The sequence below is a fragment of the Barbatula barbatula genome, assembly GCF_947034865.1.
Source record: "Barbatula barbatula genome assembly, chromosome: 2".
NCBI lineage: Eukaryota > Metazoa > Chordata > Actinopteri > Cypriniformes > Nemacheilidae > Barbatula > Barbatula barbatula.
Window position 1 is genome coordinate 6,278,104 of NC_136767.1, and position 72,089 is coordinate 6,350,192.

The 72,089-nt window shown below is 41.6% G+C and overlaps 1 protein-coding gene across 1 annotated transcript; it reads left to right on the plus strand.

The window, feature by feature from the left end:
• Positions 1-15,168: 15,168 nt before the first annotated feature.
• On the plus strand, positions 15,169-51,481 carry flrt1a (fibronectin leucine rich transmembrane protein 1a). Its single transcript, XM_079475975.1, has 2 exons — positions 15,169-15,559; positions 47,248-51,481. The coding sequence occupies exon 2, from the start codon at positions 47,364-47,366 to the stop codon at positions 49,440-49,442; it is 2,079 nt and encodes a 692-aa protein (XP_079332101.1). The 5' UTR covers positions 15,169-15,559; positions 47,248-47,363; the 3' UTR covers positions 49,443-51,481.
• The last annotated feature ends 20,608 nt before the right edge of the window (positions 51,482-72,089 follow it).

Below are 72,089 nucleotides of genomic sequence, written 5' to 3' on the forward strand. Positions count from 1 at the left end.
ACAACTCTGTCTATGTCCTTCAGTGGCCCAGCTATTGCTATTGAACCCTACTGAAAATCTCTGTAGAAACCTGAAATGACTGTCTACTGATGATCTACATCCAACCTGATTAGAGAGGATGACCTTAGAAACGTCAGCTTCAGACAGGAGAGAAAATGAGGGTAAGGAGTGTTTATCTGAAGTTTGGACGTGTTCATGAGGTTGTGTGATGGCATTATTATTACTGCTGATGGCAGTAATTTTGCTTACAACGAACTAAGCAAAATCATCAGGTGTTAAAACCGATGAAGGACATATTTACTTACTTTTTCATATTTATTTAGAAAGAAGACTCATACACAGTTTATTTAATTTCAAATAGTTTATTGAAAATCAATATGCTTACTAGTTGGGTGTACACAATTTAGTTCGCTTTATTGATATATGTTTCTTTTGCGTTTAAATTACAGTCTTGTGGAGCAGCAGAGATGGGGTCCAGCACTTTCTGAGAAGTCCATCCATGTGAAGGGACTGGCATGCCACCGGACCCGCATATTAGTTCCGCTTCCTGCAACTTACTGGCTAATTGATAGGGGGAGGGTCCAGAGAGAAGTGATTGATGCTGGGACTTCTAAAGTCTTTTGCTGACTCTTTAAATTTATAAATTTGCCTCTTTGTTTGATAGAGGAAGCTCAGTTTTGTAGCTTCTAAGTTTATTTTGTTGACCTCGGTTCTTAAGTTAAACCATATGTTTTGGTTTCTTGTTTACTTTTTGAACATGTTAATTGGATTATTGTTCTAATAAAAAAAAGTCCCTGGGAACTTCTTGCTATGCCCTTATTTTTGACTGCTTGGCCCATGATGATGGCAATAAACTTAAAATGATCGAAAGGAATAATATGAAATTGTATAACAGCAGCCTTTAATGCATAGAAATGTCCTTAAATCTTTTGGGGATTCGTAATCCGCTCTTGAAGTCTTCTCTACGAGATCACAGCCTGGTTTGGAAACTTGTCTGTTCAACAAAAGAATAGATTTGATTTTTTGTACACAAAACAGCCATGAATAATTGGAATAAAACAATATGAGACCATGGAGACTTGATGAGAACGCAACAAATATCAGTACAGATTCCAAACATCCTTTTTTTGCGAATTCCCGCTGCTACCATCGGGAAAGAGACTGAGAATGCCACTCTCGCCAGGCTTTTTCTCCAAAAAAAAGTTGCGTGCCAGCGTTTTTTAACATTTTCACTAAAATATTATGGCTCACAGTAGGCCTGTAACAAAAGAGATTAACAAACAATACATCAAATAAAATAACAGGGCCTCTGCTTTTAAACAAAATAAACTGTATTCTTCTATCTGTTTTTTATCGCTCTTAGATCTGGATAGGGTTCTTCACAGTGGTGTGCGGTGGACTTAAAAAATGAGGAGGCAGATTTCTACCCATGTAACTTTTGTTCATCTCTGCACTATTAACAAGTGCGTTTGTCAGAAAACCAGTGTCATTTCAGTGTTTATGTGTGAAAATGCCTTTTAATTACTACAAGTTCATTACAGTATGTACTTCTGATTTTTTTAGTTTTTTATTTTCCCTCCTTTGGGAAAAGGTACGTCAACACCACTTTCATCTTCTTCTGGAACATTTGTGATTTCCTATATAAGAATAACATCATTACCAATAACATCAATTTAATTATTAGCAGTCCCAGAAATACTCAAAGCATTTAAGAGATCAAATCAAATAGATGTGACTTACTTTAGCCTTGCTGCTATCCTGAGCAAGCCTGATCACAAGCAAAAGTTTTTGAACAAATCTGAACCACGTAATATTCTGTCAACAATCGATAACTCCTCTGCCTCCGCCATCTCCGACACGAATCCTAAACTCTGATTAATACAACTAATAAAACAATTTAATTAACGTTCAATCTAATTTAGCGCCCGCAGTTTAAAAATGTATGACGAAGACGAGCAGGAAGGCGGGATCTCGCTGATGAGTTAATCCAATCATAGCCCTTTGGAGGCATTACTTCCTCTCACGTGACTTTTCTGAATTCTTTTCAATTACCCCCACTCAAACTCACGGCACGCTTTGGCGGGTATATGTAAAGTCAATGAGCTTAGAGGAGGCAAGAGAAACGCTGCCTCCCTTTGGAATTCTTTCGAGCGGGGTCGCTGTTTCACACTGTTGTATACGCTGATTGAGCTCATATTTAGCTCAATACGTTATATCCGCTGTCCTATTTTATTTCTGAACTGTTAATAATATTCTCATTAGATTATTTTCGAGGGGGAGGGGCGACACTGCCTCCCTTGCTTCCTCCGAGGAAACGCCCCTGGTTCTTCAAAAATGCTTCAAAAACGCTACCTGCTGTACAACAGTACAAAAAACGATTGTCCTAATAACTTACCCTTGGCAGGGAACGGTTGATTTTTAAATGACGAGATAACTGGTCAATGACGTTGAAAGAGTTAACTTATCACTTACTTCTTAAAAAAACGGAAATAGAGTAAACTAAACTGAACACCCAAAACAAGACAAGACGGAATTGAATGCTTAGAGGAGTGAAAGTCATATTAAATATCAGGCTAAAATTTAACAATTAAAAAGTAATTATTTTGTGATTTTTAAGGTCCTTGAAACAGATAATGAATCGGTCTTGCAGGTGGAGCAGCGAGCGTACTCGGCAAAGCAGACGTTAAACATCCTTTGCTCGTGCAATGAAATATATGCTTTTAACCGAGATAGGTGCACACTGCGCAACCAGGATGGCTCTGGCCAAAGAGGCCAATCACGGGATTTAGAGCACTGACCAGCTCAACGTTGTAACATAAAAACAAGGCCTGACGGAGACTAGATTAAAGTAAATATCTTGCTACAATCTCTCATCATAATTTTACAGAACAGTTAAATTGCAGGGAATCATGTTCCCCTCCGAACGAAAAACATGGCATGATGATGAATGCCAAAACAATATGATTTAAAAAAGAAAAAGAGGTTGCAGACTGGGATCTACTGTCACGATCGCTACTCTGACCATTAGCAGGAAGGAAAAGCGATAAAAGCAAATATACCTTACCTGTTTACGATGTGTGTAAACATGCAGAGGGACAGTTATTTGAAAATGTTTGTATTTCTCTGCACTGTTCCGATGTAAACATGCGCTATACGTGAGGCCTTTGTGATCGCGTCTTTGCACACTTCAAATCAGATTGAAATTGGTGGTAGCTTTAACGAACGAACGCTGCATTTGAATTTGATTCATGTTATAGTAACCTTTATAGTATTCGAAACCTTTAACATAAATGCAGCATCTTGCATATAAACTCAGAGATGTGTTTTTTAAAAGCTTTTCAACGCAGCTGTTGAACGAAACGTGGAGTAACAAAGTATATTAACTGAGGTTGGAGTAACAAAGTATATTAACGACCCGGAAATCACTGAATCCAGAAAAATATCGGTGCAAAGAAATTGTTTGTATGAGCTGAAAAGATCACAGCCGAGTATGCCTAAAATAATTTTGCAAATAGCCGTGTAGTCATAAATAGCATATGTAACATCCCCAAATCACGACTGCGAACGCAAACAGAGGGTAAGTGGTGGTCTTAAATGTTCTAGTGTCCGATGTTGTCGGTTGGTAAGGCATCGTTTTAGAAGGCATTGTAAGCTTTGAAGCACTTCCAGCCGGTTAGGTACTCAGAAAGCTTGCTCAGGGTGAGACTGTTTAAGATGGCGTCTTGAGAAAGGCTAGTAATGTTTTTGACCGACGGGTCTAGTTGAAGATGGTTGACGAAAACAGTGGGATCGGAGTTGGTTGCGTGTCCGATGCTGCAGCCAAGCGCCTGAATTTCTGAAAGAAAAGACAAACGAGACAATATGGTGTTTACATGTCCTTGTACGTGGGCAGCTCTGATAAGCAATTGCCGTTTGGCAGAGATAAGTGGGTGCTGAATGTGATCTGCCCGTGTTGATGATTTCTACTACTGCTGCGTTATCTGAGTGTATGAGGATGGATTTCCTAGACCATTTGTGTCCCCAAAGGATGGCAGCGATGATTATTGGATACAGTTCGCAGAGCGATGAGGAGAAAGCACATGACTGAGAGCTGAAAGAGGTGTACATGGTAGGTGAGATGTTCATAGTAGAAGAAACAGATGCCGTTCCCTACAAGAGAAATTGTTGCCAGAGGTGCATCTCCATTTTGAAAGCTTCGTCTAGGGTGGTTCTGCCGTGGAATGATAAAATTAATTTAATGATTTCCCTTGGGTGATTATCTGGATGGCGTAATTGAGGTGGCCGAGGTAGGCTACTAGCTAAGTGCAGCTGTCCGCTACCAAGTAGTTCGATAGGAGCAGATAGATGCGATAGATTTTTATACTCCCTTGAGGATCATACCCAGGACTTTTTGGACCTCTCTCATCAAACTCACTTTCTCCATTTTCTACCGTTGCAGCCTCAATGAACCCCTCAGAACTCAACTTGCCAGTTTTGACCCTCAAGGGAGCTTTGTGGAGCAGGCCCTTTATTCTGGCTATTGTATATAGGCCTCGAGGGCACCACACAGATTTTATTAAATAATTTGGTGGGTTATTATCAGAACTAGTACTGGCCGCAGAAAGAATCCTTGTTGTTGGTGACTTTAACATCCATGTAGATAACGATACAGATGCTTTAGGAATGGCTTTTAAAGACACTCTTAACTCCATGGGCGTTAGACAACATGTGTCAGGACCCACTCACCTTCGTAATCATACTTTAGATTTAATACTGTCTTACAGTTAAAATGTGGATGACGTTAAAATCCATCAGCAGAGCGAAGACATTTCGGATCATTATCTGGTATCATGCTTGCTTCACTGGTCTATGGCTGCAAATAAAGCTCATAGTTACAAATATGGTAAAACAATAATTTCAACGTTTCTTGATAATTTGCCTCAATTGTCTCAACTCTCTAGCATGAGTAATAACGTCGAAGATCTTGACTTTACCATTGAAATTTTTAACACCACCTTCTCGGAAACGCTAGACAAAGTTCCTCCTCTGTGCTTAAACAAGATTAAAAATGACAGCCAGACACCGTGGTATATTGAACAAACTCAGGCTCTAAAGAAAGCGTTACGAAAAATGGAGTGCAACTTTAAGAAAACTAAATTAGAGGTATTTTGTACAGCATGGAAGGATAGTATTAGAAAATACAGAAAAGCCCTAAAAACTTCTAGATCTGCCTTCCTTTCATTTACATTTATTCATTTGGCAGGTGCTTTTATCCAAAGCGACTTACAAGTAGTTTTTTTTACAGTCGCACATTACTGCAGAGCAATCAGGGGTAAGGTGCCTTGCTCAAGGGCACTTCAGCCAGCACAACCCAAGGTTTTTATTTAACACAGAGGCAAAATTAACCAAAAATAAATAGTCAGTGACTTCTGATTCTTTAGCAGTGATGAATTTATGAACTATTTCACAAATAAAATCCAAGATATTAGGGAATATATCCTTCCTCCAAAGGAATGACATCAATGAAGATTTCCAGTCTGGATATAGAGCACATCACAGTACAGAGACTGCTTTGATCAGACCACCCTACGTAACAACCAAGAATACCTCTTAACTATTGATGGATTTTCCCTAAAATCCTCATCTTCAGCAAAGAATCTTGGCATTTTATTCGACAGTACTCTGTCATTTGAGAAACAAGTAACACCTGTAAAATTGCATTTTTCCATCTTAAAAATATATCTAAACTACTTCATATGCTGTCACCATCAGATGCAGATAAGCTAATTCATGCCTTTATGACATCAAGACAAGATTACTGTAATGCACTATTAGGTGGTTGCCCTGCAGGCCTATTACAAAACCTCCAACTGGTCCAAAATGTGGCAGCTCGAGTTCTTACACGTACAAAAAAGTTTAAGCATATTAGCCCGTTTCTGTCAACCTTCCACTGGTTACCTATAAAGCAACGCATTACCTATGAAATCTTGCTTATTGCATATAAAGCCCTGCATGGTTTAGCTGCTCACTACTTGAGTGAACTTCGTACGCGAGAACTACTCTTGTATAACAGTCCTTCACGTGCACTACGCTCTCAGGCGTCCGGTCAGTTGGTCATACCTAGAATTTCAAAATCAAGTGCAGACGGCAGATCCTTTTCCTATCTAGCGCCCAAACTTTGATACAGTCTTCCCTGCACTGTCCGGGAGACAGACACACTCTGTCAGTTTAAATCTAGACTAAAGACGCATCTTTTTAATCTTGCATACACTACACTATCATAAAATAAATATTCAGAAGGTTTAGGCTGCACTAGTTAGATCAACCAGAACCAGGAACACTTCCAATAACAACTGATGCATTTGTTGCATCACAGAGTGCAGAACAGTACTCTACTCTCAGCCAGTCTTGTCTCATTGTTCAAAGGTTACTAGAGCAGGCAGGACGCATTCCAAGGTGACCAGAGCGGGCAGGACGCAGTCCATGCCCAGACCTGACAAATGCTGTGATGATAGAGCTGGACAAAGGACGTGGCGACTACAAAATTATTAATGATAATCTTAAATCGAATTATTTTTTATGTTGCCTTGTTGTGCAAGCACTGTCGAGCTTGTGCAGAGGCTGCAGCTTTTGCCAGAGGGGAACTGGAATCCCCTGGTTAGACCTGGTTTCCCTCTGAGGTTTTTTTCTCCTCCAATGGAGTTTTGGGTTCCTTGCCAACGTTTGCATAATGTTTATCACTGTTTGCCTGGCCGGGGGGCTGCTAGAATTTATGAGTTTTATTTAATTAACACTGCATATAGGAATTTATAGTCTGTCTGATTTTTGACTTGCATAACCCTAATGTTTTCTTGAACAGCTGCTTTGTAACAATGAAAATTGTAAAAAGCACTATATAAATAAAGCTGACTTGACTTAGTGTGCTCTGGAGGCGGCCACGGTCCAATTCCGTATACTGGCATCTGTTTTAGGGGAATTGCAGCGGGGTTGTCGAGGAGAATTATTGTGCGTTGTGTTTGGGTGGAGTCGCTGGTGAGAATAAATGTTTGAGAATCCCCGAGCGTAACTGGTAGTTTCACGGTTTAGGAAAGAACCCATGCACAGGCATGAGTGTTAAACAACAAAACTTTATTTAAGTTTAACCCTCGATGGGGAAAACAAGAACAAAACAAGACAAAGATACAAAGGAAAACTTCCCACAAGGGGGACAAAACAAACTATGTCCTTAGGATAACAAATAAAAATCACCAAACTCAAGAACAGGAACACGGGTAATCCAAACAAGACAGGCTCAGCAGGACAGACTAAGGTGGGTAAATGTGAACAGATAAACAATGAACCGATCAGGGACAGAGGGGAAACTCGGACTAGATAAAGGGAAACACTGGGACTAGATAAAGGGAAACACTAGGACCGATAACAGAGGGAGAGTGGCAGCAGGTGACAGGAATGAAACACTAAGGCGTAGATGGTTCAGGGCCGGTGACAGGACTAGGTTCATCCTAGGTTACGCGTGTTCACCGCGGCTTCAAAAAGCCATCATCAATTGAGGGAAGATAACACGATTCACCATGGCAACGGCACGTGACAAAAAGCTCTCGGTTTATTTCTCGCCAGTCTAATTGGAGGCACTATATATATATATATATATATATGTATTTACAGTATATGTGTATGAATGTGTATGTGTGTGTGTGTGCGTGTGTGTATATATGTGTATATGTATATGTATATGTATAGGCTCCTCGTTAGAGCGCCCGTCTCCCATTCGGAACGACGTCGGTTCGAAGCCCGCCCAGAGCAGGGCGAGTGGGACCGGTTACATGTGCACCCAATCACATTGGGAAATCCTAAAGGGTATTTGAATTATTAGCTTACTTCCAGAGGTTGCAGCAAGACCACATTTATTTGAGCAGCCTAATTCAGAAAGACGTACACCATTCACCTCCAATTGTATTAAACTCCTCTTTGATGGCTCTCACAGGTTTGTGGCCAGGAAACTTAACAAAAATGTATAAAAAAGTGCTTGAGAGCGATGCACACTTTTCTTACTGCTCTGCATACAGTTGCCATGCTAACGTGTTCTGCATCCCCGGTGTTATATAGAAAGCTTCCATTAGCAAAGAAACGTAAGGCCATACAGAGAATCTGCTCAGATGTAAGAGTCCGTTCACGAGTGAGATTTGTGATGTAAGGATGAAGCAGATTGTGGATATATTTAATGTACTGGATATTTAAAGGAAAACTGTATCGCTCAGATATAAAATCCTCCGGATATGATAAAACATCCAAACGGGGCTTCACCACACACTAAAAATAGCTGGGTTAAAAAATAACCCAACCTTAACCCAGCTGCTGGGTAACTATGGGACAGTACACGCGCTGTGTTATTTTGACCCAGGTGCTGGGTTTAACCATTTTACCCAGAATGCTGGGTTGTTTATTTGACCCAACCAGTGGGTCAGGTTAACTGTGTTCCTGGGTTAAACATAACCTAAACATTGGGTTATACGTTGTCTCATTGCATTGCTACCTTTAAATTTACCAATAATTATAAATAATCACAAAGTTTATTATCAAAAAGATTATTATTATTTTTCCGTAATTCAAATTACACAACACAACACAAAAACAATATAAATATTAATTTAATGAGTTTTTACATTTCTTTTTATAACCATTGAATGGGTGCAATTACCATGCATTTCATCCAACACAGACACAGATAAAACAAGTTTTGTAGATTCTTTAAAAACACAAAATTGTGTGAACTAGACACTGTAGATTTCAATTCAATATGTCAACATTGCACATAGAATCGTAGAATCAGTGAGAATCATTCAAAACATTGTGCCAATAAAACTAGGCTGAACAAAGACTCCAAACAACAGACAATACATGTGACAACTTAAAACAAGTGCCCAGAAAAAACTGTTGCTCTCAAAAATTTAACATATGAAGACTCATGACCATCCAAACGATACACTGTATGCTGTAGAAATTCCCAGGTAGGAAGACACTGTGTCACCGGGTGAACAAACCAGGAACCAAAAAGATTTCGACTCGTTGCTAGGGGGAAGAAATGCCGGTGCGACACCATAACGAGCACCAGCTGAAGCCAATGATTAGCGCTTCATTGAAGCACATGCTTCAATGAAGCAAAGTATAAAGAGAGAGGCTGAAAGCATGGAAAGAGGAAGGGGGAAGAGAATGTTTGGGCAGTTGTGAAGTGCTGCAGGTGTACTTGAGTGGATCGTAGTAGCGGCAGTGAGTGGCGAGTGAGGAACAGTAACTGTACCAGCTGGGGAGATCATTGAGTTCGGGCTTATCTTCTTGAAACCACTATCCTTTGGATCATCCGCCCTATGAAGAGGAGAGAAACGAGTTGATTAATCGCTGTAAAGAGAGTGAGTTTGCAGTGTCTGAAAGAGTGAAACCAACACGTGTGAGGATTTACCAGAGTGATTTATGCACTAGTGTGGTGAGATCAAGCAACTGTGTTTTCTCTGAGTCTCTGATGGATGAAACTGGTCCATAACTTTGAAGATGCTTTCAAATTGAACTGTCCCCGTAGTTGTTTCCAGGTCCCTAAAGATCGTGTGCATGGTGTAGAGGAGGAAGGAAAACTCAACGCACCGTTGTTGCCACAAGTCACGAGCACTGCATCCCACATCAACGAAAGTCCAGCCTTACCATTCTTCTGACGATGCCGTTCCATTACACCCAGAACGAGAGCGAAGGCTGGTAAAGTACCCCGTTTTCTGTCTCACCTACTACTGTCCGCCTCACTGTCGAATTGTCCGTCCCTTACAGGAAGCAAAGAGGGAGCTATTGTGAAGAGTTGAATGGTGGCTTTGTGAGCACGTCAACGAATCCGAGCCCGGAAGCTGCTGCCCCACGAGTACTTCCACGAGTCTGACGATGAGGAAAGTCCCGGTCTGTCCCACAAGGCCTACCTAGAGAGGAATATACTTTCCTGAAGAATGGAAAAGTACCTACCGGCACCCCCCCTTCCTCACTTCATCAATGCTACAGCCACAGGCCAACCTAGAGAGGAACATACTTACCTGAAGGACGGAAAAGTACCTACCAGCCCCTCCCCCTTCATTGCGTCAACACTACAGCCACGAGCATCCCCACCCCTGCTTTTTATCCCTTTTTAGATTAATAAAAACTTACCTTTTTAAACTCATCCTTGTTGTCCGCCTCTTGGTGTTTTCTGGTGTCTGCTCCTCCGGAGTGTGGTTAATAACCCTCGGCCCTGTCACGGGGTGACAACTGCTTACTGTAGTTGACATCAAGCACAAAAAAGGACTTGAAACACAGATCAACTGCCTCAAGCAAGGAGTCAGTTTCGATGGCATGGCCTGAAACAATGAAGAAGGTCTGAGATGTTGTTGCCTCGTCCCCAAGACACACAATGTGCAGGAATACCTCACTGGTCTCTGCATTTTGTAAATACTCCACCATGTTGGTCCCCACCTGTTAAATATATGACGCTTGGTATTGAAACATAACTAACATTTAAGTTATGTGCATTTAATGAACAAACACTAAGGCCTAATAAAAATGCTAATTTAGTTAAATGTCAAACTCCACTTTAGTCTTTTACATCTAAACAAATTAAGTTTACAATGATATTATATACATATATCATTTACTTTTGAGAATATTTATATCTCACGCATAGTGATTAGAGTACAAAAAATTCAACCAAAACGCACAGGTTGTACGTCAATGAATGACTTCCGGGATTCCATGGTTGTGGGTCTGAAGATCTTTCCTCCTTGTATATTGAAGGGGGAAGCAAAATGGGCAGGACTTTGAAAGCACTCTCCCCTTTATCTTCTAAACCATGAGAAAAATACACTGAAAACTGTAAATTACAACTTTTTTTCCTGTGGAAATTTCTCCATTCCTTTACTACATAGATGCAAGTGGTTATTTAACCGTAATCATAAGATTTTCTTACGTCTTGTGCACTTTAATGCCCTTTGAATCTTACATGAGCTCTTACAGCATGGCAGAATATTCAGTGATGTTCACTTTGCAGAGTAATTAAGATCGTATTGAACAAATCGCGAGGACTTCGAGTAACAACCGCTGGCCTATGTTATCTTCTTAAATACAACATGAAAGTCTAGCGCATAAAACGCATTCTTACAACGCGATCAAGTTAAAAGAAAGTTAAACTCGCATCCACACTGGCGAGTGGTCTGATGCAGCAATAGGGAAGAGAAACCACACCACTTACTGTTTTCTCTGAGACGCGAGTGCAGCATCAGCCATTTTGCCCAGTTGCGACTTATACATGAGTGTTTAATTATCATGACTTCTGGTTACTTGCTTCACTTAAATTCCGTCATTTACTGTCAACATGACTGATAATGTTTGCTAACGTTTTTAATTAAAATCGAGACTTATCAATAAATAAATTATAATAAAATCGTGAAAAGCCCAAATTCGAATTAATCGAAAAAATCTACGAAATCGCCCTACCCTGACACCATTACATTTCAGTAACAAATAGTACATACCAGTAATATCGAAACGGTTTTACGTTATTAAAGTAAGTTAAGGGGCATCGTTTTAAGCTAATGCAGGCTGGAGCTAACCTGAAGTTACCTGAGGGGAAAAAAAGCGCGAAAATGCAATACGTACAAATTATGGATCTGTGTAGTTGATGGAACCTTGAAAAAAAATGCCCTTAAATCTAATTTAGTATGAAATGGTCTAATTCTGACTAAACAATACAAGCTATACAGTCAGGGCCGGATTAGGACTCATTTTCAGCCCTGGAGTTTCATGCCTTAGACCGGCCCACTTTAGTTTACGACTGACTATATTAAAATAATGATAATTAAAACCTAAGTCTGCAATAGCGCACTGTTCTTTACAGCCTTGAATTCATTGTCATTCAGTGAAAATACAGTAGCCTAAGTTTTGCTTCACAGTGAAGATTTATTAGAACAGGACAGTATCAGAATCTATTTTCTTTAAGAATTAGTGTTCATAAATATCCAAACATTGAAATAAGGAAAAAAATATAAATTACAAAAGATTAAAATAAAATGTATTGCACTGTCTAATGACACTATAATTTATTTTAATTAAACATCTGCTTTACAACTTCAAATATTTTTTTACAAATATGAGAACATTAGTTAAATAATAAAACTATTGGACTGTTATCTGACTTTTCTTTCACAATGATTTCTAATGATTGTTTCATCTCTTATTCCTCTGCATAAGTGTAGCTTCAAGGAAACATGGACAACCCTAAAACATTCATTAACGCGGGCTTCGAACCGACGTCAGTCCGAATGGGAGACGGGGGCTCTAACAATGAGCTAGCTTGCACCTATTGAGACAATATCTCCTATTCCTAAATACCTTAACGTTAGCTTACCGGCCGTCTCGTCGTCTTCATTTGTTTTGAGAAAAAATGTGGTCTTCTTAGAACATTTGGCCGCGTCCGTTTCCAGAGCTTTCTTGCTTTTTATTCTGGACTTTTCAGCGCCGCCTTTGCGCTTTCTGTCATCCATTTTTATTTCTGACGGTTTTTTATTTTGAGCAACTTGCAGTGGCGCTGTCGGGGGCGGGGCCAGGGAGTCAAAAGATAATCACGTCATCATTAACCTGCAGGCTGCGCTCTGAGTTGGGCTGCGAAAAAATATGAAATAAAAAAGAGTGGGGCTGCGATAAAATAATAAATAAAAAGATTAGGGCTGCTGTGAGTGAAGGCAGCCCAGGGAAAGCCACATTTCAACCGTGCCATGACAATACCGGCCCTCGCGGCCAAAAAAACTGACCAGCCCACCGGGAATTCTCCCGGTGCTCCCGATTAGCCAATCCGGGGCTGCATACAGTATGCACACAGTAACTGAACTTTCCTTTGACCTAAGGTTAGTTTTTTCTACGAGGCATTAAAGTAAGGGACGAACATTAATTTAACGATAATACGATTGTTAAGGCCTTTTTTGTCAAAACATATTTTATCTTGCTAGGCTTCCACTTAACGTGAATCATTCACTGAATAAAACGCTAACTCTGCACAGCGACAGGTTAAATATTGCATTCAACTGTTAAATCTGTGTGCTTTTACCACAATTGATTTACCACAATTGAGAGTAAAATAATCGTAAAATGTATAAAATTACCTCATAATCTAGCTGCTTGCTGAGACGTGCGTGGCCGTCTAACTACAAGACGAGTGAAGAATCCAGAAAGTTCGATGATGAGGAAAAATTAATAAACCGCTTGGGTCAAAATAACCCAACCCATGCGGTTAAGTGGTGAAATAACCCCTACAGCCCATTTGACCCAGTGTGTGCAACCCAACTGTGTGTTTACATTGCCTCAAACAACCCAACATTTTGACCCAGCTCAATTAACCCAAAAATGTGTTTACAGAAATAACCCAGCAATTTTTAGAGTGCATATATTCTCTCCCGACATAAATTTAACTCTCTCCGAATTAATGCAGCTTCCTCATCTACGGGTTCCTGAATAAACGGACACGCCATTTTAATGTCTGTGTTACGAACTTGTGCACGATTAAGGAAAACGATTGACAAAACAAACGGCGTAGGCAAGTTCAACACCGCTCGAGCTTCGAAAAGGGGGCGGAGATTGTAACAAACCTCGGGTTTGTGAAATAAAACCTGCTCCCGACCAGGTTAGGTTCACAGAGCATGTTACTATGGTTACAAACTCTGAGTATAAGATACCTCGATTTCTGAAACGGCTTGACTTACCCCGTGGTCGCGGGTTTGATATCTCGCGTTCTGAAACTGAAAACCCAGAGTATCTCGTTTTCTGGGGTTAACTTACACCGAGTTTGCACTTGCCCTGCTTTCTGAAACGGGTCCATCCTGCCACAAGACTCGAAAACCAAGACAAGGAGAGGCAGGATCATGACAGGTAGTGTTAAAAGTACTCTCCCCATGTTACAACCATACCTGGTCTCCCCTATTTTGTCACTTTGCTTAAAATAGTAATTATAATATTAAAATGTAATTACTGTTGTTGTTTTGTTTCTGCTGTTTTGTATTAGTTGTTTTAATAGTTGTTTAATAACCCTTTTCAATGATTTGACATTTAGATTTACATTTAGTCATTTAGCAAACGCTTTTATCCAAAGCGACTTACAGATGAGGAAACATTGGAAGCAATTATAACAACATAGGCAACAAAATACATAAGTGCATCAAACTAGTCCATTAAAGCCTAGCACAGTATAAAAAGCTAAGAATAGTGAGGTTAGTAAGTGGTTTTTTTTATAAAGGAAAGGGAAGAGAATTAGGAAAAATCAATCAGCGACGTGTTGACGGAAGAGATGCGTTTTTAGGCGTTTTTTAAAGATGGCAACCGAGTCTGCTGATCTTGTAGCAGCTGGTAGATCGTTCCACCAATGTGGAACAGATCCAGAGAAGGTACGGGAGAGTGACTTTTTTTAGAATAAAATTTGAATAAAAGCCTTATTGCTTTGTTTAATATTGTCATCCAATATATCAATTTACCTAGATAACCATACTGTGATAATATTTCGACACTAGGCTCATAATAAAGAAACCCCGTTCTGGGGAAGACTCGCTTTCACCCACTGAGTTTGTATAAAAATCCACAAATTTTAACACCTGCCTTATTCTCTTCTGCTCTATCCAGTTCGATGAACAGGCATTAAAACACTGTTGACATCGCTGAGAAATGGCAGGCGAATCAAACTGACAATACAGCATGGTCTGTGACGTTAAGAAATCTGATTCTTTGGCGGATTGTTCGATTTAAAGATTCGATTCATTTGAATCAACAAATAAAAGCCATCTAATTCATCGTGTGTTCCCACGGTCCCCACAAGGAGTTGAGAATTTATTGTGTGGCAGATTATGTTGAAGTTTAATACTGCTATTTTACTTGTAAGATTTTTGTTTTGTAATTATTTTTAGAAAATAGATGAGTATTAGGCTATTGTTTAATGGCACTTCTATTGAGTTTCAAACGATTTGTTATTTTGTTTAAAATTGCCTTTTTGTTAAAGAAAAGTTGTTGATGACTCCACCTGGCACCGTTTATTCCAAAAACGAGTTTTCTCTCTTCCAGTAGGCCTATAAACGTTAGTCCGAAGAAATCATTCAGAAGAACCGACTGAAAAGAACGATTCGTTCACGAATCAGTCATCATGTCTCTCTGAACCGAGCGTGAATTATGCATTCAGACTAACAAGGAAAAGTGATTCCCTGAGAAGAGGAGAGAGACTTGTGAAAGATGCATTTATAAGGGCGATTACGGTTTTTATCACCGCGATATGTACGCACGCATGATTCATTTATTGTGGTATTTTTTGCTGCGTAGGGGGGGGGGCGGATTTAGTAGCAAAGAAAAAACGATAGGGATTTCAGATGATCATGAATGGGGAGATCAAGAGGGGTTATTTGATTTGAACCATGACTGACTGACAGTAGGCTAAAATTGCTGTTCTATTCTCCTGGTTTGATGGAAACGAGTGGAACCGTGCAATTCTGGGGAAATACCTTTTGTTTTTCGTAAGCATGGATGGACGGATAGACAGACAAAAAAGGTAAGGTGTCATTGTATAATTCGTCAGTAAATGTATTGGGTATGAGCTGTTTTTAAACAGTGCTGCCCATCACATGCAATCGCGTGTGAATTAATGCGAATCGAGAACAGACGCATTTAGCGTTGTCAAAATACAGCAGAGCAAGCCCAGCGTAAAGCTTCGACTTTTCACTAGGTTAGCTCTGTTTTTGCAGAAATATGACCACGATCAGATTCGCTTGGCTGGAAAAGCATCACATAAAGAACGCTCCGAAGTGCGCGTTCTTGCGTTACATATGCGCTGTTTTGATCGTTTTTTTATATTGCAGAGAGGCTTATGTGGACGTTTATTATCGCGTCTGACAAAAGGCGGCTTGGCAGGTTAAAAATGCGCTTAGATATCTCTGCTTTCTGTTCCACGCCATTGTTCTCCGTCATGCTGTTTCTGAACGCAGCAACGCGTCCTTTTAAGAACTACCCCATTGCTTTTTAATTGTCGTAGGGACAAAAGTTTAACAGGGAATAATGTTGTGCATGTGCAGTTGTAGGATCTCGTGAACTACAGTGTAGTGATACAAGACAGGGTAAATATCATTTATGTTGTGCACGTGTAACCAGTTTGACAGTATTGCTTAACGTACGTGTGTTCCACTCTTGGTTTTCTTTGTCCATAGCCTGTTTTAATAATTGTTTTTCATGAATGCGGCACCTAGAGCTCAATGAACTGGAGTCAGCGCGGTCACGGTAGCAGGTAGCGGATGCTGAAGCATCATTAAATTCTGAACGATGCTGTCATCGTTTTACACAGCTCTGAACATATCAGAAGAATGCGCTGCTGTCTGATGGCAACAAAAGGCATTTGCCTTAAATAGGTCCTAAGAGATATCATCTCAAGGCGCACCCGGGATGAAACGGCTGTAATGTTGTGCTTTTGCATGACTAATGCGTTGGTTCTGAGCTTTTGGTCATTTGTTGGTGGTTGTATAAATGAGGATTTGACCAGTGCACAAACATTACTACAGTTGACAGTTGGATAATAGTCAGTACATACATTTTTTATGGACATTGCTCGTTACCTCAACACTGAAAATTCCTTTATTACTTAATCATTCCCATTTTTTGCAAACACCTATGATTTGCTATATTTTGTGAGTCAAAAGTCTGTGAGGTATTATATTACGTTTAAAATAAATAAATAATATAACACCAACAATTATCATTCTGGTGAGATCATGGTGAGAGAGAGAGAGAGAGAGATAGAAGAGAGAGAAATAAAGCCTATTATGGTTGTGCTAGACTTTTTCATTAGGCTCTTAAACCCTGATAGCACACTACATCTGGCAGACGTCTGCGATACATAGATTGTCTATGCACAATTGTGTTCAAAATAAAAGCAGTGTGTTTAAAAAAAGTGAGAAAAACTAAAAATTCGTATAATAACTTTTATTCCAGTGCGTTGGGAACACTGCACATTCTATTCTAAATCAAAACATGAAGAAAAAAAGTATAACATTTCTTATTACTCTGCAGAAAGTGAAGAAAAAGGAATGTTAGGCTGTTCGAAAGATTGCAGGGTCTGCATTTTACTTTACAAAGATAAACTTTTACTGTTTAAATTGAAAAATGCTTGAAGATTTAGCGTTCTTGTGAATCACTAAACTAATATATAGCCACGGTTTCTGAGAACTGCTTCACATCTGTGTTGCACGGAGCCGAACTTCTGGCACCTGTGAAAAGGTATTACAGCTCAGGACGATTGCACTACAGACCACAAGTCCTATGTATTTCTTGGTTTTGCATCAGAAATCAAAAAGCTTTTTTATATCACCGTTGGATTAATGTCTGGAGATTGTGCTGGCCACTTCATAACGTTAATCTTATTGTTCTGGAACCAAGATGCTACTCTCTTACTGGTGTGTTTGGGGTCGTTGTCTTGTTGAACCCATTTCAAGGGCATTTCCGACATAAGGCAACATGACCTCTTTAAGTGATCAATGATCCCGGGAATCAGATAAATAGGTCCATCAGTACGAGAAACATCCCCATATCACCACCATGCTTCACTGTCTTTACAGTTTACTGTGGCTTCAATTCAGTGATTGGGGGTCGTCTGACAAACTGTGTACGACCCCTAGACCCAAACAGAACAATCTTGCTTTCTAAATCAGTCCACAAAATATTGTGCCATTTCTCATTAGGCCAGTCAATGTTTTCTTTGGCAAATTGTAACCTCTTTAGCACATGTTGTTTTTTCAACAATGGGACTTTGCGGGGGCTTCTTTCCGATAACTTGGCTGCGCATAGGCGTCCTCTAATTGTTACAGTACTCACAGGAAACATCAGACTTTCTTTGTTCACCCTGGAGCTGATCATTGGCTGAGCCTTTGCCATTTTGAATATTCTTCGATTCATTCGAATGCTAGTTTTCTGTTTTCTTCCACGTCTTTCTGGTTTTGGTTGCCATTTTAAAGCATTTTATATCATTTTAGCTGAGCATCCTATCATTTTCTGCACTTCTTTATAAGTTTTTCCTTCTCTAATCAATTAATTAAATCGAAGTACGCTTTTCTTCTGAATAATGTCTGGAACGACTAATTTCAGATTTTCAGGGAGTAATGCACAGTACAACATTTGCTGCCTTTCGTCCTTAAATAAGGGACACTTGTTTGACACCATTTTTTTTCACAGAATGATTTACCTCTCCACAATAATGATTCAATTAGACAGATCTAGCAGCATGTCATGACTGTAGGGTCTGTTGGTTTTCTATTACTCTACTACACCTATTAGTAAAATATTTGCCATATAGAAATATAATTTCTACCAAAAAAGTGACTAGGCAGAGATAAAGATTTAAAGACAAAACACAGTTTATTGAGCTTTACCGTGACTCGGTGGTAAAAGCATTGTGCTAGCAACAGCAACATCATGCGTTCGATCCCAGAGGATTGCACAGTCAGATACAAATGAATAATGCAATACAATGTAAGTCGGTTTGGATAGAAGCATCTGCCAAATGCATAATTGTAATGTTAATGTAAACTTAAAGTTATGCAGGTGAATGTGAATAGCTGAATATTATATCAATAACCTATGTATAATAAATAAGAGTATATAACATTGTGTATTGCACGTTTTATTGCACAGTGGAACATTGTTCATGAGGTAGATGGCCTGAGGAAAGAAGTTTGGATGAGTACAGTTCTTGGAGAGTGGGGAGGGTTGTGCCAGTGATTCGCTCAGGAGTCTGGACTATCCGTTGTAGTCTTTCGAGGTCAGTTTTTGCAGCTGAGCCGAACCAGAAGTGCAGAGCACTGATTCAATGACAGCTGAGTAGAACTGTAAGAGCAGCTCCTGTGGTTATATTTTATGTGGTAAATATAAACTGCGCTTCCGAGTGTGACTGCTGGTTAACTACAACCTGCATGTATTCAGCCTTCATATGTTTTCTACATACCATACTGTTGTGAGGTAGGCGGGATTCGAGGCCGGTGCGTGAGTGATAACGAGAGTCAGCTGTACGTGCACCGGTCTCGTATCACGGAGGAGATTGGGAGCATAAGAGGACTTCTGACCAGACTGTCAGTGAGAGAGGACCAGGCCTCGCTGTAAGTTATGGTTTGTGTGTGTAGCCGGGGGTCGAGAGAATAACCACCAGCGGCTGCCCGAAGCGGTGGTTCTGGAGCAGAGGAGACCTCGCCGCCGAGCACCTGGGTAGGGGCGGGATGGCTGACTCCCTTGAGGCCGGAGCCTGTCTCGTCCGCCCGAGAGGGAGGAGCAGGGGCGGATGAGCCGGGAGGGGCCACTGCCTGCCAGAGGCCGGAGCCTGTGTCCGTCTGCCCAAGGGGGAGGATCGGGGGAAGGGGGGCCCGCTACTGTCTCCCTACAAGAGGAGCCACCGCCGGCCGCCAGGGGGCGTGAGGTCTAGCACTCAGGGGCCACTGTGAAGAATAGTACCCCGGCTGGTTGAGGACCGAGCAGCAGCATGTCGGAGAACCGAACTAGATTTTTTTTCCTCCCTCCACATTTACATTTAGTTATTTAGCAGGCACCTTTTATCAAAAGCGACTTACAAAGACTTCGGGGAGCAATAAGTGATGTGTCATAAAAGAGCAATAGTACATTAGGTGCTAATACAAAGTTACTAGTTTCAACAAAAGCTGGACCACTACCTGTTGAGAGAAGAGGGTTAGTGTACTATTTTTATTTTTAAATTTTTCTGTCGAGTATTCGCAGCAGAGGTGTGTTTTAAGTCGTTTTTTTGAAGGTTGGGAGAGATGTGGTTGACCGGACCGCATTGGGAAGAATGTTCCACCAGGAAGAAGTTGTGAAGGAGAATGAGCGGGAAAGCGATTTAATGCCCTTATGAGAAGACATTATAAGGCGCTGCTTGATACTGAACGCAGGGTTCTTGATGGGGCGTAGGAGTGTAGTAGGGTGTGAAAGTATGCCGGCGTAGATCCAGTGATAGTCCTGTAGGCAAACACGAGTGACTTGAATCTGATTCGGGCTTCAACCGATAGCCAGTGGAGAGAAAAGAAAAGGGGTGTCACATGAGCCCTTTTGGGCTGTTGGAAGATGAGGCGTGCTGCTGCTTATTGAACCAGCTGAAGTGGTTTGATAGCCTTTGCAGGCAGACCAGCAAGAAGAGCATTGCAGTAGTCCAACCTCGAGATTACCAGGGCCTGGACAAGGAGTTGTGCCGCATGCTCAGTGAGGTAGGGTCTAACCTTACGAATGTTGAATAAGGCATATCGGCATGATTTGACGTTGTCTTTGCAATGTGATCATTGAACGACAGCTGTTCATCAAATATGACTCAGAGGTTCCTGGCTGATTCAGAGGGAGTGATAGTGGATTTGCCAAGCTGGATGGTGAGATCGTGTTGGACCGTGGGGTGTGCCGGAAACACGAGTAGTTCTGTCTTGGCCGGGTTCAACTGCAGGTGATGCTCTTTCATCCAAGCTGAGATGTCATCTAGGCACGCTGTTATGCGAGCTGCTACAGTGGTATTGTCTGGGCGAAACGAGATGTAGATCTGGGTGTCATCAACATAACAGTGATACGAGAAGCGGTGTGCCTGTATGATGGGCCCTAAATAGAAAAAAGTAGCGGTCCAAGCACTGATCCCTGAGGGACCCCAGTGATCATATGGTGAGCAGTGGACAGCGAGCCCCTCCATGACACCTTGATAGATCTGCCGGAGAGGTAGGATTGGAACCAGTGGAGAGGGGAGCCTGAGATTCCTAAGTATGACTGGGTTGCTAGCAGTATCTGGTGATTGACCGTGTCAAACACTGCAGATAGGTCTTGCAGAATCAGGACCGAGGATTTGGATTCCGCCTTGGCTAGCCGTAGTGCTTCTGTGACCGATAGCAGTGCAGTCTTAGTGGAGTGGTTTGTTTTAAAGCCAGACTGCTTGTCATCCAGTAGATTGTTCTGGGATAGGTATGAGGAAACTTGGTTGAAAACTGCCTTTTCAAGAGTTTTCGCAATAAAAGGGAGGAGAGAGACAGGTCTGTAACTGTTGGTGATAGTAGGGTCCAATAGGGGTTTCTTGAGTAACCCCTCTCTCATTTTGGTTGCTCGTAGTGATCCCGTCTCGGTTTTCACGTCTCGTCGGTGCATATCCCCAGGGTATAGTCCGCTGAGCTGGGCGACCCCCCCAAGGGGGAGGGGAGCAAGCACAGTCTCAGGGTACCCCGGCCTGTGAGGGGCGATGGGGGTATATAGTGAGGTAGGCGGAACGGGAGCCGGAATTCAAACCAGCTCTACGTGCACCGGTCTCGTATCACGGAGGAGATTGGGAGCATTAGACGACGAGCGACCGGACCATCAGTGAGAGAGTTAGTTATGGTTTGTGTGTCGCCGGCAGTCACCGGTGAGGGGGCTGCTGGCTGTCTATTAATGTAATTTTATGTTCGCCGGTTCCCGCCTCCTTCCTTTTATTGAACTTGTTACACATACCATTCCCACTCACGTCCAAATATCTCATTCATTCATTACATCCAAGTGAATGCAAATGTAGGAATGTAGGAAAAACCCTGACATTAATACTAGGACTAACAAGGCAGTAATTTTGACTAAGTTTTGATGTTGAAGATTTAATATTACATGTGTACATTTGTAACAATTTCAGTTTTGTGTCCTGATGTTTAGCTATCCTAACAAAACACATACATTTATTCATACATTTTGATTCCAGTGGTGGGTGCGATTGGTGCGATTCAAATATAGCTCCTAAGCATTGTAAAATCCAAAAGTAAAAATATATAAGGATAGGTGTTATAATTACAAAAATTCACAACAAGTTTTTATCTAACGAAATATTCGGCATCGGGCAGATGATCTTCGACCACCCCACAGCAAAACCCCAACCCCCGGTGTCACCGGTACAACCAGTGTTTTTACATGTAAAATTCCATCACCTGAACATCCCTACTGTTTAGACTTTCAAAAACAAAATTTTCACCGGAGTGAAAAAACTTTGCTCTTCTGCTTACAGGTGTCCTAAAACAGAACACCAGACACAAAGCGAGGCATACACCTTTGGGTGTGGTCTCGTAGCTTTTGTAAATTTATATACAAAAATAAAACATATAAATGAATTATTTCATTCTAAACTGTCGTATCATGTATGCCCCTCTGAGTTCACTAAGCACTTGGGGATGTGGTTAAGGAGTTTGACGTTTTTTAGAGTGATCACATTATAATATATGACAACAGACTGTGGCGAGCAGGGCGGGACAAGAGCCGTGACCGATAGGCGCAAGGCCGGTCATGTGAGTGATAATGAGCGTCAGCTGTGCATGCACCGGTCTCGCATCTCTCACGGAGGAGCTCAGAAAGCATAAGAGAGGAGTGACAGGAGTCTATGACGAGAGAGGACCGGGCCCGGACCTTTGTAAAGTTTGTGTTTATGTTTTATGTCTCTTTTTATATTTTATGGGTGTTTTACTTCCGTGTTTGTTGTTTATTTGATTTGATTTAAGTTTTGTTAAATGTTCGCCGGTTCCCGCCTCCTTCCTTCCCTTTCATGGAACATTAAAAACGTCATCCTATAATCTCTGGCTGAAGACCTGAATGTTTTGGTTTAAAGATGAAAAATGTCATTCCAGATTTCTATCAATCACTTTACAGTGTTTAGTGTGGTCTCACGTCTGCCAGAGCAGAAATTAAAACCACTGCTCTCTGTTTTATTTTTGTCATCTCCGGTCGCATTTCTGTGTCATTTGTGTGCACTTATTTTGTCTATTCGATCAAACATACCTGCAAACTAGTCGCTTTATGGCGAAATTTTCTAATTATGAATCGTGTAGATCCAAAGGTTTTTTTCAGAGAGTGGGGGCATTGTTGATTTATAAAATTTAAGTCCTCAGGTGCCATATTTTTTTAAAACACAGAAACATCATAACGTCAGGCAATCGTTCCACGGATGTGTCCGAAAGAGCGTGTTCCAACATAATTTTTGCACCCTTAAGGGCACTGCTAAAGGGGACGTCACACAAAGTGTCCTATCAGGTAAAGAGAAAATGGCAAGGGTGAATGAATTAACCGCAAATGTTCATTTTCTTACGTGAACCAACTGCTTTCTATGAACACGCAATGAAACATTCACTGTATTTTAGTGAATGATTGTGCTTACCATGGTTACGTTTAAACATAATTTTTATGTTTAACAATGCTGACTGGCATGGGCGTGTCAGTCGTGAGCGCAAGCACAAAATTGTAACCTTCCAGTGGAGAGGTAGGGGGTCGCAGAGCTTTAAAAAGGTGGGGAGCCTCTACGGGCAGTCACGGGTGGAGGCCTGTTTTTTCTAACGGCGAGAAGCCATGTTGGCCCAGAGACTTCCCACCGACTGGTTCGTGATGAACGGCAATGGTGGTTACATATACTTTCAGCGTGGAAGGGGATAGATTGTTCTCGAGTCTCTCTTGCAGGAAGGACAACACGCTCCCAATCGAGCAACTCTGTAGGTCTTCTCCCCGAGAAGAACACCAGGTTGTCAAGAAGCGCCACTTAAAGGTGTACAGCCGCCTCGTGGCAGGGGCCCTAGCCTGAGTGATGGTCTCCACCAGTGCAGGGGTGGGCCAATCAGGATCTCCTCGTCCCGTCCAGGAGCCAGACATGGAGGTTCCAGAGGTCTTGTCTCGGATGCCACAACGTGCCCTTCCCCTGTGAAAGAAGGTCCTTCGTCAGGGGAATCGGCCAGGGGAGAGTTGTCGTCAGGAGCATTAGCTCTGAGAACCAGTAGGGCGTAACTAGAAGCACTTGATGCTCCTCTTTCCTGACCTTGCACAGGACCTGTGCAATGAGGCACACCGGCCTGCGATGGCGAGGCTGGGGTCGGTCCGGACGATAGTCTCAATCTCTCTGGACTCATCCCACCAGGAACGCTTTTGGTTCCGTGGTGGTTGCTGACAGGATGGTGCTCTCCTCTTCCATGTCTTCTTCCGGGGGGCCGCCTGGGTAGGGGTAGGATATGCATGATGGCCTCCGTCTGCTTCTTTACCGTCGAGAACTGCTTAGAGAAGTCCTCGACCGTATCACCAAACAGCCCACACTGCAGGATAGGTCGCTTTCTGGACGCCCCCTTCTCAGCTTCTTGCATCTGCGCAAGGTTAAGCCAGAGGTGTCTCTCCTGGTCCACTAGTGTGGACATCGTCTAACCCATCACGCCGTCAACTTGCTCACCCGGAGGGCGAGGTCAGTGGTGGTGCGGAGTTCCTACATAAGCCCCCGGTCGGTCCTTCCCTCATGCAAATCCTTCAATGCCTGGAGGACCTGCAGGATGGCCATGGCATGAAGAGCCAAGGCAGCTTGACCCGCGGCATTGTAAGCCTTCGACACCAGGGATGCCGATACATGCCTTGGAGGGGAGCCTTGGTCGATCTCAAATACATCACAACGGCACATTTCACCTGGAGCACATTGACGAAGAACCTAGCTGCCCCGTCGTCGAGATAAGTGAGGGAAGCCGAGCAGGTCGGACGTGCACTCGCCGAGAAGGGGTCACGGTAATCCCTATAACACCCTTGTTGCTTGCCGTAGCGGACGGCAGGGCCGGCGCCACTGCTGTCACGGAACGGGAATCAGGCGAGGTGGTGGCTCATTCCCAAAATAATCACTCATGACCGCAACATCTGGATCGCCATCTGCCCGCAGTGCGGGCATGATGTATCCACGAACGATCAAGTTTAAGTAAGTGCTGTGTATTTTCATGTTAATAGTTTTCAAATTTAAACTGTGTTTAGAAGCAGACAATGCTTTTTCGCATCTGTCCTTAAGTTTGGTGATTAGGACTCTTTCGATTTTCTAACTCTCTCTGGGGAGAATTGCGGTCTTGAGCTTGGTGGACGGGGGCTAGAGGCGGTGGAGTTCACAGTTTTTAAGTTTATGCTCCGAGAATGTTTTTTTTGCTCAGTACTGTAAACAGTGTTTTAAACAGGTTAACAGTGACATTGCTACATAGTACTGTTTGTACAATTCATTTTTATTTCTCAAAATTTTGACATGCCAAGTTCTAATATGTGAGATCACAAATAACATCTGAGAATTATGGTTTGTATGAAACATGAAACTCCCCCACTGGGTTCTACTTAACAATTTAAATGAAATTCATGATTGGTTGGTTTAACTGTCCTTTATCACAATTCTATTCTGAAAACTGATAGGATCGGGATCAGTGCCTGGGTCTTTTCTGATTATGCTCAAACCACATTGCAAAAAAACCTCTAAAACATATTGGATCTCCATCATATTCTACCCACAACAGAGGAAAAATTGTGTGAATATATTCTCTGGATATATTTATCATAAACATATAATGTATTTTCAAGCATGAACATTAAGACAATACATTTTATAATCTCTCAGTTTAACTGCATATTAATAAAATAATTTAAAGATCAACTAATCTGAATAATAGTGCTTGAAGCAAGAGGTTCAGAAATGATGTGTTCTTTGCATTTGTTTTTTATGGTTAAAGGCCCTGTTTTCCACATGTCTCTATGATTGTTTTGAGCTCTTGCAGAGCTGTAAACATACCCACTCTCAGACCTTCTGACTGTCATAGTAGATATGCATGAGAATGTGCATCATTTATGGCCTCTCTGAAGTTTACTGAAAGTCTTTATTATTTCCCCTCACTGAAAATGATTTACATCTGGCCCCACGAATATGTTCGTGTAAAAAGGTCATACATGTATTCCAAAATGCACAGTGCCTGCATCATTGTAAGACATAAATTGTTCTATGTGTTATATTATTTACCAGGTTAAAAAAAACATGAGGCTGAATTGCTTGTAAATATTCTGCCACGCTGTTGTAAGCAGCCATGTAGGGAAAAACAGAAAGGAGAAAAGCACAAAGCGAGTAATAAAAAAGGAAGCATTGTGGGTGAGTTACAGAAGAGAGACACAGCATCAGAGTGTGTGTCTTTGTCCCCACACACCCTCTCTCACTCACATGGTGACAGCTGGCTTGCAGTAGGGTACTGTGGCCTTGCCAATGGAAGTCTTACACCATGGCATAGAATCACATCCCCAGTATTACTCAAGTGCAAGATACATACAAAACAAAAGTATAATATAAATTGTAGTCATAATTGGTGGAAGTAGTGGAAAGTTTTTATGGTACATAAAAATTGCACTGGTGCAATGTGATTAAGTTTCAGTATTAAAAATCAACAATTACAGTATTATGCATACAACACATTGATGTAGTATACTTTAACTACACAAAATTGCCACTTTTATTCAGCTTTTAATGCTTTAAATTTGCATTATTATGTGTTTTATATTTTTATTGCAGGTATAATTCATGAAACAACAACATTTTATTAATGAGAAAACGGGTACAACACATTATCCACATATAATACACAATGCTTAACATCATGCGCAGCACATCTGCAATGTATATAAAAGGCAAAATAATAACATTGTAAATCTGCTTTCTGTCATGAGCTATTGAATTAACAAATTACAAATTCAATGCATGCTATTTGTATGGCATCTGTGGAATTGCATCACACAATTGAACACTGTAGGGCATTCAGGTGAATTCACACACATACTCCACCTCTGTACCATATCAAAACAAACGTTTTTCATCACACCAGCAGTGGGTAAAATGTTAGCATATTGTGTGCCTGGATTATAAAAGTGGATTTAGTAGAAAACTGTGAAATGGTACAGCTGCTAGCTCAAAGAACACACGCTCTACATACAAATCAAGAGCGGTCGTCAGTAACCATGGAAACAGGATTAGGCCCACCCTGGAAGGACAAAACCCAACGAAAAACATTTTAAATGATTTGGGGAATGCATTGGACAAACATACTTAACTTCCCATTGCATTCCCTTGTAAAACTGCTTGTTTGATTAATGCAACACCTCACACCAGAGTAGTCCATATGCTCGGATCAATGAAGTCTGCCCCACATTCAGACTGCACTACAAAGGCCATATCCTCCAAGTCTTACCGCTCTCTTGCCTTTAAATGCCTTAAAATGTGTTGGAAGATATCCAACTTATTTATTCATGAATATCCATAGGAACTGAACAAGAATTCCTATCTTAAAGAACTAGAGTTTAGCTGTGTTTTAACTGATTCAATTGCAGGGTTGTCACATATCCCCATTGAGCCTTAATGCATTTTATACTTCCTCAGAATTCATGTAAAGTAATGGCAAATAGAGCCTCTTTCTCTCCCCGAAATTTCAAATTCTCTCCCGGACTGCACCACACTGTCACAATACAGTCTGATAATCAGACTGACTGTAAAATACAATATATATATATATATATATATATATATATATATATATATATATATATATGTAGCGACTATACAGACTAAACAGGTTAACAAGGCATGACGTGAATTATGTATTGTGGGTAATGCAGTGTAATATGACAGTCCGGTAATGTGTGGAGTGACCTCTGGTGGATCACTCTGGCTGACGGGTGTAATAATAAGATTCTAGTTGATCATTGAGCATTAATAGGATATGTATGTCTTGATAAATGACAGCAGTCACCAAGTAAACTGGTCAAAAGCCATTGTAGGTGTGACCAGAAATCTAAAATCTCCAAAAAGTGTGTGCCCAGGATTCAGTTCACTTTTGATTATACATAGTGTAATTTTTATTTTAGTTTTTCAGTCACATATTAGTTTGATGAGATGTGTTTGACAAAAAATATGTAAGGTTCATCTTATGTTGATGCTGTGGTGCTTCTTAGTGATGTGTTCTTTGTTGTTTGTGCAAGGCTACATACAATCAAGTTTAGTTGAGGTTTGTTCTAGCCCGGAGTAGAATCTTAATGGCATATTTTACTTATTTCAGTAATATATGGCGATGAGGCATAATTCCAGAATTATAATAGAATGGTTCATTTGAGTGTTAAAATTTGAAAAGTGAACTGCTTTGAGATGTCAGGCGTGTTTATCTGTGTTACATTAAACAAGGCTCAAATGCAGATTTCCTGCTGCGTAATTGTTGCCCTTTCTGCCCGGCAGTGGGAGCTCACCAAATGTGCAAACAGTAATGCCCCGATTTAGGCAGATAAGACAGTCATTTCAGAGATTCGTATGCCACCTCAACAGCATCCACAATCTCTCTGGATAGCCTTTGCTGACAGGGCAGAGCAGGTGTGGCGGCTGGTTGTTGTCTGCCAGAGGGAAAGCGAGCAGCAAGACAACCTGAACTCTGTATGGGGTTGACAGAACCTAACGACCACCTTGCTATCATTAGGACCGATTTCTAAACAGGATGGTTCCACCGAAGAGGCATGTCTGTCGACTCAAGCAGCTAGAAAAGATGACATCACAGAGCTTTCAGTACCAAGGAGAGATCCAAGAACGGGACTGAGCGTGCGTGTGGAGGATTTATTCTCCTCTCGCCTCTGAGAAACTTAACGACCAGATCGAGTTTCCTGACCGAATGGCGGCTACTGGGGCATGATTTGCATCTATATAGCCAGGGCTGTACGTTAACGTTTTTTGCATATAGCACCGGTGCTACAGAGTTTTTATGTTTTGTAGCACAGACCAAACAGTTGTAGCACAAGTGTATATCTGTTATCATCTTTTAAAAAAGTACAAGGTCATCACATAAATAGACAGGTAACTGAAAAAGGACATTTAGGTTATGCTATTAACTATGTTATTGCTTTTTACCAAATTAGTTTTTTTCCTATTTAATTTTTCTCAGTTCTCTATTTTAAATTCTTTACTATACAGTAGTAAATACATTTGTCCATAAATCTACTGTATACAATAGATTTATTGAATAGGACTAGGTGTTATAATCCTACTATTTCAGCACAGTTTAATTTCCTGAGGTTCTTTGTGTAGGCATCCTCTGTGTTAGGGGGAATATATGATTGAAGGAATACATAGCATAGTTACACTTACCTTTCCTTGCTATCAGAGTTGTGTGTTCGATTGCTTTTATCATCCATTAGCCTGGGTGAAAGATGCCTTTTGGTGAGGTGCTTCTGATAATGCCGTTTGTATGGTTCCCGAAAATGCAATACACTACTTTTGAATTCATTATTGAATTTTACAATTAATGCAATTAAAAGTGAATCGTTGCCCAGCACTAAACATTATACAAACACAATACATCATGTTGTCACAAATGTTATGGGGAAGAACCCACATACAGGTAGCATTTGCAGACAAAATACTTTTAATTAAACTAACAACAAAAACACCCACAATGGGGAAAACTTAACTCAGGCAGGATAAACAGCAAAAACAAAGACTTCGCACGATGGGGAAAAACAAAGAAGCAGGATAAACAATAAAAAACCTAAAAAAAAAAAAAAACGTAACATGACCAAAAACAAGAAAATCCATCTGCACTCTAAGACAGGGCCACCAACACACCAACAGGGATATCACAGCAAACACAATGGCATTAATTAGGTGAAACTAAATAAGGATATTCAACGCAAGGCAGGTGTGGGGAATGAAACACTAATGGAAGCTTACAGGGAAGCGAGAGAGGCTAAAAGACATTCCATAATTATTTTGTCTTGTGCTGTAATTTTTGGTCATGGGTTCGATCCCAGGGACTGCACATACTTACTGTACGTTTACAAGATAACAAAAACGGAAACGTTATTCCTTTGTGTTTTTGAAAAGTTTCATGTACACATGACAGGATTATCAAAACGATCTGCATTTACATGGATCTGGGAAACCTAATAAAAAACGATGTATTATGCATGTCAGGCCAGTGGATGGTGCTGTTGTGCTATAAAAAAACCCTACGTGATTGTGCACATCCACATCCACCATTTGAATCTAAAAAGTGCCTTTAATACATTTTGTCGGCGTGTTTGTATGTTTATAAACATAAACTATTTCAAGACTGCAGCGGCAAGGGTGGTCTTCAATGAACCAAAGAGAGCACAAGTCACTCCTCTCTTTAAGTTTCAGCCACTGGTTCGCCACCCCCTTATCTTTGTCCGCTAATGCAGATTTATGTACCGAGCAGAACCATACATTCTGTGAACGAAACGACGTCTTGTGGTGCCATCCCAAAAAGGTAAAAATTGTAAAACCAATCGCTCCCAAGTACCTTCTCTGGATCGGTTCCAAATTTGTGGAATGATCTGCCCGCTGCTACAAGATCAGCAGATTCTGTAGCCATCTTTAAGAATCAACTGAAAACACATTTCTTCTGCCAGCACTTGACGGATCAGTTCTGACTGCTAGCTCTTTTCAATTCTTTCCTAAAAAACAACGTAGCTCTGTATAATGTGGTAAGCTATATGAGACCTTATTGTGACCTTATATATGAGTAGGATTGGAGTCCGGAGGTGGCAGATGGTCGACGACTGACCAAGGTGGAGCCGTAGAGACCAGGGAGCCTGGTTGAGCTGGTGGGATGACGGGCCACAGTGGAGATGAGGGAGCAGGGGCCAAGGTGGAGTCGATGGTTCAAAGGGTCGAGGTGGACCTCTGGGTCTTGGAGACGGAGACATGGGATCCTCAACCCCCAAGGTAGCAGGCAGCTGAAGATGCCAAAGTTCATCCGACCCAACTGTACTGGAATGCTGAGGGTGAGCTGAGGTGTCCTCGTGTGCCAGCAGACCCATGGCTAATAGACTGGCTAGCATAGACAGAGGAGTGAGTGGGAGGCTGGGCGGGACCCTTCTAGACGTTGGAGATGAGGTGCTGGCTGATGAAGGAGAGCTAGGTGGGACCAACGGGAAAGGAAGACCCCAGAAATCCTCATTTGTAACAGTCCAATAAGCCAGAGGCCAGATGCAGCTTACACTCAGCGGCGGGAGTGTGGGTGGGACTTCCCTCTGAGCCCTTGATCTTCACGAGGACTCCCACAGTGACAAACAGTGTTGCCGGCTCATGCAGCTCACAGACGCGTCTTGAGGCAATGATAGGCTTTGTCGCTCATGTGCGAGAGCTAGTTGATCTGACTGTAAAATACATAGCTTAAACTATACCAGACCACCAAATAAGGAACAACACAGGGCTTAAATACACACTGGCAAATGTAATCAAGGAGAACAGAAACAGATGTGAACTAATTAATAACTATGGAAACAAATGAGGGAACGCAGAACTAAACCAAGATAAAAGTCAATGTCCAAGTCTCTAGTGTGGTCCTCCGCGGGGCCGCTTACCCTTCTGGATGACCACGAGGGCAATGGCTGGATCCATTTTCGCTGAATCATTCTGTTACGAACAGGGAAATAGGAAGTCGATCCAAGTGCAGTAAACCCTTTAATAAAGTCCACAAAATCACACTCCTTTTCAGTAAGTGGTGGGAATGCACATTTTAAGTTGGTTTGCCAACCAGCATTAAACCCTAGAAGAAGAAGGAGTCCTTACAAAATGGGCAGAAACACTGAGCAACATGGCGCCATCAGGTGGAGAGTAAAGAGTAAGGCGCCAGCAACAGGGAGTAACAGATTCTCTGACTCTCATAATCTGCAAAAGCATCATAAACTACAGTTACGCTCATACATTTCATACCCCTTGCCAAATATGGAAAATTTGAATATTTTTTATTATTCAAATTATTGAGTTTTATTTAGTTTACACATACTCCACAAACTGCCAAATTAAAAACCATTGACTGTTTTTAAAGTTGCTTGTGAGTTTCTTGTTTAAGTATTTTTTAAGGTAATTGTGACTTGTCTAACACTTCTGACTTTTTCCTTACAATTGTGAGTTTATAACTCACTATTCTGACTTCTTATCTTAGAACTGTGAGACATACACTTCCAACTATGGACTATAATGTCCAAATGAGGGAAAACTGTAAAACGGATGTTGTTTAAAATCATAGGACAATAGAGTAGTAAAATCTTCACTCAAGTAAAAGTACAAGTAACTAGAGAAATTGTTACTCAAGTAAAAGTCACTATTTAAAAAAATACTAATAAAAAAAGTATGCAATAAAAAAACTTCTCAAGTAGCTAGTTATCATGGTGACTTTTTTCATCTGATTATATACTATTCATAAAATTACTATTAATACCAATATGTTTAAATCAATATATTAATATAATATTTTAATCAATATTGTTTTATTATTATTAACATTATATATATATAGGATACACTAGACACAGAAGAGAAAATAATTTCTGTGAATTCATCAAGTCCCAATGTCAATGTTGCCTGCACAACTTATTTGGAATAATACTAAATCATAAACTAAAATAGGCATACAGCCCAAACACAGGTAATCAGTCCAAGCAGGGCAAACAAATCCAAATTGCACAGGCAAAAACAGGATAATCCGAATAACAAGGCAAGACACAGAACTCTAGTGCACTCTTATATAAAATACAAACTGATTTTAGACAAAACCTATGTTTTCTCATGTTGTGTTGTGTGTGTTCGGAAAAGCTCTTACTTGTAAAGTAAACATACTGTAAACAGTGAACCTCACGCCTATCAACATGGTTTCTTTCTTCTGTTCTTCAAATGTATATATCTGCAAACTCATGTCTCTGTGACTCACACGTCGCTCTTTGTGTTCTGCGTGTTCTTAAGTTTCCCGCTACGAGGAGGGAGTTATCGGCCGCTTCAGATGATTCAGATTGTGCTGCAAACTGAACAAATTATTTGAACTGAATCGTGAACCTATTCAGATGGTTTTGTTCATTGTTCAATTAATGCTTCAAAAGAATCATTCACTCGGGAAGAAATATACTAAAGTAAAAGAACCCACTTTTAAATTTACTTTAAAAGTACCTATTTTCCAAAATCTTAATTCAGTTCAATCTTATTTATATAGCGCTTTTCACGATGTGCATTGTTCTGAAGCAGCTTTACAGGAGAAAATAAGTAAAACACAAAGTCGAGTCCCTCTATACACAACGGACTGAAAAGCGAGCAAAGAAAATCATCTCCGACCCCTCACATCTGAACCACCTCTTTCAGCTCATTCCCCCAGAGAGGCGCTACAGGTCCCTCACTACCAAGACCAAACGCTTTATAAACAGCTTTTCCCCCATAGCTATCAGGACTCTGAACTACTCTCTTTAGTTTAGTTGTCCTCTCATGGTCATTTACTTACTGTATCTTGTATTGTTACATGTTGTGAAGTGTATTGTCTATTGTTGTTTGTAAAGTATGATGATGTAGAGCTGAAACATACTGTATTGAAAACAAATTCCACCGGCACTGCCGTGTGGCTAAATAAACAATCAATCAATCAATAAAAGAGAGAAAAAAGAGAGCGTGATGGGATGTAATGTGATAGAAGCTCTGTTATGTAGGTAGGGGCTAAACTTTGTAAGGATTTCTAAGTAATTCAAATAACTTTAAAGTCAATACGATACTTAATGGTTAGCCAGTGAAGGGTTGATAACATTGGGGTTGTGTGATCGTATTTTCTGGATCTGATTAGAACTCTGGCAGCTGCATTCTGAACTAACTGTATTTTGTTTATTGATGATGCAGGACAACCACAAAGTAGCGCATTACAGTAGTCAAGTCTTGAGGTCACAAATGCATGAATAAGCTTCTTTGCGTCAGCAACACATAGAATATTTCATAATTTGGCAACATTTCTAAGGCGGAAGAAGGCTGTTTTTGTGACATTTGAGATGTGATTTCCTGATAACATGTTGCTGTCTTATATAACCCCTAGTTCTTTAACTGTATTTGTTGGAGTAACAGTGCAGCCATCAATTAGCAGGTTATATTCCGAAATATTCTGCTTACGTGTCTTTGGTCCGATAAATAATATTTCTGTTTTTTTAGAATTTAAAAGAAGAAAATTACAAGTCATCCAATCAAAAAGCTTTCTCAATTAAATGTAACAAAGTAAATGTAGCACATCACCACCCACCTCTGGACGATAGGGGTGCTGCAGCACCCTCAGCGCCCCTAGTTCCTGCGGCTATGTCTGTATGACAGATTTATGTGACAGGTGCTATAAGGGTTTTTTTCACCTTCTCGTATTTTACTGCTGCTGCTCTTTTTCATTTTCCCAGCCAAATGTGTTGCAATTTTAATGAGCCCCTCGAACATAATACAGCATCACTCTGCAGCGTGTTTATTTGTTTTTAAATGCAAGCGGAATAATTCAGACACAGTGTGGTGTCATTTGCCTTACGAATTAGCATTTTATCTTTGATAACTGTCAAGAGCTTTGAATAGCCATCTAAGTTCAGAAATATATTTAAAAAGGTACTTTATTTACCTGCAACTCCCTTCACGCGCACTCTCAACTCATCCTTATTCTGATGTTACAGTCTATGATGTACCTGTTTCTTAGGATGATGTTGCAGTAAATACAGCTGCTTCTTGATTGGACATTTGTCTACTTTGTAGATTTTGAGCTTATTGCACTGCAGGGGACCTCCAATGAGTCTGCGCGGACGTGCGCAACTTAGAGAGAGTATTGGTCATAACTGCAGTAATTAAGTATTGAATTAAAATCAGGATGCAGGACTGATGAAGACTCACTGTATATGTGACCCTGGACAACAAAACCAGACTTATGGGTAAATTTTTCGAAATTGAGATTTTTACATCAACTAAAAGCTGAATAGTTAAGCTTTTTATTGATATATGCGTTGTTAAGATGGGACAATATCTGGGGGAGATACAAGAGTGTAAAACTCTGGAAGTAAAGGGTGCAAAAAATTGTATATTGAGAAAATCGTTGTTAATCCGAGGCACTGTAGCAGGCCATCCACTCACAAAAATAATGTTTTTATATATTTGGGGTTGAAAATTTACTAAATATCTTTATGGAACATGATCTTTACTTAATATCCTAATGATTTTTGGCATAAAAGAAAAATCTATAATTTTGACCCACACAATGTTTTTTTGGCTTTCACTAAAAATGTTCCTGTGCTACTTAAGACTGGTTTTGTGATCCAGGGTCACATATGTTTATTTTAGGACAAACTGTGTAACATTACAAAACACACAGACACACTCGCTCGGGCTGGCATACACAGAACTGAGAACTTCATACCATGAATATCTGTCAATCCAGGGTAGTCTAGAGTTATATATAAAATATAAATCCTTTCAAAACACTTTTATCCCTATGGCTACTCGATTGATCGGACCTGTCATGCCATTAGACTGCTTTTTTAGATGCCTACAGCCATCTACATTATTGATCATGGTGTATATGTGTGTAGTTGGCAGTTTTTCGGTAATCATAGCTAAATAAAAGCTGTACATATGACATGTAAGTCATATTGTTATGAGCATGAGTTTTGGTGAAATCAATGTTTGTGGGTTTGTGTGAGCAAGAATTTTTATGATTAATAATATTAAATAAAACATGCAGTTTTCTCATAATTATTTTTGTTTGCTGATGTTCAATCTACATGCAAACTACTGCTTTAGTAGTAGAGAGTGGTCCTTTTAGTGATCCTTTTTGCATTTCACATTGTTACCTGGCTTCTTAAGTGTTTCACAACAATCCTTTAAAAACATTCATTTTTTGATTTGTCAAAATCAACCTATGTTTTTCTTAATGCAATAGCCTATATTAGCACTTTATATAATATACTTTATTACATTTGTACAAAATAAATATATGAAATTTATATAGAGATTTAGAAAAATTTAACTGTTGCTACAGGTAACATCAACATTTTTTATCTCCCTCTCTCGCTCCTTCCTTTTAATGCACTGACCTTGGGCCCTTCCCCGCTCGGCAGACTCTACCTTCAGCAACAAATATGTGTATGAGGGAAGGCACGTCTCATAGACTTATAATGTGTGTGTGTTAAAGAGGGATCACTGAAGTGTGCAGCACTTAAATTGCCTGTTTATTTCCAGCCATATCATCATTTCCTATGGGAAGTAATAGCTGTTGGTGTGTGCAATGGGGTGTGTGTGGGGGGTTCTTTTTGGAGAGTGGATATTTGAGGGGGTTTAATTAGAGTGTTTTTTACAGTGTGTGTTGGCAAGATGTAGAAAATGGAGTTCTGTACCTCTACATAGTAACACATACACAATATTATATAAATATATGTGAATGTACATTGCCTGTGTTTGTGCATGCTTCTTTTACATTTAGCATTAACATACAACCTGTATCCAGATGTTGTACACATTGATCAGTCAAGTGTAAACCACTTGGCACTTCAGGAGGTAATCGAGGATTCATTGATTACATGTGATTGTAAGTTGGTCTTAGTGACTTAGGAGTCCTCTTCACTACTCCTAAAAATTCACAGATTTAGGTGTGAAACGAGTTGTGAAATATTTAGTCGGTCTTGGTGCTTGGGGCTTAAGCATGCAGAGACAGCGTGCATGGATCTGACTGTAGTGAGGCAGGCGGGATGAGAGCCGGGATTCGAGGCCGGTGCGTGAGTGATAACGAGCGTCAGCTGTACGCGCACCGGTCTCAAATCAAGGAAGAGATTGGGAGCATAAGAGGACCATCGTCCCAACTGGTGTTGAAAGCTTACACTGCCGCGGGTTAAGCAGCATGCATTCTTCATGCCATCGCCACTGATTTCGCTCTCCAGGCGACTAAGGTGACGACACACGCAATGTCCAATCTGGTGGTCCACAGATGAACAGATGCGCGACGTCGAAAAAGTTTGCAAGGGGGGCTGTTTTGGTGACACCATCCAGGACTTTTCTCAACAGCTGTCCTTTCTTCAAGGGAGACTAGAAGGCAATATCTCGCCATCCACCCTTAAAGTGTACTTTATGTTGCTGCCATTGCTGCACATCACGACAGGGTTGCAGGTAAGTATCTGGGACAGCACGACCTGGTCATCAGATTCATCAGGGGCACGAGGAGGTAAAATCATCCCAACCACACTCTGTACCCTCTTGGGACCTTGCTTGCCTCTATCAAGAGGGTAGGGGATCTACAGGCACTCTCTGTGTCCAACAAGTGTCTAGAGTTTTACAGTGGCACATTACTGCAGAGCAATCAGGGGTAAGGTGCCTTGCTCAAGGGCACTTCAGTCATGACCTGCTGGCACTGAGATTCAAACTGGAAACCTTCTGATCACAAGCCCAATGCTCTTACCACTAGGCCACAGCCAAAGTTCCATCCCTTCCGGTGGTGAACTTGCAGGCGCTCCCCTTTGAGGAGGAAGATCCAGACCTGCTATGTTGTGTCCAGTACGCTCACTGCGCTTTTTACTTGGACCACACACAGAGCTTCAGAAGCTCTGAGCAACTCTTTGTTTGTTTCTTAGGACAGCAGAAAGGGATGGCTGTCTCCAAACAGAGATTGGCTCACTGGATCAGGGATGCCATCACTTCGGCACCCTGGATCATGGATGCCATCCCTTTGGCATACCAGTCTCAGGATCTCCTGTGCAGTGAGAGCTCACTCCACCCTGGGTGTAGCCTCCTCGTGGGCACTGGCGCAGGTCGCCTCTCAGGCAAAAATATGCAGAGCTGCGCGGTTTACAAGCTATGTGTGGAACCGGTTTCCGACCATGTTTTGCTGTGTACCAACAGGTTGGACCAGCGAGTGGTTTGGTGTATGCCTGCTAAAGCGCCTTCTCCCTTCTTTAGGTGAGTCAGGGCATTCTATCCATCACTAAGCATCTTTTCTGGTTACGAGCCAAGCGGAGCGGCTCATATACCAAAGCTTGGTAGAGGCGAGTTTCCCTTTCAAGGTGAACCTGTTTAATTGAGCTGATGCTCCACACGTAATGACTCGCCCATTGAGTCTTCCCGTCTGATGTATTCCTTACACTTGGTTCCCTGCTGGTGAATCTGTGGCCTCCCCACAGTGGACTCCAACGGTCAGTGCACCTCAGTTGGGATCGTTCCCCATTCTCCCATGAATTCTTCCCATTTGACAAGACTGTGTGTGTATTTCCACATGTCACCCCCCGCTGTAGGATGTGGCCTCCGTAGCGCATGCTCCCCTCTCGAGGTTCCTGTGCTCCCCAGTGTTCCTCATGGTGCCATGCCGTTGGTAAGAGCACTCACCCTGCTGGCTAACCTTTTTTACTGGAAGATCATGATTGGCAGCAGTACATCCATGACTCGCCTAGGCCGGTCAGGGTTCCTCCGCCCAGAAGGTGAATGAATGGTTCATACCATTTGCCAATTTCATTGGCCTTTTAAAGGTACAATCAGAGTTGATAGGTTCTCAAGTTCAAACCCCATCTGTCGGTTCGACACAATGTCTCATTCCCTCCATCAGGGAACGGAGGTTACTAAATTGCCTACACTAGGACTGACACTCCCATTATTCTTAAGGGTTTCTCTTAAATCTGGAAGTTAGGAGCTACTTTTAGCCTTAAGATGTTTTGTGAGTACAGGCCATTGGCCCGTATGTATAAAACGTCTTAGAAATGCTCTTAACACAGTGTCTACCCGGGCATGACCGGCACGATGCAACATGACAAACGGCTTGTTTATAATGGGTTTGTCATGTCACCACGCATCCGGTGTGGACAAAATGTCAAATTAAAATGGTTACTAATGCATTCTATTGACTTTTGTCGTGTGTCATCCAGTGTAGACACGGTGTAAGAGTAGTCTTAATGTTTGACGTAAGTGTAAAAAATGTCTTCGTTTTACAAACTATGCTTATTACAAACAGGTGTGCTGAAACAGGACTGGAGCTGCAGTCTGCAGGATGGTAGCTCTCCAGGAGCAGGGCCTGGAGATTCCTAGACTACAATTATCAAAACATGGCCCCTGTGACACATGTCAGTAAACATCAAGTCATCAAGCTTAATATTCAGAAATTGCAATTTTAATTTGCTGTAATTTAATTACTAAGTTTTTTGTTAAAGTTTAATTGAATAAGTTAAAGTAACATAAAAACATATGTCAAGTCAAGTCAGCTTTATTTAAATGGCGCTTTTTACAATTTTCATTGTTACAAAGCAGCTGTACAAGAAAACATTGACTATAAGCAAAACATGTTATGCAAGTCAAAACACAGGTGAAATATCAGACAGACTATACATTCATGCAGTGTTGACTGAATAAAACTCTAAAATTCTAGCAGCCCCCGGCCAAGCAAACAGTGCAAAACAGTATCCAAACGGTTGCGAGGAACCCAAAACTCCATTGGAGGAGAAACAAACCTCAGAGGGAAACCAGGCCTGACCAGGGGATTCCAGTTCCCCTCTGGCAAAAGCTGCAGCCTCTGCACAAGCTCGAAAGTGCTTGCACAACAAGGCAAAATAAAAAAAAAGAATTCGATTTAAGATTATCATCAATAATTTTGTAGAGTCGCAACGTCCTTTGTCCAGCTCGATCATCACTGCATTTGTCAGGTCTGGGCATGGACTGCGTCCTGCCCACTCTGGTAACCTTGGTCAGCGTCCTGCCTGCTCTAGTAACCTTGGCACAATGAGACAAGACTGGCTGAGAGTAGAGTACTGTTCTGCACTCTTTGATGCAACAAATGCATCAGTTGTTATTGGAAGTGTTCCTGGTTCCCATTGATCTAACTAGTGCAGCCTAAATCTTCGGAATATATATATTATGAAAATGTAGTGTTTGCAGGATTAAAAAGATGCATCTTTAGTCTAGATTTAAACTGACAGTGTGTGTCTGCCTCCCGGACAGTGCAGGGAAGACTGTTCCAAAGTTTAGGCGCTAGATAGGAAAAGGATCTGCCGCCTGCACTTGATTTTGAAATTCTAGGTATGACCAACTGACCGGACGCCTGAGAGCGTAGTGCACGTTATGGACTGTAAAACGAGAGAAGTTCACTCAAATAGTGAGGAGCTAAACCATGCAGGGCTTTATAGGCAATAAGCATGATTTTTTTGTTAATTTCCTTTTTTACAGGGTATCCACAGAGGCCGTGTATAGTCTATGGGACACATATATTAAACACATATAAATATTTGTTTTCATTGTTGTTCTCTGTACCAAACTGGATTCATAAGAGTATTCATAAGCTTAAGCAATAAACAGTAAATGGCATCAGCTTCACTTCATCCGTTAAAAACACATGGATCAATCAGAACTTAGAAGTGTAACAGAGGTCTGCTAGTGGATGAGCAAACGTCAATCTTTGTTAGAAATAACAATTCCAACCCAATTGCCAAAACATACTATAATGACACTAGCTCATGTAGCAAATCTAAATATGCCAGTCCCTTGCCTAAAATACATACTTTATTATTTTAAGGGACTTAAGCAAATTACTGAAGATATCTGCCAATCTGATACCATGAAGACAAATACACCTGCTTACAGGCTGCCTACACTCTTAAAAAGGATGTGTTAATATCAACACATTATGTGTTATTTTTCATTTGAAATCAATGATAGGGAAAACCCAATTTATGTTAAGCAACAAAGTCTGTTGTCCCAAGAAATAACACATTGTCTTGTCCTTAACTGAAAACGTGTTGTTTTAGCACAATCATGGAGTGTACCAGTGTACCTCCCTCACGAAAAACGTGCTTACTTTTAGGTAGACAAAATCCAGGCACAGACAGCTTTAACAACAAAAACAATGTATTTATTGACAGGGCAAGCCCACAGCCAAAAACAAGGTGGAAATCAGAAAGACCTGTGAGAGAATAAAACCACCATGAACTAATCACAAGGACGGGGTAAATATCACAAGAAAGTGCCTTTGGTGTCCTCATCAGAATCTTCATGAACATAATGCAGAATAATGACATTTGAGGTTTTAATATAAATGTCCAAATACACACACACAAACTCTTGAAATGTTTTTTTCCTAACTTTATGCCAATTTCTTTGATTCGATTTGTGTGATTTTTGCATGTCCCACGCACTGTTCGGCTAACTGTATTCAGTGTAATAAGTGAATCATTTACATCAAATAAAATTTTCCTTAAAATGCTGTTCACCCTGTTATTAAGGGGCGAATGCTCTTTTAAGAAACCAACTAATACTCAGTGAAATCCCTCCCTCCATTTAGCATTTACTGAGTGGAGGTGACATTAGCTGCACATTTCCCAATTTTCATCATATGTGACCCTGGATAACAAAACCAGTCTAATGGGCCAATTTTTTTTCAATTGAGATTTTTACATCATTTGAAAGCTGAATAATTAAGATTTCTATTGATATGCGTGTTGATAGGATAGGAAAATATCTGGCAGTGCGAGTACACAGTGCGAGTACACAGTGCGAGTACACAGTGCGAGTACACAGTGCGAGTACACAGTGCGAGTACACAGTGCGAGTACACAGTGCGAGTACACAGTGCGAGTACACAGTGCGAGTACACAGTGCGAGTACACAGTGCGAGTACACAGTGCGAGTACACAGTGCGAGTACACAGTGCGAGGAACCTGGCCACAAGCAAGCCAACAAGTACAACAAACGAGCACAAGACAATAGACAAGAGAGCTTTAAGTAGGGAGACTAACAAAGGAGTTAACAATGGGCATGTGGAAAGCAATACTAGGAACGAGAGGGGCGGGACCAATGACGAGACTGGTGAGACCGCATATTATGTCTTGATTGATAATATGTTTCTCTCCACACAAAATATACTTGCGGTATACTTGCACTGTATACTTGCTTTACATGACAGCAATCTACCCACAAAAACACATTTTTATATGTATAATTTACAAAATATCTTTATTGAACATCATATTTAATTAATATCCTAATGACTTTGGAATTAAAGGAAAATCGATAATATTGACCCATACAATGTATTTTTGCTTTTACTAAAAATGTTCCCATTCTACTTAAGACTGATTTTGTGATCCAGGGTCACATATTGTGTTTGTAGTTGGATGATGTAAAGCTTAACATGTCCACCTTGTCATTGTGAAATATTAGTGGAATGGGTTCCAACTAGTGATGCACCTAAATAATGCACATTTAGGACATGTTAGGATAAATTATGTGTGGTATCTTTGACCTGAAACATTCTGGGGACACCTATGACTTATGTTACGTTCTATGTAGTAGCCAATAGGACCCCTTAAATTAGTAGTTGGCAGTAATGTGTTTGCCCCAATATTCATTTAAACTGTCGTGTTATATTAGCTTGCATAACAAAAACACGATACACACCACAATTCTGTTGCAAGTCCTAGTAAACCACTTTGCTGTCGGCTACATAAAGGGAGGTTGTTTATTCACATATTCATATTAAATTAGGGCCATATAGTTTACCCACCGCAGTCTCAAAAATTATGTTGATAAAACTGAATAACGGTAACGTAAAACACCTTTGTTTGGAAGTATTTCATGGTTATTTGCACCATGATGAACATGCGACGAGTATGCTTGCAACAATTATGAGCTTAATCACATTATTTTGAAAGTAATCCATTAACACAAGGTGATGCAGTGAATAATCATTAAAATGTTCTTTAGATGCAAACCTTAAAGTAATGAGTAGAAATATACAGGGAATGGTGGATTCTTTTTTGATGAAACAGAAAGGGTTGCAGGAAAACGGTGAGATAAATTGCGTCTCAGTAACCAGCTTGCTTCACATGCAGGGCACGTTCAGAGAAGGAGAGAAGTAGATGACAGGGTTAGTGAGAAAGACAGAAAAACACGGGGATGGGATTGGATTGTAATTGTTGGGTCTTGAATTAAGCATACTGCCATTTTCCAAAAAATTATGAACTTAACACAAATGCACACACCTTACTGACTCAGCCGGAGGGAAACAATTTGATCAGCAACCTTGTGTAAGCCTCACCCACAAATCTATGGTCAAGAGACAATAGCAGACTGCAACTGCAAATGAGATGCATAAAATTAACCCTAAACGGTTTTGTGCAGGAGATAATGATGCAATCGACAGCCAAATGTCTAATTTCACCTGGACTGCTGAGAGAGCATTTATTCAAAAAGAGAATAGTTATAGAACTAAATACTCTTACATTAAATGTGACAGTACCAAAAAGTTTTTTTTGTTATTTATATAAATAAGACATCAAAGCGCTATCAAAAATCGTACTGTTTGGTGAAGCTAATCTTATTCCACAAATTTGCCATTGCAATTAAGTAAAGCAAGATGACTAGTATGCGTGCTCTGAGCTGAGTACTGTTGCTCAAACTCCGAGCAGTCCTGGGGAGAGGGCTCCTAGCTCATATTTATGCCCGAACCCAGAGCGCTCCCCACATAGAAAACATGCAGACTCAGGGTGGTGGGGGTATGCTGAAAACATTTGAGCGAGCAAAGGTAAGATTCTATTTCTAGAAGTAAGATTCTAGAAGTCTATTTATAGAAGCTTTCGCTCATGCTGATAGTATAGGTGACGTAATTACTGATGACGTAGGCTTATTGGTCGGATAGATTATTTTCCCATGCTCCTCCCGAACTTTGTTAATAAAACAATTTCTTACTCCCTTAATCACGTTATTTGAACATTTGCAAATCGCATCTAGTCGTCTAAGCATCCGTTTAAAGCCAGCTGTTTTATGCAGCGGTTCGTCATAGGATGCACCAAAAGTTTGGCAACCGAAAAGAAAGGTAATATCCAAGAACAAGAAACAGGAGCAAGATCAGACATGGAAAGGCAAAAACAGATCAAAACACAACTCAAACACATACAATTACTGACCAAGGCAAAACACTGTATATACACACACATAAAATAACAAGACAAAGGTGAATGCAATGATGGTAGATCCGGGCAAAGGAACAGTGCACATGTGTACACATTCATTTAGGTGGGTAAATATTGACTGCAGTCGTATGCAAAAGTTTGTAAATATTGACTACAGTCGTATGCAAAAGTCGTATGCAGTCGTATACAGTCGTATGCTCTCTGAGGCTGCATAATAACAAGCCTTTTCTTTATAAGATCAAGATTGCAGTGATATACCATTCAGTTTCTAGAGAAAGCGGCATAGTGCAATGTTTTTCAGACATACATTTTAGTGTAGCAGTACTGAGTTAAAATAAAGTCAAATATGAAAAATATGATTTTAAAGGGGTGGTGCCACAGTGTGTTATGATTTCTGACTTCCTTAAAATGTTAAACGTGCTGGCTTCTCATTCTTGACATGGTCAACTTGTCAAGAAAAAGCACAGCCACGCATCAACCAGTGAGAGCAAGATGAAAAAGCGCGTCCACGCGTCAACCGAGGAGAGCGTGAGAAGGAGCACGCGCACACGTCAACCAGCTGGAGCATGTCAGAGAGAGCACTGCGTAAACTAAGTTCAGCTTTGTTTGTACATTGCAGGTGAGGAATGAAGAATGTTCACTTTTGAAACTGAAAGGTGCTGGGGAATAGATAGGGCTTAACTAATGACACACTAGGTGAGAACAATGAGTTCTAACAATGGATAATTAATGGACGATGGGCGGTACACACACACACAGACAGTGAGCACGTGGAGCTGTCAACACAACTCCATACGCCCAGGACAGTCACACGCACACAACAGTAGGGACGAGACCCAACAATTCACAGCCTGTGTTCCACTTTCAAACCACAATAGACGACTTCCTGATGATCGTAGCTAATGGCTGTAAATAAGAAAGTTTTCTGACTGGATGAGAATAATATATGTACCGAGTTTGGTGACTATGAAAAGTGAACATTTTGTCAAAAGGTGGCGTTATAGACTGCCTGGTCCATGCCCATTTATGAGCTTTTGCCAGTATCTAACTATCATCAGTGCTGATGTGTGTGTAAATTTTCATTAAAATTTTCAAATCAAGTTAAAATAAGTGGCTGATTTTAAAGCATTTAAATAATTACACACTTCCGGCAGCCGGTTGGTGGCACTAATAGTCACATATACTGTATGTGCAAACCGATAAAAGCATATGCAGCTATTTTTTCCAGGGGGTGCTGTAGAGCCCCGTGCCACGCCTGGGTTCCAGCCTCATCAGAATCCTAATTGCCGCAGATTCCAACGTGTGTGCCAATTTTCAAGAGTTCTTTATTATGTTAAGGGCCCCAACATGCCCTGAATGATTGAAGTAGAATAAGAATCCTTAAGGGAACAAGAGGGCCCTGCGCCATTCGGGTTTGGGCCCTAATAATTAGTAATGCACTAAAATGAAAATTGTGGGCCAATACCGAAAAGTACTTTAAAACAATTTAAAATGTTTTTTATTTATATTTTAATTACACACAAACATTTATAGAACATATTTAAAAACAATACAAAATCATGCATTTTTCCTTGGTCATTGCAACACAATCAAAACTTATTTACCATTCGTCTAAATATTGTAGTTTTAGAATTATTCTGGAATTATTATACGCATAACAGTAATCAAGTTATGTTCAAACTCAGCAGCTCTTGCTAAAACAATAAGTTTATATATGGTGCACAATCGTTTTAATGAAAACAAAATGCCGAACACAGAGGGGCAGTGCGTCTGTTCATGTAAACTGGCTTAAATTGAGCTTCAGTGATATCAGCACCTGCCGATTGATGGTCCACGTGAGCTACATCAGCAGTTACTGGCGGATGGTTCCGCTGATCATTCATATATGAAGAGTTTGTTGCGTTTAAAGGTCAGCTTTAAAACACATACGAGTCAAGCTTGATCTCCAATAATAAAGAAACAAACCGGTCACACACAGTCACGTATCACACAGAGCTTTCTTGTTATTTTCTGTCCACTGATTTTGAGCTGTTGTCGTTATATTTATTATTTTCAACCTTTGTTATGGTGCACTTTCATGATTGTCCTGTGGGCCGCTCTCTGCTGGTGGAGGTGCACCATGAACATGGTATTGGGCTGCATGCTAGGGCCAGTATGCCATCATCAACTTGTGTCCACAGATGACCCCTAGGTAGGCTGGGGGCGGGTCATGCAGCCTAGGGCGTCAGAGGATGCTGGTACAGTTACTGAATGAAACAGCAAGTCAATGTGCTAGAGCTGAAGGCGGTCCATCTTTCACTTCAGCATTTCTGGTCCAACTTCAGAAGCATCATATACTAGTCCAGAAAGACAGAACTGTAGCATCTTCATATATCAACAGACATGGGACCTCGGGTCTCCTGTACTGTGTCAACAAGTGCACAACCTCTGGATATGAGCTCAAAAGCACTTTTTGTCACTAAGGGCAGTACATGTGCCTGGGTTGATGAATGTTGCAGCAGACCGGTTGTCCAGAGGCATACCGAACCCAGGAGAGTGGAGGCTCCACCCCGAGGTGGTAAAGGAGATCTGGCACAGGTTCGACCCAGTATTAGCGGACCTGTTCGCCTCCAAGGAATCGATGCACTGTTCCCTAGTCTTCTCCTTGGGGAGGGACTTGGAACAGATGTCTTCAGAGAATGAAGGGGGATATGGTGAATCTAATTAAGGTGGTTCTAAATTGTTCACATGGTATGCTTCTCGGAAATTTCACCCCTCCTTCACGAGAAATCATGGGAACTCCTAGTCAGGAGGGAACTACTATCCCAAGCACAGGGTCCTTAGGGGACTTCAACAAGCCCCCATGTAGGTTCATGCCAGAAGATGCAGGGGTTAAATTAAAGTTTTTTTTTGCCTAAAGTGTTGTCTGACCTTCACCTCAGACAGTCGGTTGAACTTGAAAAAGTCCCTAATTTGACCTGTGAGAGACTTGTCTATCTACAGCCGACAAAGGCATTTAGACAAACAGATCAGTTGTTTGTATATTTTAAACAAGTCAAGGCTTTCCCATTTGGTAGTAGAAACAAATCAGACGGCCTATAAAGAGAACTTTTATCAGGGTTAAGAGGCCACTCGACTCTAGGGGTCGCGATATCATAGGATTTATGGCATGAAGCCTCATTGAAGAATATTTGTGAGGCAGCCAGGTGGTCATCTCCCTCCACCTTTACAAGGTTTCATAGACTGAATGTGTCAGCCAGTCACTCTTTTGGGGACCTAGTGCTGGGTACACTAGAAGAATACAGAGAAGGATATGTCGCCTGAGTTAATCCCCCGGTCCAGATGGGGTTAACATTTTGGATCTCAACAAGCATATGACGCCTGGCCCAGGATTGTTAATACAGTAAATAAATATTGTATATACTGTAGTTTGTTTGTCACTGCACTGTCTCTTCGCGGGGTGTCTCACAGAGTTTCCCCTACAAATAGATATATGTAATGTTGTGCAGAGATAGTCTCGAAATGATAGAGAACGTTAGGTTAAGGTGTGACCTTGGTTCTCTGAGTGAAGAGACTATCTCTCAACCTTCCAAATATATAACATGTAGATGGTTATACACAAGCACATTAAAGGGGTTTGCCATCAAGCATTTTCTTTCTCAAAGCATTCTAATATTTTCCACCATGCTCTGCCATGCATATAATTAACTTGTTGTTTTTCTGTTTCTGCAGGGTGAAGGAAAACACAAGACCTGTCAGAATTTGGGGTCCATTTGAAAAAAAACATCACCTTGGTGTAATTGAGGTGTAAAGGAACGTGGATTTGAGGTGACCTTACTTGTTGCACGATGGCTCCTGAAGGCATAGGGGAGCTTCGAGACTTGTTCTTTTTACTGGTGCTGTGCCTGACACTTCTGGCTGAGCTTTTGGAGATGGCCACAGCTTCTTCACATGGATTGGATGGTCAGGGTGGCATAGAATGCCCTTCTGTGTGTCGCTGTGATGAAGACTTCATTTACTGCAATGACCGTGGACTAAGTGTAATCCCACCACTACCACCATCTGCAACTGTCCTATATTTTCAGAACAATCAAATTGATAATCCAGGACTCCCTAAATCCTTGGAACATCACACTAAAGTCAGTGTAATCTATCTCTATGATAACGAGTTGGATGACTTTCCAATGCAATTGCCACCTTCATTAAGAGAGCTTCACCTCCAGGACAACAACATTAGAGTGTTGCCACGGGCTGCACTTGCCAGACTTCCACTTCTTCAAAAGTTGCATCTGGACGATAACTCTGTTTCTACAGTTAGTATTGAGGACCAGGCTTTTGCAGACAACCCTCGATTACGTCTACTCTTCCTTTCCAGAAACCACCTTTCCAGCATCCCATCAGGTCTTCCTTCTGCTCTTGAGGAGCTTCGTTTAGATGACAACCGAATCTCCACCATTCCCACTCATGCCTTCCGTGGTTTGTCATCTTTACGCCGATTGGTTTTGGATGGTAATCTTTTAGCTAATCAGCGTATAGCTGATGATACATTCTCACGCCTGTCAAACTTAACAGAACTTTCCCTAGTGCGTAATTCTCTTCAGACACCCCCACTAAACCTGCCCAGTGCCCACTTGCAGAGACTGTCACTTCAGGACAACGCTATAATACACATGCCTCGAGGCTCGCTTGATGGTATGCGGCGACTACAGCGCCTAGATCTTTCTGGAAACAATCTGACAACTCTTCCCAGAGGCTTGTTCAGAGACATGGAGAGTCTGGGACAGCTACTTGTGCGAGGAAACCCTTGGCATTGTGGATGTAACTTGAGATGGCTGCATGACTGGCTAGAGGCAAAGGGGAACACAATTACAGTGAGAGGCTTTATTTGTCAAACACCAGAGAAAGTTCGAGACATGGCGCTAAGAGACCTCACAAATCAGATGGATGAATGTGAGTTAGCTGCTGCTGGAGGTGGTGGAGCAGGTGCAGGGAATGGTGCCAACAGAGTGAGTGGGGCAAGTTTTGGAACCATTTCTACCACTCTCCCCCCACCACAAGGGTCTCTATTTACTCTTCGGTCCAAACGTCCAGGCCTGGGTCTCCCAGAAACAGGGTTGGACTACACATTAAGTAGCAGTGGTGTGGGAAAGAACCTGGCCCTAAATGTGAAACCTTTGTCCCATGACAGCATCCGGGTTACTTGGAGTGTGGCGCAAACAACATCTTCCTTTCGATTAAGCTGGCTTCGCCTGGGAACCAGCTCTACCATGGGGTCTATCACAGAGACCTTGGTTAGAGGTGATCAGCGGGAGTATCTGCTAACCTCCCTAAAGCCTGCTTCCAGCTACATCATCTGCATGGTGCCTCTAGTGTCTTACAGTGGAAGCAGAAGTAGTTTGTCTTGGGGTGACACAGACTCAAATGAGGTTCCAGTTTGTGCCAGAACTGAAACATCTGATCCTAACCACTCGGATGATGATCAAGGTGAGGATCAAAGCTCAGTTCAAATTACTTCTATTCCACTTGTCGGAATTATTGGAGGTGCTACATCAATTGTTTCCCTGGCTCTAATCATTGCCATTTTTTGCTGGTATGGGCACCGTGCAGGGCGCCTCACTTCAAGAGACCACTACAGCCAAAGCAGCTCTCGCAAAAGCAAACACTTTGATGACTACATTGAGTCAGGCACCAAGAAAGATAATACAATTTTAGAGATCAGAGGTCCTGGATTTCAGATGACACCTATAGCAGCAAGACAGTCCCTTCAACCCAAACCTGTACAAGAGGATTACATCATACATACAATATTCCCTTCCAATGGCACAGGTCTATACAAGCCACCCATTAACATAAGCAATTCTGGTTATGGGATAAACCGTGGCTATAGAGAAGGTGGCATTCCAGATATAGATTACTCCTACACATGATACCCCTATAGCAACCCACAATTAGAAGTCATGTACTGCATAGATAGACATTTTTTTAATCAGCATGGGCACTGCAGAATTCCTTTGTGCCTTCTGGTCTCTATTGCAACATAGCCTGCTGATCACTGCTGACACTATAAAATTCATAATTGTTGCTGATGCTTATAGGAAACATCATTATAAGTGTGGTGCCAGAAGCCAGTGATGACATTTAAGGTGGTGATACCAAATGCTCTTTGACTTCTTGGTGTAATGATTAGTGTCCCTGAAATTGCTGTTTTGTCTGTGGCTGACACACCAAGGTCAATTCAAGGGCAGCAGACACCACACTTAGCTCACAGACTCTTTTTGTTGTAGAGCTCATTTCATAACCAGAAAGAATGGTGGTTTTCTCACAGAAAATAACCAACCTGGCATATTTTTTATATTTGTCTCCTATATGTTAAAATGTCCTTGATGATTTTAATGATGACGGCTTCTTTGGTATCAGAAATGGTATCAAGTCCAGTGTCAACCCAGATAGCTTCTCTTTTCTTACGAAACCGGTAATGGTTTTGGCAAGTGAAACTTTTGTGTAAGCTGGGTTGACACTGTTTTTGAAGACAGGCACTGCACAATACATGATTACTGCTATTACTAAATGTGGACTGTCTGGAACAGGCAAATCCTTCCAGAATCAACATTATGGTTTTAAATGTCTCAAAATCTACTTTTTATTTTATACACCTGAACGCTTCCTGATGCTTCGATGAAGACATTCAACAAGGATAAGGATGACTGGTGGATTGATGAAAGGTATAGATATATTAAATGGGATTGAAACTGTATACACACCTTGTGTAACACAAATAATTGTGGAAATTTTCAGGACTCTGTCCCATAGGTGTTTACTTTTGTTAGCTCCTTAAGCATTTTTGTTTAATTCTAGATACATCATACAGCCCTTTGGAAAATGATAATGTTATAATTAAAACAGCTGGGTTTCCTCTTTAACTAATGGTTTGAAAGGTTTTGAATGACAAACAAGTCAATTCTCTTAATAAAAAACACTTTTAAAATGCAAAAATGTATGTATAAAAAGGCCAATCTTGCTAATGGACCTACACTTAAGATAAGATATGGTTAATTTCTCCGCTACATTCTAACTACATCTATTGTTGTCTCCATGGCACTGTAAAGATGTGGCCTCAGTGCTAACCTCAGTAATTGTACTTCCACCTGAGAGGTAGAGGGTGGGTGAAAGAGGGAAACTGGAAATCTGAACCGTAAAACTGTGGACCATCACTGTGGGACATAAAGAGGGCTTTAGAATGTAGCATAATGTTGTAGGGTGCATATGATTTTCAAGATTTCGTCCTCCCTCATTTTCTTATGTGCACGTTAAATAGGTCTTTACCCCATTCATTTTAGGTAACCGCAGTATAAATTGATAATAAAAACACTTGTTAGACAATTAACATAGAAAGAAAGAGCCTGCGTGTTATATGTGTAAGATCCCTATGACATTTCGGTTTGCTTATTCTGTACGTGTTGTTTATACATTTGAGCAGGTTGTGAACATTATAAACAGCTAACACTGCCTTGTGTATTACAATGTACTGTTTGGCTATGTGCTTCACAAAAGGAGAAAAGGGAAGATGGATAGAATAGGACACTATAAGACTGCAAGAGCAGCGCCTCAATCATCTGTGCACCAAGCATTTTTAATCTTGCTGTCTTCTTTCCCTTTACTCAAAAAATTATTCCTAACTGCTCTTTCATGAATGGAAATTAATATTGCTCTTATTTCTGTTTAAATAGATTTTTGGTACACTTATGTTAAACACGTTTATTTATGTGTTATGTGTTTAATTCAATTTATTTTATTTTGTTATTTTAAGACAGATATTGTAAGTGCGGAATGAAAGATAGAGAATGAGTCATGCATTCTATAAACCAACAGCTCTTTATCTGGTTGGTTGTTTTCATATTATCTGTAACCCCAGTGCAACGGTTTTAAAGGAAGAATTCACCAAAAAATAAAGATATTGTCATGTTTTATTGATGACATACGTTGATATCATTCCAAAGCCAAATCACTTACTGAGTTATTTGAAATAATTTTTTATGCTGCTCTTTTCTACAACAGCATACAGTCAATGGGAATTATCAAAAGCACAATAACAGTATTCCCACTGTTGCCTCACAAGAAGGTTCCTGGTTTGAGTTGTGGCTATGCCAAGAAAGCATTTTGTGTGAAGTTTGCATGCTCTTCCTCTGTCAATTGAATTGTTTTTCCCAAAGACTTACGATTTCTTTAGGCCATCTATCCAGGGTGGGATTTACTCCATCTATCCTGCAATATAAGTTGGTTTAGACAATATATTATGCTTTGTGTGAAAAGCGCAAACCTTGCCTCTCAAATCATACCTCTCAAATGTATTTTTAGCTTTCAACGTGTGCAGGTGCATGGGTTTGACACCAGTCATACTACATGCCACTGAATCTTGTTTAATAGGGTTGAGTACATGACACTGAATTGTATTAATGAGCAAACTATTTCTTACAATCAATAATTTGAAACTTACAAGAGAATATGCATCACACTACAATTATTTTAAAATTTTATGGGGATTGTAACAGAGACCACACAGTTGTTACAATGGCATTTACACTATATTACATATTTTAAATCACTCTGCCGATGTTAATGGTGCCTTGCATTTAAGCATAATATAAAGATATAATTTCCTCAGCTTGCAGTGAAAATGTATTTCCTTACTTTCCACCTGAATCTTGAGATCCCCCTGTGATCTGGAGTTGTTGTTGCAAAACTTGTGACATAAATTAAACACGAATGCAAACCGTTATGCAAACTTACAATGTCTGCCAAATTTCAAAGGGAAAAACAAAGTCTATTTGCTATTGAATTACCTCTTTCTTACAAGTTACGACCCTGACATATTTAAATCACAATAGCATTTCCCCATATGGTATTTCACTTCCTCTGCGTCGTGTAGTAAGCCTGCCAAAACTCAAATGAAGTCGCAAATCCCTGCATTTACTTTTCCTCTGACAGAAACTTCAATCAATGGCAGGGTGGGCTTATGCAATGGGCTTGTTTGTATTGTGAGGTGACTTCATTCAACATCGACTGTATAGTAGAAAACGGATAATATACAGCTAAACACATTGGGCATTTTCCAAATGAAAGTTTGAATTTGCCCTACTCCCTTCGAAGTGCTGAGCCCTTGAAGTGAACTGTTTGAAGGGTGTAGGGCATTACTGTCTCTCGTGTATGGGTTTGGAACTCCCTTCACAAAGGGAATGATTGGCCAAATGTTACATTGACAACACCACACGTGCAATCTGTATCCAGCACTTAGTTGTTGAAAATAAACAATATATTTAATATATCCTTGTTGAACATTGTCTAATTATCTCTTGTTTCACCTTGTTTTTTCGCTCCACTTGGTATTTAAAAAGGAAAAGGTTTTCACGTATGAAATAAATTTGTTCCTCATATAATTTTTGCTTTATTATCAGCGTTCTCTGTATTATCATTCTGAAACTGTAACATAACAAATTTTGACAATGACATTTTCACTTCTCTTAAATAAAAATAGACAAAATGGTCTGGTGTTAGCCTGATACTATGAAGTTTCATAAGAAAGGTAGATTTGGAATTTGGAATAAACAACATTACTCATTTTAAAACCAATTTTGTAAGAATACAGTGCTTAGAATGAATGAATGTTTAACAGACAAATGTGCTACCACTGAATATAGTAATTTAGATCAATGTTCCTCAACAAAGTCGAGTAAATGTTACCTCTAATACTTTAATTTTACTCTTTTATTCTTTACATAACAAAACAATAGAACCTTGTTTTAGACTGTGTTAGGGAGCAGCAGTAGGTTATACATGGTTAAATATACACTGAACAAAATGATAAACGCAACACTTTTCTTTTTGCCCCCATATTTCATGAGCTGAAATCAAAGATCTAAGACTTTTTCTTTGTACACAAAAGGCCTATTTCTCTCAAATATTGTTCACAAATCTGTCTAAATCTATGTTAGTAAAATAATCCATCCACCTCACAGGTGTGGCATATCAATACGCTGATAAGACAGCATGATTATTACACAGGTGTGCCTTAGGCTGATTCAGCATTTCAATTGACTCGACGTCTCCTTCGCTTTGACAGTAGTGGTGGACTATTGAGTATAAAGCTCAATGCCGCCACCTAGAGTACTGTATTAATTCATTTAACTTGAGCTTTTGAAAACAATTGGGGCTGAAGCCATAGAAAAATGCCTCTCTCCACATTAAATATGAGGTTCTGTCATGGATCTGCCTCTTCACGTCAAGTCTTTCTTGGTCTAGTGGCAGAACCATGAAAATCAATGAAGGAAATGCCACATAGGATGCAGAATTCCATATAATAGCTAGGTTGGAATATATCACAGTGGGAGAGCACATAACCTTCAGGTCCTTTGGCTCATTCGCTGCAACTTTCGATTCTCTGGGTTACTAAACTGCGCAATTGACTGTGGTACATTACACTTAAAAAACAGTTTAGTCCAATGACTATTGTTCTTGGACAATAAACACGCAAGCGGCACAATCAAAGTGCGATTGACGCCACGCATTTATTTAGCTTTTATGGATGTGTAAAAAACAATTCCTGTAATTGCATTGGTTATTCCATTGTTTTAATGTGTAAAATGTCGACCTTTTGAGACAACAGTTAGGCCTATCTAGAATTTCAGGAGCAGAATGTTTATACAGAGCTTGCACAATTATTAGGTACGTTGATTTTCGGATCATATTTTATTCCAGGCACATTTTACAAATTTCGGTAACAGCATAGTGGGCAATTCTTGCTATTAACAAACCACAAACTGTATCCCCAATAAACTCTTAATTTCTTTGCTTATTAAAAGTTAGTCAGGTAGTTGTTAGGTTATGGTATTGGGTAGGATTAGGGATGTAGAATTTGGTCATGCAGAATATGTGCATTATAAGTACTAATTAACAGCCAGTATGCCAATGATATGCATGCTAATTACAACTAGTTAATAGTGAGACAGCACGACACTGATCGCACAACTCTGTGGGTCTTCCCGGTGGGAAGCACACCAGGATGAAAAGAGACGCCACTGTTGAGGCACCTAATGGCAGGAGCCCTGGCCTGAGTAATGGTCTCCCTGACCCCCGGGGGCAGACCACTCAGGATCTCCTAGTCCAAGACGTGGAGTCTCCAGAGGTCTGGTGTCGGGTGCCAGACCGTGCCCTTCCCCTGAGTAAGCAGGTCCTTTGTCAGGGGAATCGGCCAGGGGGGAGTTGTTGTCAGAAGCGTCAGCTCCGCGAACCAAGTCTGGTTGGGCCAATAGCACGCAACTAGCAGCACTTGATGCTCCTCTTCCCTGACCTTGCACAGCACCTATGCCGTTTAGCCATGCTCTCCAATGAACCCGACTCTGAAGCCAATACTGAAGCGATCTCACATGCATCAACCCATATGACGCCATATGCCCTAGGAGCCTCTCGAATGTTTTCCGGGAGAACCGGTCGCTGCCTGAGAAGTGACAGGCAGTGCAGCACTGACTGGGCATGTGTGCTGTACTGATATGCCCTGCCCTCGAGCGCAAACCACAGAAACAGTCTGTGACGAGGGAGAATCGAGACATGAAAGTAAGCATCCTTCAGGTCGATAGCCACGAACCAATCCTGACATGTGACGGACGTTTCAGCATTCTGAATGGAACCCTGGGAAGAGCTTTGTTCATAGAGCGCAGGTCTAGGGTAGGGTGCAGCCCCCCACCTTTTTTGGGGGAGATGAAGTAGGCTGTAAAACCCAGAGGACATCTCGGCCCAAGGGACGGACTTGATCACACCTTTTGCCAAAGGGTGTCAACCTTGACCCGAAGTACGGGAGCATTCACGCATCGAACTGAGGTGAAGAGAATGCCTTGAACCTGGGCGAGCCCCTGGCGAACTGGAGCCGAGACAGATCATCCTCAATAGCCACCTGGACAGGGTGGGGAGCTGTAACCAGGCCTGAGACACCACGACAGAGGAACTAGAGGAGCGATCTGCAACATCATCCCCGGAGTGGGAGGTTCTGTGGCCGGCAGGATGGCTGCCTTGCCGAGTCCAGTGCCCCGGAGAGGGGAGGGGTTCTGAAAATGTACCTTCCTGAATACTCCACAGCCCGATGCACCGTCGCATGTAGAGTGCTGAGGGGAGCGGAATTGGCATGTTGAGAAAAGTCCTCAACGGGGTCACCAAACAGCCCCTCTTGCGAGAAGGGCTCATCAAGAAAGCGAACTTTCTCGACATCACGCATCTGCACAAGGTTCAGCCATAGATGTCTTCCCTGACACATCATTTACATTTACATTTATTCATTTGGCAGACGCTTTTATCCAAAGCGACTTACAAGTAGTTTTTTTCAGTGACACATTACTGCAGAGCAATCAGGGGTAAGGTGCCTTGCTCAAGGGCACTTCAGTCATGACCTGCTGGCACTGAGATTTGAACCTGCAACCTTCTGATCACAAGCCCAAGGCTCTAACCCCCAGGCCATTTAGACACTTATGGCTGGGCGGCCCCTCCGGCTCCAGGACTCTCCCAGAGGACGGCCCTCCCGAGGCTTAGCCCCCCGCGGAAGAAGGCATCTGTCCCCCGTCAGCAACCCGCCAAGAGGTCCTCTAAGCGGCCCTGACGGGAGGAACCCGGGGGAGATTTCACTGGGTCCGATCCTGGCCTTACCAACGCGTTTCTCACAAAGAGACAAATTTCTCCCGGGTTTTCCTCCACATCACTCTCATCTCGACGGTGTCTTGGATGGATTGAGCCGCCGACTGCAATCTCCGCCGGACGTTGCGTCGAGCAGCCGAAAGAAGGTAAACCAACAGAGCCGTCAACTTCCCAGGGGTCCCCCCTGTGCAAGGTGACCGCACTGTTAGCCACCAAACCAGCCTCCCCCGGCATGGTGAATCAGATTGTCCCTCTGGTTCCGCTGTAGTGATTCTTGGGCGCTTGGCAGCGCACCAGCCCGTCACGCTGGCTAGAGACGACAATCCGTCTTGGTTATGCGATCAAGTTTTGCGCCATTCTGTACACCTCAGTGCAAGGAGAGAATGCCCCCGTGCTTCGGGAGGAGGTTGCCGCTCTCCTGGCGAAGGGTGCGGTCGAACCCGTCCCTACAACCGAGATGTCGGCTGGGTTTAACAGTCCGTACTTCATCGTGCCCAATAAAGGCGGGGGGCTGCGCCCCATATTGGATCTGCGCCTCCTGAACAAGCACCTGCACAAGCTGCCGTTCAGGATGTTGACGCAGAGGCACATCCTGGGCTCAGTACGTCACCAGGATTGGTTCGTGGCAATCGACCTGAAGGACACGTACTTTCACGTCTCTATTCTCCCTCGACACCGGCCGTTCCTACGGTTCGCATTCGAGGGAAGGGCCTATCAGTATAGAGTCATGCCCTTCGGTCTGGCACCGTCTCCATGGGTTTTTACCGAACTAGTGGAGGCTGCCTTAGCTCCCGTCAGGGAGCAAGATGTGCAAGTTCTGAACTATCTTGACAACTGGCTTATTTTAGCACACTCGCGAGATGTGTTGTACACGCACAGGGACCTTGTGCTTCGGCACCTAGACCGCTTGGGCCTTCGGGTCAACCGAGAGAAGAGCAAGCTCTCCCTCACGCAGAGCTCCTCTTACCTCGGTATGGAACTAGACTCTGTCCGTATGTCAGCACGTTACGGTATTACGGTAACGCATCAGTGCCTTTGCACTCTCACACCCTGGTCAGAATTGACCTTTCTCCGAGCGGGGGTTCTGCTCGGACAGGTTTTGAGGTGTGTCGTGGTGACGACAGATGCCTCCCTGCAAGGGTGGGGTGCGGTGTGCAACGGGCACGCAGTATCGGGTCGGTGGACGGGTCCCCGACTGCGGTGGCATATCAATTGCCTAGAGTTGCTGGCAGTCCATCTGGCACTAAGGAGGCTCCAGCAGCTGCTACAAAGGTAAAAGGTGAGCAAGTCAACCATATATTTGATACTGCTAGAGTCCTTGCCTGTCTGTGTATTTCGTAATAAAATAAAATGTTTTTATAAAATAATCTTCTGGCTAGTTTACTAACATGATTTTATATACCATACTTTCACCCAAACTGAATAATGAATACTCCTTACAAAAACAACAGACTCGCTTATTCTGTGCATTTTGAGCACTTATTGTGAAATGTGCTGTCACTTGGAGCGTAAGCAGCGCAGCAAAAATAGTCTTTGCACCGAAACCATTACTTCAGTGCTGGTTACGTGACACTCCTGGTTACGTGACACTCCTCTGCCGCTGCTCCCAGTGTGAAAGCAATAATTTGTTAACATGCACGCAGAAATTTGCACTACTCATGGGTGTGGTGTGAAACCATGGGGAACCCTTTAGTCTCCAGTGCCACCAGTTTCAGAACTGCAATTTACCTGTAGTCTCCAAAATGTACAAGAATCTCAAAATGGTAGTTCACCCAAAAATAGAAATTCTGTTATCATTTACACACCCTCAGATTTTTCCAAACCTGTATAATTGTCTTTGTTCTGCTAAATGCAAAGGTAGATATTTGGGAATTATGTCAGTTGGAGTAAATGGGTGACGATCTGCTCGGTTAATGGCATTCTTTCAAATATCTTCCTTTGTGGTTAGCAGAACATAGAAATGTATAAAGGTTTGAAAACAATTTGAGGGTGAGTAAATGACAGAAATTTTATTTTTGAACAAACTATCCCGTTAACCCACCACTCCACCCACACACACACACACACATGCTGAAATGTTAAAAAAGACATGAAAACTTATTTTTACAGGCTTTATAGACAGAGGTTGAATGAGTAGGCTAAAGTTCAAAGTGAATCTTGAAGGGCCAGAATGACAGCCTTTAAAATATGTTTGAAGAATTTATTTTCCACAATCAGGCAATAAGTTTTAGGAATTTGTTTTTAGTCCATGTCCTACCCTGAGAGCAGGGACGTGCACAGGGGGGTTGCTCAGGTTGCACGGGCAACTGCCCATATGCCCTTCTCGACTCACGTTGCCTTTCCGAGGTGGAAAATAAATAAATAAATCATACAATGGATGCAGAATTTCACATACGTCTAGATAAAAAAAACGTAAAGCCTCATTCACTTCCATATTCGGGCAACAAAAGTAAAAGTCAGAAGGGGAAGGGCAAACTCTGTTTACATGAGTGCAGGGCTGCACGCGACCGGCACCTGCGCTGAGCCTGCATGAGCGGCCCTAGAAGGACATTGTCGCGGTTGTCAGGTGATACGAATCAACGTTGTCTAGGGCGTTCGGCGCAGCCTCAAACCGGACAATCATTTGTCCTCCTTTTTGGAGTTAAACAAATGATTGTGATTGAAATTAAATTATTGAAACAAAATCGGGCTAAACAAAACCCGCTTTAGAACATTTATTGGGACGCAGCAGCATAGCGTCTGACGCCGTAAGATCTCCGGTCAAACAAATGATTGGCTGAAAGAGGTGTCAAATAAATATCTGATATATCATTGGTTAAAAATTTAAACAAGCCTCCAAGACATGGAAGTGGAGTCCACGTGCTGGCTACGTCACATCATAACGGTAACTTGACATCATTTAATCCGGAATGGACAAAAGAGCACAACTTTATATAAAAAGGCAGTAGAGACACTTTTCATGGATGTCGCTGTGAAGTGGACGTTTGTAGTCAAGGGACATGCGACATGCCAGCACAGAGAAACAAAAGTAACTGACGAGCTGTACATCTTCAGGTCAAATGTTTTTTTTTTTAATTGTCTGGCAATGAATACAGTATTTTCAGAATCACTGTATCATGAGACTATCAATATGATGGACAAAATTGTATTGTAGTTGCGAGTACACCAGAGTCTTATGCAATTATTCTTGCCTCACTAAATGCTGAGTGTCCTACTTTTTGGTGTTATATGGAACTGGCCACAATTACGTTGTCAGAAAAGGTGAGTTTGTGATGTATAGCAAACGAATGATCATCATTATCATCAAGTTTTATGAAATGAATTAAAATCTTCATAAATCCAGGCTGAGTTTGCCACGTTTAGCCTAAATAATAAGACAGATAGCTTGCAGACAAGCAGCCTAGGCTACAATTTCTTTGGTAGGTAGGCATTAGGCAAACTAAGCTACATGTCTGCTGATAGTTAGTTTCTCACATTTCGTTTTAGCAAGAAGAATGAATGATGGAAGCAATGCATCATATTAATTATTTTATTCAAAATGGTTAAATGCCTAAATCCTATCACTATTTTGGGTATTGTTTGAAGCCAAGATGCCCACTGAAAAGAGGCGGATTCAGGAGAGACAATTCAGGAGGCATTTTGATAGGGATATTGATGTAGGGATGTTTATGACTCAAGTCATGTTTTTCTCTGTTATTATTAGTACTAGTTAAGGTGATTGAGTGCTGTATTTCAGTGTTTTACTTCTTTATATATATATGTTTATTTTAATAAAGACCCTGTTATTCTAAGTCCTTCATATTGCCCGTGAGTTTTTTTTTTTGGGGGGGGGGTGCCCTTTCTTGTTCATTGTTAGTGAGACAGAGCTTTTAACAATCATAAAAATCAAACAATGCCACCCCAGGAATTAAACAAATTTAATCAGAGTTAATTAAAATATTCACAACCATAGATAAGACACACAGGTTCGGTCCCCCAAAAAGGAAATGAGACATGGGTGCAATATAAAAATACAAATCTTTATTAATACAAAATCTTTAAAAACACTTTGAAGTGCAGCTTCATTTATTTTTAAACACAAAGAAATAAAATAAACAAATCAGAACACATTTTGAATCATTTTTGAATTTAAGAAAACAAAAGAAATAGATACCTGAAGGGCTGAGGCTCCAAACAGGAGGAAATATAATGTTTGTTTGCAGAGGCGGACAGAGTACACAGCTTCATTACTTGAGTAAAAGTAGAGATACCCCTTGCTAAATTTTACTCAAGTACAAGTAAACGTACTACAGTCAGATGTGTACTTAAGTAAAAGTACTGAAGTACTTGTTTTTAAAAGGACTTGAGTATCAAAAGTACAAGAGTACATTTTCTACATATTGCATTACTACTGCCACAGTGCTTACTTACAATTATGTACAGAAACGTCCTACATAGAGTTATGAAAAATGTCAATGTTAATACCTTGGAGAATGTAAAAGGAATTGAAAGTAAAATCAAGTCATTTTAATCTTTTTACCATATTGCTTTATTTAATATTTCTCACTTGCCCACACAGCAATAGCTCAATGGCAACGCTCTGACAAACCTCTGAAGAGAAAATAATAATGATTAAAGAAAATCAGCTAATCAGCTGTGTTTAGGTCAGTGTACAAAGGAAAAATAAAATTCAGCTCATTTGAGTGACAGTATTAAGCCCCTTCCTCTCACATTGACATACAGGCAAAGGCAGGAGAAAATACTTTCCGCTGAATAACACCATTCTCACACACACAATCCATGTGTGACAACTCTGTGTGTGTGTACTGTACTGTAGGACTGTGTCATTGCTGGTCCAGGAGGTTTTGAACCTTGGAACGAGAATGGCTGCAGCAATTAGCTCTGGCTCTGACATCATGCTCTCAAACCGCTTCCTCAAACCTTCAAGAAGAGCATCAACAAGTGGCTTGCAAAATCTGAGTGACGGTCTGGACTTTTCAAGCTTGGTTATAAGGGTGGTGATTGTCGGGAGCAGCCAGCCCATCTGAACATTGACTTCTCCTTGTAGTATGTTCAAGGACTTCGCAACTGGACTCATGGTGGTGACATATTCCCCTAAAAAGGCTATATCAGCCAGACTGTACCTAATAGAAACAGAAGAAAATAAACAAAAACATAATTTCAACTAAATGTATACAGAACCACTGTGCAATGCTTAATATTTATTTGTTTATGTACCTACAGCAGATAATGTGGTAAGCATTACTCAAATAAGAACACAATTATACTTTAACATAAGTTACTTACATTGGAACATTGAGTGCAGCACAGACCGTTCTCACAGACCCCTGTCCTTGGTCTCTAATGATTCTGACCACACGTTCCACGGCCATGAAAGAGGAATTCCATCGAGTTGAATTAGGCTGTACCAATTGAAGCCTACAGTGTTCCTCTATAAGCTCTGCATTTTGAGGAGACCTTGATGCTTTATTCCAGAGTGCCTGACACTTGGAAAAGGCTGATCTGGACAATTTCTTGTAAGCTTCTGTCTTATTAGCCCGATCAACATCGACTGTAGAAACTAAATTTAGTAAGTGGCATGCAAATCCGATGATGTTTCGGCAGCTGATACTGAAGCCCATCATCTTCCTCCAGAATGGCTTCCACATCCATGAATTCCACCTCCTCTTCACCATCAGATGCATCACAATCTTCTCCTACTTCTTCTTCTTCGATTGTGCTTTCTGCAAATAACTCTTCATTGTTATTTTCGTCCTGCTGACCAAAGACACGGAACGCTTTGACGAAATTGCCCCTTTGTCTGTTGTAGTTCTAACTATCTTTAGACTTATTTCATACTCTGCATGAATGTCGGTCAAAACAGCTGCCAAGGCATCAAATGTGTGGGAGCCCCTTAGTTGACGGCAAGCAAGGGCAGCTGAACGGCGTTCAAAACTGCAAGGATCGAGCCAGTGGGCTGTTACACCTATAAAGCTCCTTCTCCTCGCCGTCCAACAATCAGTAGTGGTGGCAATGTATGGTACCTTTTTCATTTCGTTCTTGAGACGTTCTTTCATTTTAGATGTAGCTGAATCAATCTTGCGCTGTGCGGGACATGACGGCACTACTCGGTTGTAATTATACAATAAGGTCTTGGAAGGATGGTTTCTCAACCAGGGAGAAGGACTGGAGACCTTGAACGATGAAGCGGAGGATAGCCCGATCAACCGTCTTCGGAGACACTTGTTTGGTCTCCAGCAGCTTCAGTTGCTTTGCCTTGAAGCCTGTTCCACCTTCTGATGGCCTCTTGCAGGCTGTTGAAGTCATTTGACAGTATTCCTCTAGATGTGTCTCATGCCTTCTCTGTAAAACACAGTATAATATTTCAGTTTACACTATAATAAAATAATAAATGTTAGAAAAGATACCCATCATGTAGTCTACATAGCAGTATTATTAATTATGCGTGGTTGTTCATAATTTTCCAATGGCTCCAGACTAACTTTTTAAATTGGCTTTACGGGTGCAACTAACTTTAAAGTTATAAGTAAAGTAAATAAGTCCTACTTTGCTGGTCCACGTAAATTAATTTACGTGCACCTCTGCCGGTATGAGACTTAATCTTCATTATTCTGTTATCCTTATTCTTTTGTTTGAATTTAGCCATTGTAGCCTTTCTTCTGGCATTTTCTTCTGGCATAATGCTTAGCCATTTACACCTTCTGTCATCCCACTAGACATGAATATTCCACCTATTAACTTCAGTCTTAGAAATCAAACAACAAAAAACTATTATTGAAACTTTAACTGCAAATTCTTTAAAAAAATATTTATTATGGAGTAGAAAGCTCCTGCAGCAGGTGCATTAGCAAAACAAAATAAGTACCCTCAAGCTACATGACCAGGTCCGTAGCCAGCCTATTGCTTTTTGCAGATTTTTTCCCTCCTTTTGAATTTAATTATAAGGTTCAATTACTTCATTTTGGTGACCTTTTGTGCACTAATTTGTGCTGGATTAGCTTGTCTGCTAGTATCTTAACGAGCGCTTTTTGATGCACCTTAACATTTTATTGCATTTTTGTCAACTTGCTTCCTCGCGGGTGTCTCCCAAATGGGAGACGGGTGCTCTAACGAGGAGACCAAAGACCGCAGTCTCGACCGGCTGTCGCTAGAGCGTCTCTGTTGGTCAGGGAGTGATTCTTACACACTGCACAGCTCTTCACTAGCTGGCCTCCGTAACACATACACAGTTCATAAGTTTAAAGACCACACTAACAACAGAATAGATTTAATTAACTTTACTGAAATGTTAATAATAATTCTTCTCATCGTCCTTTCTTGACTCTCTGTCAATGCCTCTTTGCTATGTTTTATTATTATAATTACGCTACTTTTAAATGGCTATTATATTGTAGACTTGTCATGAACGTGGGGTGAGACACGGAGAGAGGACCCAGGTGCAGATAGCGGGTAACGGGTTTTAACAGATATTTAATAAATACAAAACAAAGACCCACGTGGGGGTAACATAACAAAACATGGATACATAACATGACAGGACTAAAACTAACTACACTTAAACAAGACTAGACTAGACTAGACTAGACTAGACTAGACTAGACTAGACTAGACTAGACCAGACCAGACCAGACCAGACCAGACCAGACCAGACCAGACCAGACCAGACCAGACCAGACCAGACTGACAAGAACTCACCACACAACCACAATGAACCAGCACAAGACAGAAGACACAAGGGCATTAAATAAGGGAGCAAATCAAGAGGGAAACAGGTGTAGGGCATTAATCAATAACGAGGTAAGGAGAGGATGGGAACAGAGACGAGACCAGAGAGAGTGTATGGAAGGCCATGACAATAATTGCCTCTCTCCACATTAAACATGAGGTTCTGTCATGATCCATCAAGAGAAACATGACATGATGCAGCAGAATCTTGACAAGACTATTGAGTGGATAAATCCTTTTAATAAAACAAAATATATATAACCCCCCCCCATCATTCAGAGGCGATGCTTCTTTACCGATGCTTTGAAAAGTGTATTGCGAGAACTCTCTCTGTACTCAGATCTGGCTGTTGAGGGCCGGGAAGCTGGTTGGAAGACCACCATCTATCCAGTGGAGGTTGGATGCTAAGGCTACGTGGGACTGTCAACCACATGCCTTCTAAGGGAGGAAGTAGCGACCGGAGGGACCCTAAAGAAGGCAATCAAAGACCTAGCAGAGGAGGCCGAGAAGGGGAGCTTTTGGCTCTGGCTGAGGAGTAAAGACAAGAGCTGGGGAAAGAACAACTAACCCAGACAACAGCCACAGAGGGTAACAGCTATCAGCTGCAGGGGTGGAAGGGAAATGTCCCTGTCACGGCTCCGCCACCAGGAGACGTTCCAGGATTAAAGGAGTGAAACGTTGGTGAATGGTGGGCACCGGCATGGATTTGGATAAATTATCTTTAAAACACATTAAAACTCAGTCAGTTCTTTGCCATAGTTTCAATATTTGCCATATTAAATGAAAGAAATGTGCAAAAACAGGCAAAAGATGAAGCGTCATTTTATTCAGCAGGTGTTTTTGTAAACAGAGCTATGGACCGACAATGGGAACAGGACAACCAGCCTACCAACTGAAGTGTTTTTATGTTCTTTGAGTTGTTATGAGCGGTCCACTTTATTTAGCGAGTGTTCCCATTCTAAGTAGCATCATGATTAAAAGAAAAAGCTGAACATTGGGTTACGTGTAAACTTTTATTAAATTGTTGTTAAAGTTTATTATTTTGTGATTTTTACACATTTTAAATGCTAAAATGTTAAAAACTACAACACCTTGCTTGTCATTTCTGTGACTGATAATGGCATCCAACATTTGAGGTAAAATAAAATGATTAAATTTCTGCTCCAGATAGCTATTCTTAAAAATTAAAATGTCCATATTTATTTTAAAACGATATAATTTATTTTAATGTGCTTATTTATTTTAACTGTTAAATTAAATGACAGTAATTTATGCAATATGCTAAACCTGCAAAAAAAAAACTACCCAATGTGAAACAGCGGAACTGGCAATTGAGAGCATGCGACAAAGCACAGAGCAGTGAAACTGCTGTACGGTGTGCAAGTGAAGCTATTGGCCTTGTCCCAAATGGCACACTCCAGTCTTGTGGACCTCGTCCCCATTCCAGCCAGCCCATTTAGTTTGGGCTGACATAGAGAGTGCAGAGGGCTGCAGAAGTGGCATTTCGCAACATCGAGTTGAGGCTGCTGCATGCTGGGGCCACCCAGGGAGAAGGAAGCTCTACTGGAGACCAAGCGGGCATCAGACCCTGAAAACGTGTGGAGCACTAGGTCTGGTTAGAGCTAGTCTGTCGCCTTGTTTCTTGTACAGTTGTAAGCATTCACAACCTTTGCAAGTGATGTCTTCCTGTCTGCTTTAGCGGTCTCAGGTAAGGTTCTCAGCATTGGAAGGGTGTGGGGAGGCGAACAGGACCACCTGTAACCGCCCGAACTGTTCCCAGTCAGTTCGGGCGGTTACAGGGCTGGTGCGTGGGGGATGAAGTCGGTTGATTCGGTTGAATCACTCAGTTTGCCCATTTCCATGCGGGTGATACGGTGTCGTATGACGATGTAGTCTTTATTGGGATTATGATGTTTTATGTATTATAAATTCATGTTTACTGTTGTTTTACTGTTAAATATAATGAGATGAGTATGTCCATGCTGTGCTGGGTTCTTTGTCTTGAAAACTATTTGGCAGAAGTGTGTAACATGAGCTCTGAGGAATGCAGAAGCAGGGTCTCAGATAACAAGTGTGTGAGTGTATGTGTGTGTGCGTCAATCGCATCTCTCGGCAGGACCGGCTATTTTCAAAATGTTTTGCAGGAGCCAATGGTTGGGGGAGAATGGAGTCAGATTTACATGTCCCGAGGTGATTGGTTCCGGAGGATTCAACGCCCGCCCGATGAAGGGGAGGAGCCCGAAGATAGAATCGACGTCACATACTTTATAAATACTTGTAACCCAGAAGTGTGGGTTCTGTTGGTTTTGTCTCATATGTATGTTGAGAGAACAGCCCCAGCTGGAAGAAGCTTTTACATCTGATAATAAATTATACTTAAACTTATTGGGAAAACGATCTCTTTGACTTTTCTTCAAATTTTGAACACGCAGGACTCGAGTTTCAAAAGTCCGATAGTTGGTGACCCCGACGACGTGATTTGAAGGACAAAGAGAAGTTTTGGCGCCACATTTCGGCGGACCCCGTGGGGGAGGAAAAAAAGATATCGAGACGATTCAGATTTAACACAAAAGGCCGGCTAAAATACAAAGGTAAGCAGAAAACCTGTTATTTCGAATTCTGCTATTGGATATACTAAATTTCTGTGTTAAATTTGATGAACATCTCGATGAATAGACGAGTAAAATTGAAATAAGGAAAATCAGATTTAAAAGATTCTTTTAAAACAGTTAAAGTCTGTTTAATAAGGGTTAGAGTCCCTGGAATTAAAACAGATTAAACTCTGTTTACGGGTTGGAGTCCCTTGGCGAGAAAGCCATAAATTAATAACAGATTAAAGTCTGTTTAATTGGGAAAGAAATCCCGTGATCGGCGAATCACAAATTCTGTTAGGTTAAAGTCCTTCGGAGAAAGAAATCCGTAAATTATTTACTTTGTATGAATGGTATTGGGGATGAAAGTATTTAGACGTGGTGTTTAGTTGAATGCATAAGTGAACGGAAAATTCAGCACGTGGTGTGTGTAGGCCTTGTGTATGTGTATAATCTAAGTTGGTGTAAGGAGACGATCGTAAAGGAACTAGTAGGAAAGTTATATTGAATACATATATATATAAGTAAATAAATAAATAGAATGGCAGAGTTTCAAAAGGAGTGTGATGAATACGAATGTCCGACCGTATTAGCGCAATGGCAGAGTATCGCTGAGATGATGATAGCACAGGCTGAACCAAGAGAGAAAAAAGGGAGACAAAGAGAAGCTCAGGAATGTTGGTTAGAATTGTGTGATAATTATGCATGGACGAAAGAGGCAGAGACATTCAAAGTGCCCCTGGCCCCGAAAATAAGAAATATGGAGAAAAAGGCTCATTGTAGGTTAGTCAGACATAAAGGTGATGAAAAAACGATTAAATGGTATAATGCAAGTAGATATAAAAGTAAAGGGTGTGACTTAGAAAAACATTTAAGAAAATGGGGTCGTCTTGCCCTCGTGGCGACAGCTATATCACCTATTGGACATAGGAAAGAAGGGAAAGCTACAGACGATGATGTTAGACTGAAAGTGAAGGATGGAAACAGAGAGACCCAGTCACTAGCACCGCCCCCTGAACAGTACCGCCCATTGTATCCGCCTCTTGCCCCGCCTCTTGCCCCGCCTATTGCTCAGCCCCCCCCCTACATCTCACCAAATACGACTCACAGCAAACAACAGGTCGTGCTTGAGGTACGAGAGGGAGTTTTAGACTGTAATTTAAAAGAATTAGAAGAACTTCGACAGGAGGTACAACATCTGGGCAAGGTAGTGACAGAACAGGTACATGCGGCACGAGCTCAGGTGAATGAGACAATGCGCCACATGGCAGAAAATATGGAACTTCCAGAGGAAAGTGATGGTAGTGAGAACGGAGTAGGAAGTGAAGATGAAAGGGGAAGTTGTAGAGCAGCTGGCCCTATAGAAACAACAGGTCAGGCCCAGGGCACGATGCATACAGTATGTATTAAGGGAACGATGGTGATGGATCAGGAGCCAATAGCAAAACGTACTAGGGGAAGGGAAAAAGAGCAGCAGCTGTCTAATTTTTCAATTGATCATTGCCCCCCTAACGTACCAGAGCAGAGAGAGCAGGCAATGAGTCATCATAGTAATCAATTATATCCAGGCGTACAAGCCCCATTGTTAGCAAAGAGCACTGGGGTGCAGTACCAGCCCTGGTCACACAGTGACATGACTGCTATTTCCAGTAAACTTCCTCCAATTACATCAGGGGGCTCTAAGTGGTTGAGTAAATTAACGGCCTTGAGTCATGGGACCGTTTTGGCTTTGGGTGACATAAGGTGTCTGTTGGGTCAGATTTTGACAGCCTCTCAGATGGGGAGTTTTGAACTCGAAGCCCAAACATTACAATATCCAAATGATCTTGATTTTTCAAAAGTAATCACAATGGTGGGCAGGGCACTCGGTCGATTGTACCCATTGCCACCCACCGTATACCAAAACATAAAGTTTCGCATAAAACCAGGTGAGACAGGTGCAGCATATTATTTCAGGTGCGCTGCTGAGTGGGAACAGATGATGGAAGAAAATAGTTTAACCAACCCAATTACACGAGACATATTCAGAGCAGCAGTCATGGCAGGTGCCCCTAGTGGTGTTAAGCAAATAATGGAAAATAACCCTGACATTCCAATTGCTAGTAACGAAATATGGGAAAGGCATTTAGTCCACCACACAGATAGGGCTGTAGAGAAAACAGGAAAAGAGGAAGAACAATTAGAAAAGATAAAAATAGAGTTACTAAAACTACAGTTAGAACAAGCAAAAAATGAGGGAGGGACAAAAAAGAGTAAGCAAATGCCACAACAACCCTATCAGCCACCCCCTTACCAATATAACGGCCCACCCTATGGTACAGGCGCCCATGCAGCAGGTGGGAGGGGAAATAGACAAAGGAGCAATTGGAGGGGTAGTAATAGAGGGAGGGGGTCTTATGGAGGGAGGCAGCAGGGCGAGGGAAATTGTTACGTGTGTGGTGAGGCAGGCCACTGGATGAGAGAGTGTCCAAAGCTTTCAGGTCAGTTTAACGGACCACCTGCGGAGGGATGGGGTCCTCGAAGAGGTGGTGCCGGTGGTCGCGGCAGGGAACCACAAGCCCCATACAACCCGGGGCAATACCCTCCACCACCCTCCAACCTACAGGTGCCGATGTTCCCGCCATCGGGCCCGGAGGATGGCGCGAGCAGTTATTGAAGGGGCCCCCAGAGAACCGAAATGAGGGCTAGGGCCGAACCTCTCATTTCGTTAATGGTAAACAACAAACCATTAAAAGCTCTGGTGGACACCGGAGCCACCTATTCGACTGTCACAGGCGGCATAAAACAATCTGATCTGAGTGACAAAATTGTGACAGTCACCGGGTTCTCTGGGGGAAGTGAAAGCTTAAAAATGACACAACCATTTAAAGTAGAAGTGGCAAATCAATGCTTATCACACTCGTTCCTTTTCTCCAGCAATGCTCCCATTCCTCTGTTGGGTAGAGACTTATTAATAAAATTAGGGGCTAGCATTCTGTGCTCAGCAGAAGGGGTAATAGTTACATTCCCAGATGGTACAACCATTAACTGTTCCCTATCAGGTAATACAACAGACAGCCAGTGGATGCTGACCTCGTGTGGTGAGGAGGAGGCAGCTGATCTTTACTGGGTAAAATTAGATGATGACACACAGTGGGGCACAGCAATGGAACTGTATAATAAATACCGTTCATGGATTTCAAATTTAGATATCTATTTACCCCCCATAGACCCATTGCATTGTACATTGTTTTATGACAGAAATGACATAACCATTTATGAAGACATGTTTCAGGAAGTGGAGGGAGACAGATGGGTGTTGGAGGGAGCTGGAATTTTTGTGAGTAAAGAAGGAGTGATGGCTCCAGTGAAGCTGACAGAAGAGCAGTTGAAGTGGTATGAGATGGCAGACACAGCAGCACCTCACATATCGTTAGCCTTACACCCAAGCCATGAAGCCAGGGAGCTAGGTAAGATTACAAAAACACTGTTGGCCACCCAGGATTGGGAGCCCACGGAAAAATCAGATGTTAAATATTCACCTAAACACAAAGCCTATTGGATAGAAGGTGCCACACGAGACACTGGAGCTCTAGAGCATGTGCAGGTTTCTAGATTCCATGGCAGGGAGCTGTCAGATAGTGTGGGAGCACCAGACATCATAAAAAATTTACCTGAGGATCTTTGGTCTCAGGGCCCAACAGATGTAGGTTTTTGTAACATGTCTCCAGTTTACTTTCAGTTAAGCACACCTGACCCAATCTGGATTCCACAATACCGCAACAAACCTGAGGCGGACGAGGGTGTGGCCGCAACAGTAAAAGGTCTCCTAGAGAGGGGTGTTATTACACCATACAAATCTAGGTGGAACACACCTATTTTTCCGGTGCCAAAACCAGGCACGAATAAGTACAGGTTGGTACATGATTTGAGAGCAATCAATGCTGTTGTGGCTACACCATCGTTAACAGTGCCTAATCCGTATACTGCACTCTCTGTGATAACACCTGAGCACAATTGGTTTACATGTATTGATCTGGCTAACGCATTTTTCTGTATCCCTTTAGCAGAGGAATGCAAGGCGTGTGTGGCTTTTACATACAAAGGTTGTCAATATTCTTACAACAGATTACCCCAGGGGTTTGTTTTATCACCAGGAATTTTTAACCATGCATTAAAACAACAATTACAGGACTGTAGTTTGCCTGGAGACTGTGTGTTGATCATGTATGTTGATGACCTCCTTTTGGCAGCCAAAACAGAGCAAGGATGCCTGGAGGGGAGCGAAGCTGTGTTAAGACAATTACACAAAAGTGGCTTCAAGGTAAGCAAGGAAAAGCTGCAATTTTGCAGACCTTGTGTTACATTTCTAGGTCGCATGATCACCCCAGAGGGCTCCACGCTAACTGTAGCCCATAGACGAGGAATTTTGAGTCATCCAAAACCAACCACGGTTAAAGAGATGTTGTCATTTCTAGGCCTAACAGGGTATAGTAGACATTATATTCCAATGTATGTTTCATTAACAGCCCCTTTGAGAGATCTTGTAAAACAACAGGGTATGAAGAATTTGAGAGCAGACATTGAGTGGACACAGGAAGCTGAACGGACGTTCATTAACCTGAAACAACAGATGGCACATGCAGCTAATCTCAGTAGTGCCGATTACAGATCACCATTTCACTTAGACGTCTCTGAGACAGGGTCAAGTGCACATGGGGTACTTTATCAAAAAGACCAGGGGGGCAGAAAAGTGTTGATGTATGTTAGCATGTTGTTGGACAGTGTAGAACAAAGACAGCCACCATGCAGCAGGTTTGTCGCAGGCCTGGCAAAGATAGTGAAGAAAACGTCTCACATTGTTATGGGCCACCACCTAATTGTTTTAACCACGCATTCAATCGCATCTTTTGTTAATTCTGAATCATTCACATTTTCCCCTTTACGACAGCGACGCATTGCAGCAATTTTGCTCGCCGACCATATCATATACACGCATGAGGGCATTAACATGGCAGATTTGGTGGAGGAGGGAGAACCACACGACTGTGCACCGATCACAGAGAGGGCATCAGTGGTCAGACCAGGTTTGTTTGCAAAACCATTGACTGGCCCTGAGCCAGTCATGATTTTGTTCACTGACGGGTGCTGTTTCAGGGCGGAGGACGGAAGTTTGAAAGCGGCTTATGCAGTGGTAGAGCAGGTAGGACATGAGATGATTACGAGGGATGCAGCAAGGTTAGAGGGGAAGCAGTCAGCACAGAGGGCAGAAATGATAGCAGTGATCAAAGCCTTGCGACATACTGGTGGACACCGTGTAAACATCTATACTGACTCTGCTTATGTTGTTACAGCTGTACACGTAGAAATGCCGTTGTGGAAACGTTGTGGCTTTATCACTTCGTCAGGTCGACCAATAACACATGCATGTGAAGCCAGAGACCTTTTAGAGGCTCTGATGATCCCCTCAGAGGTGGCAGTGATTAAATGCGCTGGTCACTCTAAGGTGGATAGCTCTTTGAGCAGAGGCAATGACGCTGCAGACTTGGCGGCAAAAGCTGCTGCTGGTTATGTGTCCTCGCAGATGATGTGCACATCAGAAAG

Bases quoted from the DNA above. Each gene is read 5' to 3' on its own strand.
- flrt1a (XM_079475975.1), top strand. From the start codon at position 47,364: ATGGCTCCTGAAGGCATAGGGGAGCTTCGAGACTTGTTCTTTTTACTG.